This window comes from Cavia porcellus, unplaced genomic scaffold (assembly GCF_034190915.1).
Source record: "Cavia porcellus strain 051 isolate PalLab524CR breed Dunkin Hartley unplaced genomic scaffold, mCavPor4.1 scaffold_21, whole genome shotgun sequence".
In the NCBI taxonomy this organism is placed as follows: Eukaryota; Metazoa; Chordata; class Mammalia; order Rodentia; family Caviidae; genus Cavia; species Cavia porcellus.
The window spans coordinates 36,670,505-36,742,593 of NW_026947504.1; the positions used below are offsets into that span (position 1 = coordinate 36,670,505).

General features: G+C 43.8%; 2 long non-coding RNA genes across 2 annotated transcripts; both read left to right on the forward strand.

Moving 5' to 3' along the window:
* Nucleotides 1-264: 264 nt before the first annotated feature.
* LOC134472042 (uncharacterized) lies at nucleotides 265-5,998 on the forward strand. Its single transcript, XR_010041867.1, has 3 exons — nucleotides 265-415; nucleotides 2,906-3,053; nucleotides 5,533-5,998. It is a non-coding gene; the product is annotated as an uncharacterized LOC134472042 (long non-coding RNA).
* Nucleotides 5,999-11,127: 5,129 nt separating this feature from the next.
* On the forward strand, nucleotides 11,128-17,328 carry LOC134472044 (uncharacterized). The gene is made up of 3 exons (XR_010041868.1): nucleotides 11,128-11,348; nucleotides 13,363-13,534; nucleotides 17,202-17,328. It is a non-coding gene; the product is annotated as an uncharacterized LOC134472044 (long non-coding RNA).
* The last annotated feature ends 54,761 nt before the right edge of the window (nucleotides 17,329-72,089 follow it).

The window sequence follows — 72,089 nt, forward strand, 5'->3', positions numbered from 1 at the left end:
GACCAGTGAGAAGAAGAGATTTTTTCGAAAATTGAGCCTTGGAGAAGGAAAGCTGTCTGTAGCCTCCTGTGGACAGCCAGACCGCACTTAGAAGACAGAGAAAAGTGTCCATCCCTAAGGGGACAAAAGTCTGCTAGATGTCATAAAGTCTCTGGGGTTAGCTCACGGTGATAATTTCCCTTGATGTCATGCATCATAATTGTGGGATTGGGTGATACTATAGCAGGGCCATTGTGACATGGGTCATTTTTAATTAATGTAGTACTCAAGACAGGTCACACAGAGGGAGCAGTCTTTGTGGGAAGCTCTTAGTGACACCAAACATCAGTCTAAACACTAATACATGGAATCAAAAGGCTTGGGACCCTCAGACAGCTCTCATGGGGAAGTGGTGATCAGCCTGACACTGGAGTAGGTAAGTGGCTGCTGATGCTGGACTCTTGCCTTGAACCAGGAACTTGTTTATCAAACATGTATTACCTGCCTCTTTGGGTATCAATCACTGGTCTGTAGATCCTGTGAGGCTGGACAGGGAGCAAGGATACTGACACATCCTTAACTAAGGTTAGGAAGAAGCTGAGCATGGTGCTGCATGGCTGCGATTCCAGCTGCTCAAGAAACAGGCAAGAGAAACACAAGTTTGATGTCAGTAGAGGCAGCATAGTTAGATTCTGCCTCAACATAAAAGAAAGGACCAATAGTGTAGCTCAGTGCTTCCTTGGCTCAATCCCCAATCTCTCTCCCTCTCTGTCTCTCTCTCTCTCTGTCTCTCTCTCTCTCTGTCTCTCTCTCTCTCTCTCTCTCTCTCTCTCTCTCTCACACACACACACACACCAAAGTGAGTTGGGACAGTCAAAAGTACAAACATTGCAGTGTACAGGCTCGGGTCTACTAGTAAACCAGCCCCTTTCAAGTTTCCAAATGAGATGTCCCCTAATCATAGACCAGCACAAGAAATCCACTTGCCAGCTATCAAAAATCCATTTTTGTAGATGGAATCAATTTTTTGAATTGATTTTCTTGTACCAAGCAGTGCAAGAAGATCTATGACCAAGAGTCAGCAAGCATGTTTCAGTGTTTGGAGAATTCCATTGCAGTTCTCATCAATTCCCATAAAGGTTTTACATGGGTCCAGTGAAATGTGCTGTTTTGGGGGAATGTGATGAAACCACAGGCACGTTCACAAACAAAACCATTTTTCCAAATTTGTTTAACGTTTTGATCCCCACAGAATGGTCACACTGCTTGTGTCTTTGTTGCAGAAGGTAGAATTTACCAGCTGTCTTTAGAAGACAATTGAAGTGAGCATTGGGGGTTTGAGGTTGACATTGAAGGGGCACTAGGAAATGTTTCCTCCCCATCATTCTCCAAGGTCTCCACATTCCCCCAACAGTCTGAAGGGCCTCAGGAGGATAACCTGAAGTTCCTTTTGCCTTTGGACATTTGACCATTACACATGACGGACCAACTGACATACAGTATCTGGGTAATTCTAACCACTGACTGTTCTACTGAGTTGGGTCCAGGAGGAAATGATAGAAGGAATCCAGGGACAAACATCCTCCCCGAGAAAGGCGAAGGCAGAAGCAGTGGCAAACCAGTGTCTCCCCTTCCCGTCCAGTTAGTGGAACTGCCTCGCCTTCTATCACCCAAAATGGTCCTAGGATGCTGGGGACTCTGAAATTAGGAGGAATTTTTTTTAAGGAAATCATTAAATAGATGTGCTTTATTCTGCTGTCAGTCTTGTTGGAATGAATGCCCACATGGGAGCTAGGCCAGAATCATCTGTGTCCTAGGTTGTTGGTTGAACATGCCCCCTCCAAAACTCAAGTTGACATTTAATTCCTAGAGCAGCAGTGTTAGGAGGTGGCCATGATGAGAGTTGCGTAGGATGGGAGGTCCCACCCTCATTGTGGTGGATGAGCAGTAAAGGGAGCCTATGGGAGTGGGTTCACATTTCTACAACATGCAGAACAATGTTCCTCTCTATGGGGCGGAGCATTCCAAGCCCATCTTGGAAGCAGAGACCTGATTCTCCCCAGATACCAAACTTACCACTACCATGACCTTGGACTTCCCTGCCTCCAAGACTTTGAGAAACAAATTTGTTTTTGTAAACTACTCAGTCTCAGGTTTCTGTTACAGCACTCCATAACGAGCTAAGATTCTCTAGTTCCAAATTCCTAAGGTTTGTAGCTGGTGTTTAAATAGCAGTAAAATTGCCCAGGGCTCAACAAAGTGGGAGGATCTTCATTTATTAGGATAACTTAAGCATCAAAAGCATTTGTCTACAGAACAAGCAGCCTGGGCAGCAAAACAATACCACGTGTCTATCCATCTCCTGTCAGCTCTCCACCTCTCCCCCATTTTTGCATGTGTTCACCTCAGAAACACAGATAAGGAAAGCTGCTGTCAGCAGAAATGCATCCCGTGGTGTGTGTGCATCCTTGTAGATGCTCATGTGCATGTTGTACATGAATATTTGTCCAGGGTGGACATGAGTGCAGGTACACAGTGTGTACATGTGTGTCTGTGCACATGCACACCAAGAGCAGCGGTAGCACAGAATGCTGTGATGTCCCTGACTGCTGGTCACCACCCCACCTACCAGCAAAACAGAGGAATGGACTGTACACTTGTTAGCTGCTGGGCCGCCTTTTCACTGCTTTTAGTTTTGGTGTCTTGGATGTTATTGTCATTTATTTACTTATTTAATTTTCTTATGCATTTGCTTCCAAAAGGGATTAAAAGTTGCTTAAGGACAGAGACTGTCTCATTCTGTGCGGTTGTGAGCCTGCTCCCAGGTAGCTCCTCTGACTGATCTTGTTCAGTCTCCCTGACACTTCAGTGGCCGTGCCACTACAGATTCACTTCGGCTCCTGGAAAAGTCTTTCCCTATTTGCAGGTCCTCTGGGAGTGTCCAGTTTCCAGTGACCAGGTGTCAGAGAGAGTGGCCTCAGTGATGCCCAGTGGATGGGACCCACCAAGTTCTCACCATTCTGTGCTCCACAGCGAGAGCTTGTTGGCCAGGGTTGGGATAATGGAGTGATCAGGTGAGCACACTAAATCTTGATTATACTCCTGGAGCACAGGTCCACGTGCCTCTTTTTGCTGCCTACTCAGTGCCTCAGGAGCTAACTCTGAGGTCTGCATCCTGGGCTCTCCTGTCCTCCCCCAGTTGGGGTCAGTGATGGAAAACTCGAAGGGCGAGTTCTCAGTACCTGCCCTGCTCCTCACTGCCTCCCTGTCAAATGCAATTCTGGTAAAGCTGATTTCCTTGCTGGCTCCTGACAGTGGGGCTTCTTGACAGCATCTTCTTCCAGAACCTTCTTCCAGACTCAGTGCTCATTGGCTCTGATATCATTACTTGTTCTGTTGCACCATCAGGCTGCAGTAGTAGTGGCTTCTGTTTCTATTATGAGAATGCAAGCATTCTTCACCGATTCCCTGTGGCTTGGCCTTCTGTGGTTAAGTCCCCTCCTTAAACTTCCCTCAGATGAATGCTTCCTGTGTGTCTGCTGACAAAGCCATGTGATGTGAGCTTCTTCTGGGCAGGGCTCTGCTGGCCTCACTCCTGTGTCCCTCATGCTCAGCCTAGGTAGGCGGTGAAGAGATGTTTGTTAAACTGAATAAATGCAGAGCAAATAGTGCCCTTAACAGATGGTTTGGTAACTACAGCAGTGATTAGGTCAGCGATGTCATTTCGCGCCATAAAACAAAATCCCAAGCAGGATGATTGCAGGTTCAACATCAGTGTGGTCAACTGAGTGAGACACTATCTCAAAATAAAAAATCTGCAGTAGAACTATGTACTCCAGTGGTAAAGTACTTGCCTAGTGTGGTTTCAATCCCTAGCACTGCAAAAATAAACAAAAATCCTCAAATCTCCAGAATCCTAACCATTTCCTTCCCACCCTTATTTTCAGAAGTGTAGAGAAGAACCTTCACCAGAAAAGAGGCTGAAATACTTGGCTAAGACAGCTAGAGCATGTCACATGACAGTAAAACCATTCACCTGGCGCTGGAGCTCCCATCCCAGCCACATGCATAGCTGCACAACCTCTGGAAACTTCCTAAGGATCCTAAAAAAAACGTCTCTCTGCAGAGATGCCAGATCCCTCCAGAATACGAGATGAAAGGCAGCTGGAGAGTATATTGTGCCCTTTTATAGCTAAACTGAGAAAGAGTAAGAGTCACAGCCCTGAAAACCCTCCACATCTGTCTTAGAAGAGGCACACTTGGAAGGAAGTGTTCCCTTTAGTACTGTCATAGTATAGACCTAAAATGGTCCCCATTTCCCCAGAAGTCTCATGTGTGCAGAGGTGGGGCTCTGACATGAGATCCTTTGTGGAGGTGCTGCACTGTACTCATTGGTGGATGCATCCATTGAGAGCTTGGGGACAGACGTGCCCTGAGGAGGCAGAGCCTGCTCAGAAGAGCTGGGTCACTGGAGATGGAGTCCAGTAGGGTTATCCTTGGCCACACTCCTGTCTTCTCTTTCTCTGCTCCAGTACCATGGACTGAAGAGCTTTCCTCATGCACTCTGTCCACTGGAGCCAGCTGACCATGCATGGACTCACCTCTCTGAAACCCTGGGCCAACATAACCTTCTCCTCCTTTAAGTCCCAGGTGTTGGCTATTTTGTCCAGTGGAGGAAAAGAAATAATACAGATAACTCTTTGCATGACTGATTAAAAAAGATTTATATGCATCACGGCATTATTAAACATATTCTGTTGCTAGAGGAACCTGGGCAGGAGAAATTAGGGGGTACAACTTGACCATCACCCCAGGAAGAGGTTTCCAGGCTGTCTCTCCATATGAAGGGAGGGAGGCTTTGTGGTAAACTGAGTCTGTGTGGCCACTGATTCCCCCAGTGTCCTTTTGCTCAGCACTCACAAGTACTACATCGCTCCCTCATCCTCCCATGTGCTCTTCAGTCTGTTTCACCAGCTCCTGGTTCCTGTCGCTGGAGGGTGGCACATTATATTTTAAGACAAGGTCATGAATAACAAAGATTGTGAATAATGACCACAGTGGACTAGGTTCTGTCAAGATGATCCATTTCATCTTGCTGCTGTAAAAGCTCTTTCCTGGTTGTACACACCCAGTGTCCCAGGGCACAATCATAGTGCTGTGTGCTCCTTTTTTCACCCATTCATTTACCCCTTAGGGACTCTTTTCTTGTGGCCTCTGTACACTTATCTCTCTAAGCAGAATCTCATCTGTATTGAGCAAGACAGGAACAAATTCTATTATAGATGAACAAGGGAGATGGTTTTATTATCTCTCTAAATAACACACATCATATTAAAGACTTTTCTTTGTTACATTATCTATGTAGCTCTTAACCTATTTATTCGCCAATTGATCGATTTGTCAGACACTATTGTGAATGCTCCATCTGTTGTTTAGCTTTCTGTTACTGTAATAAATAGCCAAGGTAAATCAATTTAAAAAGAAGAAAGGTTTAATTTGGCTCACAGGTTAGACCCTTCAATCCACAGTCAGTTGGCCCTATTGCTTTGGCAGGGAGCACATGGTAGAGGAAGCTGCTCACCTTGGCAACCAAGATGCAAAGAGAAGGAGGGAGGCCAGGGCTCCACCATTGTCTTCGGGGGCTGCTGCTGATTGGAAGACTTCCAACAAGACCCCACCTCTCCGAGATTCCACTGCCTGCAGACAGTGCCACAGGCTGAGCACTTCTCATGCCACAGCACTTAACATGTTCCAGCCCAATCATGATTTGAGTGCTCCTGTCATCTGCATTTCCAAACTGAGACTCCCTTAGGCTCAGAGAAGTTAACTAACTCACACCAGGTCACACAGCTTGAAAGTTTTAGAGATGATATTTACACTCATGTGTTTGGACTCCACAGCCAATAACTTCTCATTATATTCACCTCCAGTTTGGAAATAGTTCTTTCATTAATATGGAATTTTACTGGAAATAGAGAATACCTGGCCACCATTCATTGAACCATGACTTCCTGTACAACATCTGGTGAGTATGATGTCTTTAAAAAGTAAGCAAGCATCTAACATATGGCCAAAGGATCAGGTGACTGCTATAACAGTAGAAAAAAGGCTGTCTGTCCCTGGTTCATGAGAGGAGGGCTCAGTTCCCCATGTGACTCTTTTCTAAAGGATCTAAGGGTGCTGATTCTCCTGGGCCTTTGCACAGTCATTTTGCTCGAACACAACACATTACCATTACAAATCATTTCCCCAAAACTCTATGTATAGCCTCAAATACAGATGCACACAGGAACATTGTAAAGACTAACTTTGTGAAGCCCAGGAGAATCCGTGCACACTTTTTCCAAAGCTTGACTTAGCTCCACCTTGTCAATCTGTATATGCAGGTCAGAGTAAGCTGTCTTTTCCTTTACCCAATCCTCAGTTTTCATAAAACAGTTAAAACGATAGGGCTGAATTCACAATAGCCAAGAAGCAGAAGTAACCAAGTGTTTATCCATGACTAAACAGGCAAAGAGAATGTGGTACATGCAATGGGATGTTTTTCAAGCTTAAAAAGGAAGAAAATTCTGGCTTGTTATAACACGGACGAATCTTAAAGATATAAGCTAAGAGAAAAACTCAAGTTGTAGAAGAAAATGTTACATAACGTCACTTACAGGAATTGCTTAGATGAGGCAAATATAGAGTCACAGAGAGTAATACGGCGAGTCTCTGGGGTTAGGGGAAGTGTATAGAGAGTTCTCACTAAATGGGGACAGTTTCAGTTTAAGAACATGAAAATGCTCTAGGGGATTTCCACACCGCAATGTAAAATATACTTATCATTACTGAGCTGTATACTTAAAAATGTACAGGTACACATATACACTATAATTAAATACATTTTTAAGGTAGCAAATACATATAGGATTATAGTTCACTATACTTTTCCTTCCTTCTCCTATCACTGAGAGTTCACTTTTTGCTCAGGAACCACCTTTCTCTCTCTCTCTCTTTCTCTCTCTCTCTCTTTGTCTTTCTCTCTCCCTCTCTCTCTGTCATTGAGAATTAAATCCATCCTTCACACTGAGTTAGATCCTCAGTCTCACTAAGTGTCTAAGTTGCCTAGACAGGGCTTGAATTTGTGATCCTCCTGCCTCAGCCTCTCGGAGTGCCACCACACTCAGCTAGGGCTTCTTTTTCTTAAACATAGACTTGAAAACATTTTGCTTGCACCAAGAGCAGCCCATGTGGTTAGGAAATGACTCTCTGCGCTGGCCTGCAGCACTCTCCCAGCCTCCCACGATCCAGCCGGGACAGGCCATAAGACCAAAGAGCATGTGATTTCCAACGCCCTCAGCACAGTTCCCAGCAGGGAAGAGTTTGATTAAACAGAAGATGAGGCTGATGGGGCGGGTTGGCAGCTCTCTGGTGAATCTTCTAAGGGGTAAAGGAAAACTGATTTGTCTTTTGAAAAAATTCATCTTTATTTAAAAATCCACCCATGAACCCCACATGTCCCTGTCATATCAATATGAGATGGACAATAGAATTTTGGATTTTTTTCTTTTTTGGTTTGTTGCATTTCCATGTTTTCAACTGAGAAACAGTATTGTACAAGATTTCATGCTTTGATCGTGTAGTGAAATGTATTTATAGTGAAACTACCAATGACATGAACATATAACCAGTTATTTTAAAAAGCTACATTCTTGGGCTCAAGATCACACGCACACACCCACATAACTGTGTTTGTGTAGAAATTCTTTTCCAGGTTTACTTTCTTGGGGATAAGCATGTATCTATACGTGATATGCAGACGTGGCAGTGACGTGGGGAGGAAACCAGTGCAGGAAGAGGAAAAGCTGGGTTCTGTCTGTGGCTGCATCTCACACAGTCAGCTCGTCTCTCTAGATCCCAAATCTGTGTGACAGAGTTGTAGATTATGACATTATCTCTCTCATTCTTCTCACTCTGGCTTTTCATGATGGTCTGATTTCATGGTCATGTTCAATGTGTTCATGTTGCCCAAACAAAACAACATCCTTGATATCAAAGAAAGATTGAAAAAACAAAATTTTTTACTCACTGAGGCCAGAAAGTGGAATAAATGAGCTATTTAGAAGGGACCCCAATAACAAAGGTTGAAATGAGGAGGTATTTCTGCTTATTGCTTGATTTTCCTCCAAATGAAATTTATACCTCCTGAGCATTTTAAATTAGTCCTCATTTTAAATATCTTTAAATAACTTTCAACAGTTTCCAATGCTTTTCTTTAGAGCATGTGTAAATTATACACAGTTTAAACAAATGAAGAAAAGCACAATTTGTTAATGAGATTACATAGGTAATGCTCACTGGGGCTTTCTTGGTCAATGTAATGATAAACTGTCTCCAGTATTTATGAATATCCTGAACCCAAGCCTTTCTTTTTTCTAATAATGCCTTCAGGGATGAAAATCTTCTATAGACAATAAGATTTGTAAACAATTTCCTTGCCATGTAGTGAAGCTGTATTTATCAAACTGAGTTTAAAATGTATTGAAGTGAAATAAATTGAGTTAGAATGAATCCATTTAGGAAATTTAGTTCATCTAAATTACAGACTCATTAAAAGTCAGAATGTGGCTTAATCAATTATTAGCCTAAGATCAGACTAGCAGGTGGTCCCAAATACACTGAATCCCAGTTAGAGACCCTCTTCCCTCTCCTTCTGCTCCTCTCCCTTTGGTCTTCGGTAGTCCATGCTAACTGACAGGAATAGCTGTTCTTTCTCATCACTTAGCTCCCAAGGACTGAGGGTCAGCTCTGGGATTGGCCTGTGTTGGGGCATTTTCTGTGACATACAGTGAGCTGTGTATCTTATAGAATCTGCAGTTACTGAGCCCCTTAGCACATACTGTTTGTCCACTGTGAATAATGCATTGCTTACAGAGCATTCTCCTCTATCATTTTCCCATCAAACATCTACCAGGTATAGTACCCTAAGGTCCTTATAGAGGGAGGAAGAGGAACCTGGAGAGTTTAAGAAACTTGCCCTGAGTTGAGCTGTAAGTTACTGATCTCAATAACAAAGTCCAGAGGGAGATGCTCCCACCCTCCTCCCAGCCTCCTCTCCCCTGGCAGCTCAAGCCCACCACTCTGAATTTCTTTCAGGGCCTTAGACACATTCCACCCACTGTCTCTCACCTGCGACCTTGACCTCGCTTTTGCTGTTCTCTGCCTTTCCTCCCAAGCAGGAGGCCAATGGCTGTGCCCTGCCCCACCTCAGCTCCCCGCCCTCTGCCGGGGCATTCCCTACACTGGTTACCTATTCAGATGCAACTTCTTTGGAGGCAAGGACCATGCCTGCCTCTCTTTTGCACTCTCTGACGATCTGATGGAGCAACCCACAAAGTGGATGTTTAGTAAGTATTCGCTGAATGAGTGATGGTAGGCAAGTTGAGGTCATTCTGATTGTGTTTTACATCTACCTAAACCCGAACTCATTTACCAGAAATGGGGATAAGGAACGTTTCCTCTTCGACACCACCCAACCCAAGGTTAGTGCTCAGAGTGAGTTCAGAAGCAGTGTCTTTAACTGACCACTGTAGTGCGTCACTTATGTGTATTGACCAAGGAAGTAGAGTACAAGACAGGGTAATGTAATAACAATAATAAAATGAAAGGAAAGGAAATGAAGTAGGACTCAATCTGCACAAAAATCAGTGAGACAAAAACCACTGCTCTTGGAAAAGATGAGGCCTATTTCAGACAGAAACCACCACAGGAACAAAGAACAAACTCCAGGCCCTTAACCTTTTACTTACTGAGTGCACGGTTCATTTCTGGAGCAGTCAAGGACTTGATCCCACTCTTTCTAAAAGTAAAACAAAAAACAACAAAAAAGTAGCAACTTTTTCCTTGAGCCTACAAATGCCCATTGTGTTACTGGGTTGGGGACCGTGCCCAGGTTCTTGGTGTCCTGAACACAGAGTTAAGCAGAGCACTCAAAAGGAGCATCAAGGTCAAAGATTTATTGAAAAGTGAAAATAGCCTCCCCGCAGGGAGAGGAGGCCAATGAGAAGCTTGGCACTCAGGGTGTTGAGTGATAGGATCTGGGGCTGGATCGAAGGGGTTGGCCTGAAATTTTGCTCTTACCAATGAGCATCTTAACTCTGCTGTTTCACTGGGTGGTGGAATTTTTGACATTTTCTAGGCAAAGCCCACAGGGGTATGTTTCAGAACAGCATAGCTCATGACATGGTAATTAGAGATGGGGTCAGTCAAGCGTTGCTGAAGATCACTGGGGACATGTCCAGAGACCTCCCGTGTGTGAGCTGGGTTAATTACTTTCTCCTTCTGTATTTAGAACATGACATCTTGGTCCTGGGCTAAGGTTTAAGTCAGAAGGTGAGTTTAGCCCAGAAAGTGGGCTCCAAGGCAGGCCCTCCCTTCTCCTTCCAGCTGTTTCTAGCCACCTTCTATCTCAAATGGGTAGCTAAATGCAGAACAAAGCTTGGCCTTCATTTTGTATTTCTCCTTTATTATCTTATAACTTTGAGTCACATCTTTGCTCTGTGGATAGGCATGGTAATTATTTAGGGGGTGCATGCCTAAAATCTGGCAATATAAGGTTGATTGGCATTCAGTTTTTGTAACCTATCTAATCCTTCTTCCAGACTGAGGACACAAAGAGTTACAGGAACACTCAGCCACCTAAAAGCACACAGAAGTCCTCAGTAATCCCTCTAAACTCATGGTCTCCTTGGGTTCCAGCAGAGGCTCCGTAAAACTGACACTGCTTATTATACTGCTAAATTCTCCACACAGGAAATATGCCCTGTCCACTATTCTTGTGTGAAGACGCATGATGTCTAACACAAGAGATACAACACTGGGTTACAACAACCCATCCCATACCTTTCTACTGTAAATTTGTACTGTAGCACAATAATATTCTGTTGTGTGTCTCAGTAGTTGCATCTGGGGGATATAGGAAACAATCTTTGTGTTTACCTACTTGGTATGTGCATGTATGCAAAAGTGTCAAACTGGGATTTTTACTCTCATTTATGCCCCATCTAACAAGTTTTGTATATGTCTACCTGAACATTCTTCTGCTATGTAAACACGCACTTTACATTAATGGATGTGAATTTATTTTGATGTTTCTGATAGAAATAGTTCAATTCAGTATAGCACATGAAAAACTAGATTTCCAAGTTTTGAAGGAAATAAAAAGTGAATCATCAGATCACTCACGCGTGGAAGATGAAGATGATGATGGCATTAATGTTGGCCATGCAAGCCAAAGTTCCTATAACAGTAAAATGGAGCAAGAATCAACTGATACAGACACAAGGAATGCAGACCTCCTTGATTTAGACAACAAAGAAAACAGTAATGTGAGTATCTATTTGACTAGTCAAAATGGTATAAAACTGTCTTGTAAACAAATGAAATGGACCAATGTTAGAATTAGGTCCAAAAATATAGTGAGGATCTTGGCAGGGGGCAAACCTAGAGGACAAAAGGCCTTGCAATGTTGGAAACTGTAACAGATGAAATGCTATAATACGTTATGAAATTCATTAATGCTGAAATACAAGTAAACGTTCTCTATGCACTGATAGCCATACTCAAAAGTGCACTTAGTATGACACCTCACTGGCTGAACTGAAAGCATTCATAAAACTGCTATATTTAGCAGGGCTTTCTCATGGTCATCACAGAAATGTAAAAGACTCATGGAAAAGTGATGGATGTGGGCTTGAGGTTTGTAGAATAACAATGACTGAGGACATTTAATTTCCTTCAAAATTGCCTGAGTCTTCTGATGGCAGTGCCCAGCAGGCAGAGGCAGGTCTTCTGGCTCTCTCCGCTAGCTATTGGTAATTTCCTAATGTCTTATTTTGAAGTCCCACAAAGCTTTTTCACTTTTTTATTGGCTTTATACTATTTTGTTTTGTTTGACTGTATCGTATGTGAAGATATGGTCAACTATTTCAAAGAAAACAAAAGACATTATGGTAGCCACTGTTGATTTCCTGTTGTTGTGAAGCCCTGTGTTGCTTGCATTGTTCTGTTCTGATTTTCTTTGTTCTGTTCTGTTTTGTTTTATTCTCTTTAAAACAAAAAAAATTTAATTGCCTGTGCCCTGATTAAAAGAAACTACCCACCAATAACAAAAAAATTAAAAACACTGGCTGCTATCCACCCATTGTTGGAGAGATTTATAGGTAAGTGTCAAACAATTTACACATCAGCTGAATCCATGACTATTGATGAACATCTTGCAGCAGTTCATGGTCACTATAGCTTCAAGCAGTGTATAAAAATAAACCCTCCAAAATATGGCATAAAAATGTATGTCCTCATAGATGCAAAGGCTTATTTGGTCTTCAATTTAGAAATTTATCCTAGAACTCAGCCACCAGGTCCTTATTCATATAGTAATAAACCAAATGATGTCATGAACAGACCTGTTACTCTTATCTCCCAAGCTAATAGGAATGTGACATTCAACAACAGGTTTCTGGGTTCCAACTGATGTGACACTTGCTGATGGAGCACATGTTTATCAGCAGAAGAACTGCACATGAGAACAAAGCAGAAATTCCAAGTGAAATATTGCAATTTCAAAAAAGAATTGTATAGTACTATGTTTGGGCTTCAGAAAGATATAGCATTGGCCTAGTATATGGCAAAGAAAAGCAAGCCAATACTGTTGATGTGAATATCTCACCATGATGGAAATATTGATAAGGAAATCTCTACAAAATGGAAACTTGAGATAGTAACTTTCTACAACAAAGGTGGAGTAGATGTGGTTGACTAGTTATTCAGCAACTCTGATGTCATAAAGTGTTCGTCCATAATTATGTTTTACTTGATCTCAAATGTGTGTGGCATAGTCTGATAGTTTTCAAGGAAGATGAGTGCAAAATATCACAGAAATTTTTTTAGAGGTTTGGGGCTGGAGTTTATAAGAGATCACTTATAGCAGAAGAGAACAAAAGGATTCTTCCCAAGGAACTGCACAAAAAATTTCTAAAGTACACTGGTGAGCTGACAGGTGACCAGGCAGGTACAGTGTCACAAAGACTTACAACAAGAAAACAAACAAAAAAAAGTCAACTGTGCCCTATAAGAAAGTACAAGCAAACAAATGTGCCATAGTGTGAGTGATACTTGTGAATGGAGCATGCAGTTTTCATGTGTGAGACATCCTTAAGTGTGACAGGTGATGCAAAGATTATGTCTGTGGTACAGTTTTGTGTGTTTACACTGTAGTTCACATGGGTTTTTATCTTTGATGTTATATTTTAAGTTTTATAAGCAAGTAAACAGCTGATGCGAAAATGTGGGTGTCTATTCTAAATGCACAACACATGATAAGAATTTAATGTTTATTTTTAGAATTCATGCTCCTCCCTTCCTTCATTGACCTGGAATGGTGTGGCTGGTGAAGAGTCTGAGATCTGCTCTCCCTCCATCTACTAGCAAGACTCAGAGCTCAGAAACCTACAGGAACACCAGTAACCCACTAGGATCCTGCAAAGGCACACACAATGGACAGGCAGAACTAGAGGTATGGGAGGGTCTCATGCAACAGTAATAACATAAGCCAGAACGGAGATTTAGCTCAGTGGCACAAGCATCTGACTGGCAAGCATGAGGTTGTAAGTTTTATTCCCAGTATTAAAAATAAATAAATAAACAAATAAAAATAATATAAGCCAGCAGGTGCTAAGTTAGGAGACAGTGTTGTGCTTGAGGACAGAGACACAGGAATAGAAGAAGGTGAGTAGTGCCACCCCCTTCTCTTGTATTTTCTTCTCTCTCTCTCTCTCTCTCTCTCTCTCTCTCTCTCTCTCTCTCTCTCTTGCTCTTTCTCTCTTTTTTTTCTTGCTAACCAACTGTGGAGAACTCCAGCCACAGAAAACTAATCCCCTCCCCTACATCCGGAGGCAAGGATCACACCCAAACTCAGCAAAAATCCACCAGCAATCTTGGCAAAAGTATGTATTTCTGCAATCCGACTTGAACCTACTACAGAACTACAGACACTAGAGGAATTTACTTTCACTTTTCTCTGTCTAATTGGTTTCCCTTTTAGTATTTGGTTGGATTAATGTTTTGTTTTACTTTCTTTTGTTTTTCATTTTATTTGTTGTTTGTTTTTATTGTTTCTTTTTTGTTTGCTTATTTCCCCTTTTTTCTCATTTTTTCATTTTGTTTTTCTTTCTGTATGTTGCTGTTTTTTCAATATGTAAGTATATTTTTGTTTACTGGATTTTTTTTCTCTTTCTTATTTCTTTTTCTGTTTTTTCTTCCTTCTTTTCTGTCTCATTCATGATTTAAATCATTCACCTTTCTTTTTGTTTTATTCTGCTTATTTTCCTCCTCTCTTTAGTCAACTATCTCACGACTCTATGATATTTTCATGTGAGTAAACACCATATGGTCTCTTCCCTTTCTGGTTCCCTTCAAAACTCCTAGGCCTTCCCCTCTAATCCTTCCCTCCTGTGTCCTACAGTTACACAGAATCTGGATGATCATCCTGTGCCATCCAACCTTGCTCCTACTGTATTTAACCTCATGCATCTCTCCATCCCACCCCCACTCTCTTGAACCCCACACACAACAGCATAAACTCATTCTACTAAGTGGGAAATCATTGCATACAAGTTCCTGGTATAAGTTGGATTATATTACACTTCTGTGTCTCTTCCTCCTATGGTTATAGATACCAGGCTAATAGTTATCACAATTTGTCAGTGATAGAAGTGAAAAGAAGTATGAAATATAAATGACCTTTATTTTAAGAATGGGGAAGAGACCCCCTGATCCTCCAGGGTCTGGCATTCTCTCCGGGGTCTGGCAATCTCTCCTTTGGACACATGGAGTAGGGGCATACATGTAGCTTAGGTTGGGGGTGGAGCCTAAGGGGCATTACTGATGCACAGGGAGCCCACTGGTATTCACTTCGCACCACAGGTAAATTCCTAAGGGCAGGGAAGATAGAGCTCTTTGGTTCTGCCTCCAAGGCTTTACTGGCTACAGTGTCTGGCCTAGGGCAAGATTCTTTCATTCCTGTCTTTTGATTATTAGGAAAAAGGGTGGAGATTTTTTTCTTTTGCTGATTCCTGCTGGAAGGGGGCACTGTACTGGGGCTTAGGGGTGTCGATGGGATGATGGTTGATGTCCATGTAAAAGCTGGTGCCAGGTGTTTTATCCAGGACAACTTTATCACTGGTGAATGCACGTATGTTAGACTGAAAAAACAAAGAGACAAGATGTCATGAAGAGGCATGGCATTGTCATATTTAAGGAACCAGGTGAAGTAAAAGGAAAGGTGCCTTTGATTTTGATATGTCATTATATCAGGACCACGTTGAGGTAGAATCATTGCCACAGTAAGGTAGAATTCTGAAAAATAAATGTGGGGTTAGGAGGAGTGAAGTTATGAGAGGTGATTACTCCCCCATCTGAAAGGGTAAAAGTTAAGAGGGTAGATAGGTAAGACTTGTCTCTGGTATGCATGATGTGGGAGTCTTTAGGAAATACTGTTGAGAGTCCTGCTATAAAAAGGATAAGAAATTAGGAACCAAATTGGATAACAAAATATGATAGCCTGAGCGTTGTGGCTGTGAGGCCTTGGTGAGATGGAGATGAGTGGGCAAAAGGATGGTTATATCTAGGGCTGGAAGGGCACCACTTAGCCTGAGTGATGTGAAACCAGGATGGCAGTCTAGCAACTTTGATTGCTGTTGAGGTTGTCAAGAAGACCAGGTATGGACTGCTGTAACTTGGTTGTAGTCCTTGGTATGATTTGCTGTAACAGGACATTAGTAAGTATATCAGCAGTTTTCCTGGTTGTGGGAAAGGCTTTTATGTATCCTGAAAAAGTATAAACAAAGGTAAGAAGATAAAATTTATCTGTCAGTCTTGACCAGGGTTGTGTCTGAGAAACTGGTGAATAAGAAAGGAAGGGGGTGATATATATTTCTGAGGAGAGATATAACAGGTGTAAGCTGTTGAGACCTCAGAGTATCTGGGTCAGCCTGTATAAACACAAGGGAACAAAAAGCATTTTTAAGATTTAGGACTGCAGAGTGAGTGGTGGAGGGAAGATTTGACACCACTGGGTGGACTGGGAAGAAGCAGTCTGGAACCTGCATGATATAGGCCCTGTTTGTAAATGACATAGGTTGGCCATCAATACTCCCTATAGAGACTGAGGACTTAATATAGCAGCCTGAAAACTCAGGAAGAACTCTCTCTATATATATGGCCCCTATGTCCACAAGTATAGAGAATGTCTTACCTGAGACTTTTAGTGGGACTTAGGACCCTGAGATGGACACCTTAAAGGGGGCCGTGGGCCCTTAGCCCCGTGAGTCTTCAGCAGCAAATTTAAGCAGATCTGTCAGCGATGAATCTGGCAGTGTTGGCATTTCCTGTGAGGGCTAGAAGTTAGGATGGCTTACCCACTCTCTGGTGGCTAGGACAGTCCAGTCGCCCTGGGGTAAGGTCTCAAAGGAACGCCAGGATGGGGCACTCTCTTGCCCAATGTCCTTCTGCTGCATTTGAGGCATGGTCCATAGGGGGGGCCAGGCAGCTCCACCTTGTGTTGGTTTACCTGTCTCAGAACTCCAAGTGTCACAAGTGTTACTGTTATCTCTGTTGTTGAAAACACAAAAAGCCATATTAAGGAGGTCTCTGTGGGGTTTGAGGGTCAAGTTTTGCCTTTTTGTTTTGGGATCTGGTCTACAGTAGAAGGTATCTGTAGAATTAAGTAAGTATGCAGGAGTCAAATACAATCAACAGGGTATTTATAATTTTAATAATGGCTTCCCATAAGGAGAATAAGATCCAGGGAATTTTAGGAACTGACATGTCATTTATGTCATATATAAGTATCTCTTTATATTATTAAAATGTCTAATGCCATCTAATTTTTGGAGGATGGCCTGTTTTATTAAATATTTTTTTATTTAGGAAAGAAATCAGCTGTGGTGTCATTTAATGTCTAGTGGTTTTCAGCAAAAGGAATTTATAATTACCTCTTAATTTTAGTTGTTAAACATCTAGGAGATTGGTAACAGTACAGTATAATATAGGCAGTAAGCTTAACATCAACCATGAGCATTGTTAGAAGATTGCTAACAGTACAGTACAATATAGGCAGTAAGCTTAATATAAAACATTAAATGGCTATTAACCATGAGCATTTTAACATTTGTATGCTGAAGAAATTTGTGAAACATCTCTAAGCGTATGTCTGGATCTGAAAGAAAACATCTTTCATGGCTGGAACACAAGAAAAAGGCAGCAGAAACAATCTGAAATTTGTATCTGAAAGCACAAATACACCATCAGATCAGCAACAATGAATTGTCTGTTGCAACTTATTGTGTTTGTCTCTGCGCTGGCAGCCAGAGCCACGCCTGCAGTCAGAGCCACACCTGCGCTCTGGGATGGGGGCTGGGACCACTCCGATGACATACGCAAGGCGCAGTGCATGGTGCAGAGCTGGAACTGCTCCGGAGAGCCCAGGTGGAGCGTTTAGGGTGGGGACAGTGCACGCAGAGTGGGCGGGGTGCCTGGGTGTGTAGCACATGGGGTGGAGCCAGAATTGCTCTAGAGACACGTGCAGGGTGGGGGCGGTGTAAACAGAGTGCATGGGGTGGCAGGCGCGCGGCAATGGTGGGGTGGGAGGGGTGCATGGCGCGTAGAGCTGGGGCGCAGTGTGAAGCCATACCTCCCAACACTGTTTGGACGCACCTCCCACATCTCGGCAGGGAATGCGTGTGGCACGGGGAGGGGAACAGGGAGGAGAGAAAGGAGAAGAAGGACACATTCTCAAAATAAAGGCTTAAAGAGAGTTTTGTAAACTTGTCGTCAGTGTGATAAGCTATAAATACCTGTCTCTGGGGGGACAGGAAGTGGTCACCAAGATAAAATCTGTTGTGGGGCCTGGCCCAAGGAGTCACAGTCAGGTGAGGCAATGCACCGTGGTCTACTAAGTTTAGGTCATCACCTGTACATTTTTTAGACCAAGTGATGATCAGTATTTTAGTTCCAAAGCTCATGATAATTGGCCATCATCAACACACGAGTGGATTTTCCGTGGATTTTAGTAACAGCTCTGCCCATGAGAGCTTAAAAAGCTCTAAAGGACATGAGAGTTTTCCAGTGTGGGGCCCGGCCCACAGAGGAAGGCTCTGCCTTGGGCTGTCTAAGGACATGAGAGCATCACCCAAATCCACAGAAGGTGGAGAAAACCCACGTAGGGCCTGGCTCAGCAGCCCGAGTAATCTCTGGGGGTTGCTCACCTGTGGTAGATGAATTAGACCAGTGTTGTTTGCAAACCAGCAGCGACAAGTTTAGCAGCTCCCGAGTGTTGAGAAGTGAGGAATTAATCCAGGATGCAGTCCAGTTCGTGAATCAGCAGGGGACTCGGAATGGGAATTCCAGAAGTCACTCACCTGCAAATCCGAGTCACAGCACCATCTGATAGAATTGGAAAGAAGTATGAAATATAAATGACCTTCATTTTAAGAATGCAGGGCGAGGACCCCCCCCCCCGACCCACCGGGGTCAGGCATTCTTTCCGGGGTCTGGCAATCTCTCCTTCGGACACGTGGAGTGGGGGCATACATGTAGCTTAGGTTTGGGGTGGAGCCTAAGGGGCATTACTGATGCACAGGGAGCCCATTGGTATTCATTTCACGCCACAGGTAAATTCCTAGGGGTGGGGAAGATAGAGCTCCTTGGTTCCGCCTCCAAGGCTTTACTGGCTACAGTGTCTGGCCTAGGGCAAGATTCTTTCAGTCGGTAGCCAGGCTGTACTTAAGACTATTGTTATTGTCAATTGAACTACTTTAACCAGGATGCTACAACCAGCCCCTCCCCCCACCTTGTGGGACTTTAAGGGATCATAACCATCATCATAGTCCAGTACCAAAGGAATGAGCCCTAAGTCAAATAGATAGCAACTCAATATATTAGGAAGGTAGGTTCTTGGGATAAACAAAGACCAAGAACCACCTCCATCATTTTGAGGAACAGACACCTCCCAGGAAAGCCCCAACACCAGTGATTATGCTATCTAACAAAAGAAATCTACAAGCATCAAGACAGAAAACAAAATAAAATACAAAATGATAGGACAAAGAAGCAAAACACAATTACAAATGCCCAGCCCATCCAGGACAAGTCTGGAGCCCTGACAGAGGAAATCAGAAGCCAGAAAATGGAACTCTCCGAAATGATAGCAGCAGAAGTGAAAAAAATATGGAAGAGGCCATCGAAAAGATCATGTCTATGTTATAAAAATAAATGCCTATCAAAATGAAAGACACTAAAGGGGACACAGATTAAACAAACAGAAGAGCTCAGGAAAATGTTGCAAACCTTGAATGCCAAACAGACAAGAAATGGAATCAATCAGACAGATCCAAACAGAAATGCAGATTAAAAACCGCATTGAAAGTACATACAGCAAGTTAAATGGAAGCGAGGATAGAATATCAGATCAAGAAGACAGGAAGGTAACTAGCAACTAGGAAAAGAAAGATGTCTTAAAATTTAGTAAGAGGCCACAAAAAAATCAATCCAACAGCTTATAGGATGAAGCAAAAAAGAACAACATAAAACTGATTGGAACTTGTGGGAAAGCTGGAGACAGTACAAAAGCCATTAAAAACCTCTTCACCAAAATAATGGCTGAAAACTTCCCAAATATGATAAAGAATTTCACATACAAATAAATGGAGCATTTAGAACTCCAAATAGCCATGACCAAAATATCTACACCAAGATATCTAATAATCAAGATCCCAGAAATTCAGCCCAAGAACAAAATATTCAAAGGGGCTAAAGAAAAAAAAAAACCCAGTTCATCTATAAAGGAAACCATCAGAATCACAGCAAACTTCTCAATATGAATCCTCAAATCAAGGAGAGTTTGGAGTGAGGCATTTCAAGCCCATAAGCAAAACAATCTTCAACCCAGATTGATGGACCCTGCAAAACTATCTTTCAAAACTGATGGAAAAATAAGATATTTCCATGGCAAAGAACAACAAGAAAATTATGACCAGCAAACCAGCTCTATGAAATGCTCTGAAGAACATATTAAAAAGAGATAACAAAGAGCATCAATACATGAATGCCAGTAGAAAGAAGCTACCAGGCAGAGCAAGCAATTAAACAGAGGGAACAAAAAACAGAAAAAAAAAACTGAAAAAGAGAAGCCAATACATATCAGTTATAACCATCAATGTAAATGATCTCAATTTACCAATCAAAAGAAATAGACTGACAGAATGGATCAAGAAGAAAGATTCAACAATATGCTGCATCCAAGAAGCACATTTAACCCAAAAAGAAATTCATAGAATAAAGCCAAACAATTCTCCATGCCACAGTAACCCAAAAAAGAAGCAAGGGTTGCTATTCTATTTGCAAACAATGCAAACTTTTAAGCCAAAACTGATCAACAAGACAAAGAAAGTCACTATATACTCATGAAACTCCACGAAGAAGAGATAACAATCATAAATTTTTATGCACCAAACACAGGCTCATCCAACTACACAAAACAAATATTAACAGACATAAAAAAAAAAGTAAGTACTATAGGGACCTTAATACTCCACTTTCACAAATAGGTAGAACAACTGGACAAAATCAACAAAGAAATATTAGGATTAGACCAAGCCTGTGAAAAAATGAACTTGGTAAATGTATACAGAGTGTTACACTCTAAACATTAGAATATATATTAGTCTCAGCTGTACTTAGGCTATTCTCCAACAGCCATATATAAGCTAGCAAAAAATGTTTATGTAAATGTAGAGGAATTGAAATCATTCCATGCATACTATCTGACCATAGAACAATGAAACTGGAAATCAGTGACAAAGGAAATCACAAAAAACTGCATTAACACGGGGAAATTAAATAACACCCTTCTGAACAACCAATGGGCCCCTGAGGAAATTAAACAATATATACAATTAAATAATAATGCTGATACAACATATTGAAACTTATGGCACGCAATAAAAGCAGTCCTATGAGGGAAATTTCAGTGATGAACTCACATATCAGGAAAATAGAATGAGCTCAAATAAATAACCTAATGGGTTTTCTTTGTTTTGGGTACCAGTGATTGAACTCATGACCTTGAGCTTGCCAGGCAGGCACTTAACCCACTGAGCTAAATCCCCAGCCCAAATAACATAATGTTGAACCTCAAACTTCTACAAAAAGGAGAACAAATCAATCTCAAAGCTTGAATGAGGAAGGAAATTATAAAGAGCAGAAATTAATGTAATATAAGCTAAGAAAACAATACAAAGAATCAATGAATTGAAAAGTTGGCATTTGAAAGAATACATAAAATTAATAAACCATTAGCCAACCTCATCAAAAAGAGAAAATGAAAAACAAATTCAAACAACTAGGAATGAAAAGGAAAAAATCACAATGAATCCCACAGAAATCCAGGAGATCATCATTATCTACTATGAGATCCAATATTGTGATAAGATGGAAACACAGAATGGACAAATTCCTAGACACTCTCCAGTAGTCAAAACTAAATCAAGATGATATAAAGACTCTAAATGACCTGATACCAGCCAATGAAATTGAAAATGTAATAAAAAATTGATCAACACAGAAAAGCTCAGACCCTCATAGATTCAAGAAATTTAGAGAAGAACTAATATCACCAATGCTGAAGCTATTTAAAGAAATCTAAAGGGAAGAACTACTTTCAAAATCATTCCTGGAAGTAAGTATGACCCTGTTTCCAAAACCGAGAAGAATACAACCAAAAAAGAAAACTGTGGGCCAATCTCCCTACTGAACACATATGCAAAGATCCTTAATAGGATACTGGCAAACAGAGTACAGCAAATCAAGAAGATTATACAAAATGACCAAGGAGGATCCATCCCAGGGATGCAAGGATGGTTCATTATACTCAAATCAATAAATGTAATAGATCATATCAACAGAACCAAAGACAAAAATCATATTGTCATCTCAATAGATGCAGAAAAAGCATTTGGCAAAATTTAATACCCATTTATGAAAAAAAAAACTCACAGAAAATTGAAATAGGTGGTCGCTATTTCAATCTTATACAAGCCATCTATGACAAACCAACAGCTAACATCATATTAAATGGTCAAAAACTGAAATCTTTCATTCTAAAATCAAGAATAAGACAGAGAGGTCTGTTGTCACCAACCCTATTCAATACAGTTCTGGAAACATTAGCCAGAGAAATTAGGAAAGAGAAAAAAATAAAAGGAATAAAGATAGGAAAAGAACAAGTTAAATAATCATTATTTACAGACAACAAGAGGCTCTACATAGAAGACCCTAAATCTCCACCAAAAAACTTGAAGATTTAATGTCCAAATTCAGCAGTATGATGGGATACAAAGTCAACACTCAAAAATCAAAAACATTCTTGAACACAAGCAACAAACTCACAGAGAGAGAGAGAAATTAGGGAAAGCACACCCTTTACAACAGCATCTAAAAGACTGGTATACTTAGCAATCAGTCTAACAAAGGACGTGAAAGATCTGTATAGTGAGAATTACAGTACCCTAAAAGAGCAGATTGAAGAAGATATCAGAAAATGGAAAGATATTCCTTGCTCTTGGATAGGAAGAACATAGTGAAAATGGCCTCATTTCTCTCCCAAAAGTACTATATGGATTTAATGAAATCCCAATTAAAATATGATTAGCAAACCCCACAGATCTAGAGAAAATATTCCTAAAATTTCATTTGGAACCAGAAAAGACCTCAAACAGCAAAAGCAATTCTGGGCAACAAAAGATAGTCAGGGGGCATCACAATCCCAGATATGAAATTATACTGTTAAGCTACTGTGACAAAATCAGTGTGGTATTGGCAAAAATAAAAATAAAAACAAAACAGGCCTGAGGATCAGTGGAATAGAATAATAGATGCAGATGCAGCTCCAATCCCACTCAGCCACCTTGCCTTTGCCAAAGCAGCCAAAGATGTTCACGAGGACAAAGACAGTCTCTTTAATAAATGGTGCAGGAAAAACTGGCTTTCCACATGCCAAGGACCAAAACTAGACCTGTGTCTATCACCATGCACTAAACTAAAGTCAAAGTGGTCAAATATCCAAATTAAAATAGAAATAGTAGATTTACTAGAAGAAAAAATAGATATAGATATAGGCAGAGACTTCCTGAGCAAAATCCAGACTGCAGGGGAAATATTACAAAGAATCACCAAATGGGGTCTCACTTTATTAAAACGTTTTTGCACAACAAAAGAAATTACCAACAGAGAGGAAAGACAACCCACAGGGTGGGAAAAAATTATAGCCAGTTGTCCCTCAGATAAAAGATTTATATCTAAGACATATAGAGAATTGAAAAAAAGTCAGATCCCCCAAATTCAAAGACCCAATCCAAAAATGGGCATCTGAGATGAATAGACACTTCTCAAAGGAAGAAATAACAAGTGACAAATAAATACATGAAAAAACGTTCAGCATCACTGGTCATTTGACAGATGTCAATTAAAACAACACTGTGAATCAGGGCTATGGCTCAGTGGCACAGTGCTTGCATGACAAGTGTAAGGTTCATGAGTTCAATTCCCAATAAAAGCCAAACAAACAGTAAATTTACTAGAAGAAAAAATAGGTAGAAATAAATACATGAAAACCTCGCCCCCTAAAAAATAAACAAAATAAAAACTGATATTCTCCCCCGAGAAAGAATGGCTCTCATCAAAAAATCAACCAATTACAAATGCTGGCAGGGCTGTGGGGAAGAAGGAACCCTTCTCCAGTGTTGGAGGATGTGTAGACTGCTGCAAACACTGTGGAAATCAGTGTGGAGATTCCTTTAAAAACTAGAATTAGAGGTCTCATTCAATCCAGCTATTTCCCTTCTAGACCTCTTCCCAGAAGAATTTAAAACGGCATATCAAACCAATATATGTGCACCCATGTTTATAGCAGCACAATTTGTAATAGCTAAATCTTGGATACAACCCAAATGCCCATCAACTGAGGAATGGATAAAAAGTGTGTTTTTATATGATGGAGTATTACTCAGCCATAAAGAAGGATAAACTGGAAGGCTTTTTAGGGAAATGAATGAAACTAGAGACCATACTCATAAATGAAGTAAATCAAACCCACATATGTGAACATGGTATTGTCTCACTAGTGTGAGAAACTGAAGGAATAAATAATGTACAGTGATGGAGAAAGAAAGGAAGGGAGAAAGAAAAATATATATTTATACACAAGATGGTTAAGATAGTTACACAGCTTAGTTCATTGAAAAGAGATCTTTTATTCTGAATAAATACTATGAGGACAACAATATGCAATGTATTAATTGTTGTAACTCTCCTACTAACCTGTTTTGAAACTGCTTTATTTTTACAAATAAAAAATATTTTATTTTATTGCTGTTTTATGTTCCTGTTAAATATGCATTGTATAAGAACCTCCTGACAAGACAGCAAGATCAGCCAGATGCCCAGTGTGTCCTTGGAAAAGACCAGAAAAGCACAGCACATGTGCTGTCCATGACAGCAATGTGTGTTTTGGAATTTTTAAAAATGTTAATTTTTTTATAAACACTCAATAAATACTAAAATTCAATATTTTGTGTTTTTATATTTTTCTTAAGTAATTATTTAATATAATAAGACTGATAAACTTACAATGAATACTTATCAATAAAAATATTCTAAAAAATAAACATGGGAATTTTACATGCAAAATAATGCACCTTTATGACAAAATTTGTATTACGCCCCCCAAGCTAACTGTGTCCAGAAATGTGCCCACTTCTTTCCAATATGAATTTGCACGAATTTCTTCCAAGAAAATCTTCTTGCTTTCTTTGGGGAGAGACGCTGCTTCTGCTTTGGGATTTATCCTCATAGGCTCTTTGCTTGAGGCAAATAATTGACCTCTTCACACCTTTACCTCCTAAGTGGTTCATTGGCTGAACCCATTGTGTTTAGTTACATAATTGCCACTTATTTCTCTTCCAAACCCTCCACACTTGGCTGCAGTGTCTACCACACTTCCTGTTTCCTCTGTCCTCCAGCTCCTAGGGAAACCCCCACATTCCATTAGAGGTCAGCTCTTTCCGTGGATAGTTAACAACCCATTCCTCCTCTCCTTCACACTTCCCAGGGCTTTGCATATGGTGGCTATGCCACAAATGTTTATTCATTGAACATTTTCACTCAGTCAGCCCAGAACTAGAAAAGCAGTTCCCACTGGGATTGGTCACCAGGGATACTTTCAGACTCCAAGCACAGGGAAGGATGCTGGGAGGTTACTTCAACTGTGTCTGCCGATAGGCAAGCTCAGCAACGCTTGACAAAAAAGATGAGCTTGGTTCTGCTTGCTAAGGAAGGAGAGTATTGAGGTGAGTCCGTAACACTCTCTGGCAGGAAATCCCCTTCCAGTCCATCTTCTAACCCGCATGTTGGTCATTATTGTCACAGCAGCACTTTAGTGGCTGGTTTTTATTACTATGGGATTAACTGAGATTGCTGTGTCTCCCTGTAGATGCTTTTTAATGCAACTGTTTAAAAAATTGAAAGCACTGTCAGTAGAGCTAATAAAATGGGCTTGATGAGTGTATCCTATTTAGCAAAATTTCATACCTCCAGCCCCTAGGCGCAGTAAAACTTTAAAAATTCCCCATATTTCACCATTAAAAGAAAAACCAGCTGTGATTTTATACTATGGATTTACTTGGAATCATCTTATCATTGCAAAAAAAGGAAGAATATCTGATGCTTTTATTTTCCATTTTCATTTAGATTTCTTATCAAATGGTTTATCTTTAGCAGGAACTCCCAGTCAATGGATCCTTCACTGAAATGTCTGAGCATTAATAGTGAGATTCATTTAGACTCTCTACATCATTAATTTAAATGATTTCCAGATTTCAGTATGATGAATACGTAATGTGGAGTTAGAGCATGAATCACCCAGTGGAAAAGGCAGAGGATGGCCTCTTCTCCCAGGAAGGCATGATAATATTCCAATCCTACTCCTTTCCTAAGAATGTGCACCCAGCTCCCTCCCCAATCTTCTGAACCCTCCCCCAACACATCTAGGGGACTCTACAGTGACTTATTGTCAAGTAGGAAACACCTGATCACCTTGACCTTGACCATGACCTTGTGTGACCCTGTCAATCATATTTCTCAAGGTAGACACTGGCCACATACTAGGCAGTGTAAGGACACTTGGCTCTGGTGCCAGAAGTTTCAAGGTTTGAATGTCACCCATGAGCTTACTAGCTCTGTGACCCTGGGAAAGTTCCTTACCCCTTGAACTTAGTATCCTCATCTGTACAATGAGGATATAAAGCAACGACCTCACCAGGCAGCCAGACAGTTGAAATGAGAGCCTTTATGGAAAGCACCAGCAACAGAGGTTCCCCTGAATGACACAGACTCTCCTTGCCCACCCCCCCAGATGTAAATCACTTTGGGGATTACGGTACTAGGGGAATCAGATAGGCAACAAATTCTGATGCATGTCTCACTCTACAAGAAAACTACAGAAGCAAAGATCATCCTGCCTTTGTCCTTACCACTCAGTTGTCTGTGGGAGGTCAGGGCAAAGTCCCGCCCTTGGACTTCTTGTGCTCAGCTCCTGCCTTCTGGTCTGTGTGCTGCAGAAGTTAGCTCACCAGGGAAGATGCAATGGCCAGTTGATTGGGCTGTTCTGCAAAAGATCTCCAATTATCCTTAGACTGATAATAATACAGAGCTTTCAGTGGTTACCCCGCTCATCCAAAGTGAAAATAATACATCATCCTCTTCATGTCTCTGCCTAGATCTTCTACCAGCCTGTATTCATAACCCCTCTGTGCTATCCCCCTGCTGGCCTCCTCCTTTTTCCTAGAACTGTCAGGGACCACAAACTGTGGTTTGAGGAGAGGGTCTGTGCAAGGCTGGTGCTTGCCTTCCCTTCTAAGCATGTTGATATGTGGAAATTCCTGCTCTATCCTGGCTGCAGCTAAAGCCTCAATGGTCTGTGACACCTGGAGCTCACAGGGCAGATCTGCTGAGGGGTCTGTGCTTATTTAGAGCATTGCAGTAGCAGTAGTAAAAGTTTTGCTTGGGGGAAAAACAGGTTCCCTATTAACTAAGGTCTCATGCTTTCTTCCTCTCGTTGCTGGCCCTCAGCAGCCACAGCCCGCCCTGCCGTTTCTTCAGTCACTCACTGCCCTCTCTAAATGTGGGTACGTACTTAATAAATAGTGGCAATCTTGGAGACTTTTTGTGTCTGCTCATCCTAAAGCACTGACCCCTTAGACCCCTCTATGCACTCTTTATATTGTCTTTATCTTTTGATTTCATCCTTTGCTGTACCTCTCAGACAGCCGGGGGTCTTGGCCAGGTCCCTGGTATAGAACATTCCAGAATACTCGGGAACTTTGCTTTGCTATTTCCTCTGACAGCGGTGTTTATCTGACCCATCACCCTAAAATCCATACAATGTCTCCTTCCTTAGGTATTTATTTAAATGCCACCTTGGTACTGATCACATTATTTCAACTTGTAACTTGCTATTCTTTTTTCCCATCATATATTTCACCACTTCCCCTCTAAGTTAATATGCTAAGGGTAGGATTCCTCCTGGTCTGCAGTAGCCAAATTTTCAAAGAATACACACATGTCTCAAAGCAACATTCTCTTCCGTCCACATTAATATAGGGAAAAAACATATACTTATGCCCCAAGAGCTCACTGTGACATCTTTAATAAAATGATGTGCATGAGAATCTGTAGTTATTCTCCAGACACAATTGGTACCATGTCAGAAGCCACTAGTACATTTTTAGAAAAGTGACAGCAAAGGATTGAATGCTTTCGGGCTTTTCCACCCCTCCGGCCTCAGCGTTCTTGGCTTGGTGAATAACAGCCCTCTCCAGGAAACTGCTTTATGATTTTTACCGCTGAAAATTATTTGCTATTTCTTTATTTGTCAGGACTCACTTTAAGTGAGGTGGCAAGCAAATTGGATGTATTACTACACAGAGCGACTGCTAACAGCTTTCTTGTTGGTAAGAGATCAAGACAAGCAAAAAAGTGTTCATCGTTGTACATTCTACAGGTCATAACTGTGTCCAGGTTATAGATTAGGAAATTGCCTGGAGGTTTGGGGGGATTTGTCGCACATTACTATTTTCCCAATTTAACATAATGAGAAATGAGCTCTCAGGTTGGATTCTTTGCACAGAATATCTAATGTCTAATTTTCAGGAACAGATTCCTGACTTTCTTTCTTTCTTTCTTTCTTTCTTTCTTTCTTTCTTTCTTTCTTTCTTTCTTTCTTTCTTTCTTATTTTTTCCTTTCTATCGGTGCCAGAGATCAAACTCACGACCGCCTGCTTGCAAGGCAGGTACTTATGCCGCTGAGCTAAATCCCCAGCCCCAAGATTCCTGACTTTAAGGAGAAAATGCCCGTGTTGTCCTGAATTATTTTGCATGTGTGTATTTGCTTCCCCTATAGTGAGCTCCAGTTGAGTCAGAACTTCAGTCTGTCTTGTTGCTTTCAGTATATACCAGGAGCTCAGAAATGCTTCGTGAAGGAGAGAATCTGTCTCTGGCCTCCTTGGACTTCAGAAAGAGCTATCCAAGAAAACCTTGTTACCTCTGGCCAGATAGAGAAGGCTGAAGCAATCTGCAGCTCTGGGTGGCTTGGAGATTTCCAAGGACCACAGATTATCTCTAGTCCAAGTAGAGCTACCACAGCAGCAAGAAAGTTCTAGAACTTGGTCAATGAACAGGCAGTGAGAGTGCTAACACTAACTGAGCGCTGCTATGGTTTGAATGTACTTCCTCAGTTTCGTGTGTTGGTAACTTCATCCCTAATGCAGTGATGCTATGAAATAGGACCTTCAAGGAGAGATAAGGTCATGATGTCTCTGTCTTCATGAATGAATTAATGTTACTGAGAGTAGATTTGTTATGGAGCAAGCGGGTTCCTGGCAAAGCAATGATTTCAGCCCCTTCCACTGCGTGTTCTCTTGTTCTTCTGCCTTCTGCCATGAGATAATGCAGCTATAACAGTAAAAAAATAAATCGGTTGTTTATAAATTATTTGGCCTCAAGAATTTGTTATAGCAGCACAACCCATATTAAGACTAGCACCAACAGTGATAGGCGCTTATGTATGCACCTTGTAGTACACTGCTTATAAAATGACTCCCAGTGATCCTTCTCCTGACTTACCAAAGCTGGAAGTAATGGACTCCTCTATGCCCTGTGTGGGTTCTTGAGCCACAGAAACTAAGATAATCTGTGTTGTTAAATCACTAAGCTTTGGGATAATTTGTCACACAGCAACAGATCACACCATTTCACCAAGTCTTCACAATTCATAAAGACAGTAAAGCTCAAAGCCACACTACAGCGAGACCAAGATTCAACCTTCAAATTCTCTGGATCCAGTGTTCTCATTCTTTCTTATAACCTCGTTTGTCCTCCACATATCCAACTTGGAAATAGCAGGAAGCTCCACCCAGGAGTCCGTTTTCTGGAGCATTCTGAGTCTCCTTTCACTGATGTCTGGTTGTCTGTGTTACTGTAACACACAACATAACACTACACATCTGTCTTCAGAGAGAACCTTTCTGCCAGTAGATAGATTCTACTACTTTCCCTCAAATAAGCTGCTCAACTTCAAGGGAAAAACTGATTCCCAAGCCTGGTAGAGAGCTTGCCAGGCATGCATGAGACCTCTGTCTCTCTATGTCTCTGTCTCTCTTTGTCTCTGGGTCTGTCTGTCTCTCTCTGTCTCTGTCTGTCTGTCTCTCTCTCATTTTTGCCTTTCTTCTAGGTTATAAATTCAACCAGAGCTGGAAAAGAGTAAATAAGTATGAGAGGAGGTTGTGCTGCTGAGTTCACTTCTCTCACACAACCTGTAATCGCTTACTTTGGCAGAGGACCACTAGCAGGGACACAAGTAGATTAAAGAATCAGACTATCACTAATTATCAGTGCCTTCGTAGCCTCAGTGAAGCAGAAATTTATGCCAGACACATGGTCATGGTGCCTGAGGCCTGATTAGAGATATGTTAAAACGGAAGCAAGACATCTCGATGCTCTGGGTGCTCTTCCTCTACAAGAGTTCCCTCCCTGCCCTCACTTTGCAGGGTACATATTTTCCAGGACATCACTGATAAGCCCTTTTGCCCTCCCAGGGATTCATCACATGCACCATCTCCCCACAGGAAGGTGAGCCTGGCCAGTTTTGCTCTGCTCTTCAGGAATAACTTGGTGACTGGTGGGTGATTGATGGGTTCCATCTGTGTTAAACAATGGCCATCTCCACAGGCTGCTTCCCTATCCAAGAACAAAACACTGAACTGGATTGCTTCTGTTGTTTCTTAAGGAAAATCAACACCAACAAATGATATTAAGTAATTCAAAATTGGTTAATTAGTCACATCAACCACTATATAAACTAAAAAGGTCGCATCCACAATAATAGAAGTCTGAACCAGCATCACTTAGAAAATATGCGCCCTCCTCATTTGCTATATGGGCTGCCCTTCTCACTCTGTTCTTATTTTTGCATGTTCTTTCTTGTTGTAGAAGTGATGGAGAAAGCCTCCCTGTGACCCACTGTCAGGACACAAACTCTCTCTAGAAAGCTTCCTGGCAAAACACAACCACGTTGGATGAGACCGTTACCTAGCAGATTTTAGCTGTGCCCAAATAAATATGGCTGATTAACATCTGTCCAAGAAGGATGAGGTTATCTAAGGTACAGTTTGGAGGTGTATGCAAGTAAACATTCAAAATAGTCTAACATACTGTTCTACTCAAGGACACATGTTTAATAGCACTATATAATTGCAATTTATCAATGGGACAGTGTATAACTAGTAGGTGATTGGCTAGCTATGTTTACACGTCTTTTTCTGTATTTATAGCCAACCATGGTGTCTTCATTTTCTCTATTATAATATACATTCTGATAATTAAGCAAAAGACAAAGATAACTCTCCAGATTTTCCTCCCTCGAACCCATACTCTCTCTGTGGCCTGTCAGCTGTGGCAGAAGGGCATACTTGTGAGAGCCTCAGCTCAGAAAAAGTGCCCTCTGGCAAGGATGCAGGATGCCGTGATTGGAGACTTCAGGAATGATGCCAAGAAGAGGGCAACTTGGACTGACCAGGTGCTTTCTGAAGGAGACCAACAGAAGGCCACATCTGGGAACAGACAGCAGAGCATCAAGGGGCTGACACTGAGCAGATGGGACACGTGCAGGACTCACTGAAGATGGAACTTGGGTAGCCAAGAGAAATGGAACTAGAAGAACAGATTCTGTGACAAGGACAAGTCACACTCTCAGCCAGGTGATCAGCAGAGCCTGGCATGAGTGTGAGCAAAGCAGTCCAGGCAGGAAGGAGCACACAGGGTCAGTAGGAGCAGAGCTGGCATCTCAGAGAGACATGTGGGGTCTGGGTTGGGCAGATCCTCATCACCGTACAATGTACCTGACAGCAAATCAACGTAAATAAGGGAAGGTTTGTTTTGGGTAATGGCAGCAGAGGGTTCAGTTCATGGGCATTTTGCTCTGTTGCTTCTGGGGGGGTGTCAAGGCAGCTCACCTCATGCCAGAGAGGAGGCAGAAAGAAACAAGAGAAGAGAACTCAGGAAAACATACATTGTTCCAGGGCATGTCCCCCAAGGACCCGCCACCTTCAACTAGATCTTAAAGGAGGGAGTGAGATTATGTAAATTCACCCTGGCTTTCCCGACTTTCACAGACACTTCTGAAATGATGAAGATATCTATATGTAGGCTTCATTCACTCTTTATTGAACATCCTCTCTGCGGTGATGGTTGTCGGGCTCCGGAGCCACAATGGTCTTTGTTCTCATGCAATTTTGCAGCTAAAAAGGAACCAATAATTACAGGTGAGACCAAGGAGGGCAAGGGGCAGTGGCGCGGTACCGCAGGAGATTGTGTGTGGGCGCCTAGAAATAGGCTTTCCAGTGAAGTGGGATTTAGTTTACAGACTGAGATCAGAAAATTGAGTTGAGAGCAGTCTGATTAAAAAGGGAGAAAGCAATATTCCAGGCAGAAGGAACCCTACACACAAGGGTCAGGGAGTGAAGACAGTAAGCAAGTGTGAGGAATACAGGAAATTTTAATGTGCTTGCAGTAGCTCACACTGGAAAAGCTGAAGCAGATAAAGGAGCACTGCCTTAATAACTTGTCGTAGGGTTTTAGGTGGGATAATTATGCGATCAGATTGAGGATTGCCTTGGTTTACAATCGTTCTTGGTATAGTCTGGAGAAATGAGGAGGAGCAGTAATACTAGAGGCGAGAGACCATCACCGGAGCCCAGGTCGGGGCGCAGCAGCCTGGTGGAAAAAGGCAAAGGATTGCAGAGGATGGCTGGTCCTGAGGGAGATATGGCAGGTGAGGAGTGTGACTCCGGAACCTCTGGGGTGAGCAAGTTGGGAGATCTTGGAGCCCATTACTGTGGTAGGATGCATGAGGGGAGGACTGGGCTGGGGAAAGAGTAAGATCAGTGTGGATGGGTTAAGTCCCAACCGAAGAGTGGTCACCTGAGCCTACAATAGGATCTGGGGGCTATCCATGGGGAGTTGCAGATTGGGGTCACCAAGGATGACAGGGTTACAAGTGCAGCTGAGGTGAAGGGAGAGCATTGAGAGAGAGAGACAGACAGAGAGAGAGAGAGAGAGAGAGAGAGAGAGAGAGAGAGAGAACATAGAGAAACAAGTCAAAGAAGGCTGGACAGGAAGAGCTGTCTCACTTGCTGTAGGGAGACAGAGGAGGCAGAAGTGCCTGAGTTTGTCCTGGATGACAATGAGGATGATAATATTGTTAATAGGAAGAAGAATGTGAGAAGCTGGAGGACCACGAAAGGCAGTAAGTCTCAGGGGATGCCGGGGATGACGGCACTCATCACCCCTAAGCTGTCTACCATGCACCTCCCTTTCTAAAGGTGGATGGCTGATCATTTGGGAGATCCAGTTTTTCCATATGTAGGGGATACCCGTTAGGCTGGATGCACAGAAATAAATAGGACATAGTTGCTTCCCCAAAGAGATCCAATCCAGTGGGGGAACCAGACATGGAGTGGATAATGTGACTTGGTTGATACGGAACATACATGCCTCCGAATGTCTCATTACGAAGGAAGGGAGCTCCCTCCCCTCCACTTCTTTGGAGCAGTTCAACTCTGACACATGTGTTTGTGTTCTAGGACTGCTGTGACAAAGTGCCACAAAATAAGTGACTTAGAACAGCAGACATTTATTCCTCCTGAGATCGATGCCCTCTCTCTGACAGCTCCTGGGAAGAATTCTTCCCTGCTTCTTCCTGGTTCCCAGTGGCTCCCAGCGTAGTTGGCTTTTCTTCAGCCAGGCTCAGCTTCTGTCTAATCTCCTCCCCTTTTATCTTGTAGAGACACCAGCCGTTGGATTTAAGGTCTACATTTGATCCACTATGACTTCAGCTGCAAAGATTTCATCCCTAAATAAAATCGCATCCACCCATATGAGGGCTTAGGATGTGAATGTATCTTTTCGAGGCACACAGTTCAACCTACTCCCATGTCTGTCTCTTTCCAGCACCACGCTTGGTACCTGAGACCCAGTAGAAGCCCAAGAGATGTTTGTGCAATTGAAGCAGGAGTCTATTGAATCAGAAAAGAAGGGGCGAGGGTCAATGCTACAAGAGCCTACGATTCATATCTGTTAAAGGATTTATGTTTTAGATCGTATATGTGACTTAAGGTCAGTTCTGGGAAAGTACTTCCCAGCCTATGACCACCAGCATTCCTCTGACCCTTCCCTCTCCATTGATAAGTGAATCTCACAGTGCTGTGTGCCATTGAAACCTCTCTGCTTCTAAATAAGAAGAGAAAATGACTTCACCAGCAGAAATCCTAAAGTACAGTTAGGCTTTTGATCATAGCTGTCCTGAAGTCTCCATCTGGATACCTTCCCTGGAACACTGAGAATTCTCCAAGAATTGGTTCAGTCTCTATGGAGAACAATTCAGCTTATGCCAATCAAATGTAAAAACATCTGCCCTTTGACCTAGGGGTTCAAAGTTCTGGGAATTCAGCCTACAGATAATATTCTTATTAGGAATATAAGGGCAAAAAGCACAGTGGTAGACTATGAGAGCAAAAAGGTATAGTTTAACTTTCTTTTTAAATCACATTTTTCATCTCTAGAAGATTAGTTCAATAAATAAACATACATGCAAAAAATATTATCACATCATTTAGGATTAAGTCAATTACATGCATCAGCAATTTATCTGCTCTGGATTTAATGAGAATCTTCTCCCAGGAAATAGGAAGTGCAGAGGTAAGTGACCCAGCACAGAGATGATAGCTATACGCAGTTACTTTCTGCTCTTCTATGCAACCATCTTGAGCATAGGCTTCCTCCTTGTGCTCACAAGATGGCTTCTGCACATCCAGGCATCGCAGCTGCATTCTAGGAAGGAAGAGGAAAGATAGAAAATCTGTGTCTTTGTTCAGGAAAACTACTTGGAAGCTCTACACCGACTTATACCTCTCTAGCTACAACTAGGTATGCACAAGTGAGGTTGTAAACTGCAGACCCTTGACAAACTCTATGTTAAGTTGGTTTAGTGGAAGGAACAGGCACTAATGGTCATTAAGAATAAGGCGGTCAGGCATGGTGGCTCACACTTTTGTAATCACAGCATTCAGAAAGCCAAGGAAGGAGGATCTCGAGTTCGAAGCCCGTCTAAACTACATGCAATAGCAAGACCTTTTCTCAAAATACAAAAAGCAGGAGGTTATGGGCAGAAAGAGGAAGACTGCCTTTTCCTCCTGGCTCTTTTGTGATTCTGATGTCAGAATGCACACGCATGCTACCTATTAATAGTGAATAATTTAAAAGAACCCCTCAGTAGCAACAAATTTCTTCCTTGTCTTTAGTACTGTGAACGATATATCACCTCCAAGCTTGGCACCTTGGTATTTGAGAAATGGCAGGAGGAGGAAGACCACATTCTCCTTCCTATTACCCAGAAGCAGGCCATAAATCCCAGAAAGATCACCGTCTGACCTTTTCCTAGTTTTCCCTGAAGGAGGTCATCAGACAGTCATTTGAGAGGTGCCTTCTCTATGCCTGGAGCAAAGGACCACACTTAGCAGATGACTCCAAGAAGAATCTGGTTTTGCTAAGCCCTCCCTGTTTTATAACCACTGTATCATATTTCCTATTCAATCATCATTCTTTGCAACTACCCAGTTTTTTATTAAGCCTAGCAGAAAAATACAGAGACCTGTGTATCTTTGGGACTTCCTTTCCTTATGAAGCTGTGTCACACATAACTTACATCAAACAGATGAACATACCTTTCTCTTGTTCACGTGTCTTTTGCTACAAGGGAGTCAGTCAGGACATAGTGACTGATGAGGAAATGATTTCCTACCCTACAGGACCATAAAGTCAAAGCATTCAAGTGGATTTTTAAAAAATATCTGTCAGAAGAGTGGACCTGCCAGATGGGAAAATATTAAAAGAATGTAGCATTTTGCCCAGTCAGGCAGTGAAGTTAGCTGCAAAAGAATCATCAGGGCTTGATAGAGGGGCCAATCCATGAAGAGTCTGTGCAGCCAGATAAGAGTATTACCTTAAAATGTCTTAAGAAAATCCCCCAGCTATGCAAAATTTTTTAAAACATGTAAAATCAACCAGTCATTGGAGGATTTGCCCAGATCTAGGGAGGAAGTAGAAGATCCATATCAGTATCAGAAAGAAAAATTAACTGAGTGTTTCCCTGCAACTCAGAGCTCCAGCTCCAGTTTATGGTGTCATATGAAGGCCTCGGGCACAAAGCAAACCCAGCTCCGGCCAGAAGACAGAAGCCTTCTAACTCATCCTCCTGAGAAGGAAATTTCAACTCACAAGGACAGTGATGCTCATGAAGAAGGCCAGAATTAAAAACGGAGATGAAGGGGCCCATAGACGCGACACATCTGATGTAAGCATAGAAGGGATCTGTGTGTTACCCCCTCGCTGAGCGCTCTTCTGCCCAATTCAGATAGAAATCACAGATCGACAAAGTGCTGCTCCCTTAAGGTTAGTGGCTCTCAGCTTTGATGACCAGTGACCCCGAGCCCTTAGTGCCATTGCTTCTTAGCTTTTAGTGTTATGCTTCTTGTTAGTATCACTCCTGGTGTCACACACCCTCACCCCATGACTCTACTCACCCTATGACTCCACCACCACCACAGTGAGGCTCATAGGCCCTTTGTGGCTTTTTGGAGCCTGACTGACAACTTTCGCTCCCTCTCTGGGGTGTTAGACTGCTGAGTCTTCTGGGGAATACCACCACCACAGCTGACCTCAGACCTCAGTGATTTACTTCATCTTGGCCAATGGTTTCAGGCTTAAGGCCTCAGGACTCCGTCATCTTCTCTGTTCAAAGCCTCTAACCCCTGGTTGCAGCCTCAGTTTCTCCTCTGCCAATTTCTTGGGCCCAGAGCCTTGAAGCACCTTGGCTTCTACCCCAGCTTTTGCTGATCGACTTGAGGCTTCAGATCCCACAGTTCTTCTGTTTCCAGTATGCCATCACCCATCTCCAGAACTCTTCCATGTTAATTAACATAATACCGGGTCCAGCAGGCCCTTACTTTCCTGCTGTAAATTTGTGCTTTAGCATTATATTAGCCAATGTGCATTTCAGTACTTGGGATATAGGAAGCACTTTATGTGTTTAGTCACTCGGTGTGATGAATGGGAGGGTGCATATGTGCAAAAGTGGAAAAATGGATTAGTTCTCACCCTAATGCTCCATGGAACAGTATTTATGTATGTTTTTCTGAGCATCACAGAGGGTCCAATAGATCCACACCACTCTAGGATTTGTGAAGAATGGTTTTGTTGTTGTTGTTGTTGTTTTGTTTTTGTTTTTGTTTTTGTTTTTGTTTTTGTCTTTGTCTTTGTTTTTCTGATAGAGTAGCCCAGCTCAGTACAATGGCACATGGAAAACCAGATCTTCAAGTTTTATAGGAGGTCAAAAGTGAGTCATCAGATTACTCATGCATAGATGATGATGATGATCCATTTTAATACAAGCTTTCATAACAGATGATTGGAGTGGACGTATGATAGTGAAGATGAGAATGACTTCGATGTTGATCACATGAGGAAAGGTTCCTGTGTTGAAATGGAGCAACTGACTGAAACAGACACGGAATACAGATCTCCTTGATCAAGATGATGAAGAAAACAGCAATGTGGGTACATAGCTGATGAGTCAAAATGGTACAAAATTGTCATGCAATGAAACAGAACCACCCAATGTTAGAACTAGATCTAAAAATATAGAGAAGGTCATGGCAGGGGTAAAACCTGTTGGACAGAAGGCCAGCACTGCCAACCAATATAGTAACAGGCAAAATGCTACAAGATGCTATGAAATATGCACAGGCTGAAATGCAAGTAAAACATTCTATAAGCACTCATATCCAAACTCAAAAATGTTTCTGTTGTGACACCTTACTACCTGAACTGAGAGCATTTATAGGTCTGCTCTACTTAGCAAGGATTTCTCACGGTCATCACAGGAATGTAAAATGCCTATGGAAAAGTGATGGGTCAAAATATGGCATGAAAATTTATACCCTTGTAGGTTCAAGGACTTACTTTGCTTTTAAATTGGAAATGTTTCCTGAAGCTCAGCCACCAAGTCCTTATTCATAAGTAATAAACCAAATGATGTGAACATTTTGCTCTCATCTCTCAAACTAATCAGGAAATGATAGCCAACAACTGGTTCCCACTTTCCAGTCAACGTAACATTTGCTAACAGTGTACCAGTTGGCCAGCACAGAAACTGTACACGGAAACAATGCAGAAATTCCCAATGAAACATTGCAATTTCAAAAGAGAATTAATCATGTAGTACAACCTTTGGATTTCAGAAAGATATAACATTGGCCTGGCAAAGAGATGCAAACTGATATTGCTGATATCACCGTTTCACTGTGATGGAAACCTCTGCAAAATGGAAGCCTGAGATAGTACCTTTCTACAACAAAGCCAAAGGTTGGAGTAGGTATGATTGACTAGTTATGCAGTAAAACGTTGGTCCATGGTTATGTTTTACGCAATCTTAAAAGTGTGTGGCATAGTTTGATAGTTTTCAAAGAAGAGAAGTCAAAATATCACAGAGAAATTTTCTTAGAGGATTGGGACCAGAGTTCATAAGAGATCATTTGCAGCAGAAGAAAAACAAAATGTGTCTGCCCAGGTAACTGCATAAAAAAATTGTGGAGCACCACTGCTGAGCTGACAGGGGACCAGGAAGGCACAGCAGCACAAGGAACTACCACAACCACAGGAAAATAAAAATTGACATCAACTGTGCGCTAGAAGAAAGTAGAGACAAACAAAACATATGTGTTACCAGTGGAAGGATACTTGCTGATAGAACATGCAGTTTTCTTGTGTGAAGACTGCCCTGGGTGTGACGGGCAAATCAAAGATTATTTGTGATAGAGTTTTATTTGTGCTTACACTATAGTTCATGTACTGGGTGTAACAGGTGAAGCAAAGATTGTTTCTGCAGTAGAGTTTTATTTGTGTTTACACTGTAGTTGATGTCTATTCTAAGAACACATTATATATTTGATATTTGATTTTATTGAACCTTATTTTCCTGCTAAGGGCACATTGTACAATATGGGAGAAAGCTCCTGACAAAATAGGAAGAGAAGATAGGTGACGAGGCCACCACGTAGGAAAGGAAAGCTAAGCAAAGGTGCTGTCAGGGCAAGTGAGACGTATGTACTGGAGCATTCTGTTGTCTTGTGTACAAACTGCCGTAGGTATGATAATTGAAGTAAAGTTTTTTTGTAGCATTCTGTTTATATTTTCATTGTAGTTCATAGGAATTTATTTCTTTTTTAAACTTTGTACACACAAAAAAGTTGATGTTGAAAATGTTGATGCTTTTTTAAAAACAATCAAACATTAAAAATGATACTTTTTTGATATTTTTCCTGTTAAGTAATCATTGTTTCATATAATAAGACCCATAAAATGAATAATTCATCAATAGAAATATTCTAAAGAATAACTGTGGATTTAACAGGCCCTGCTTGTGGGCTTCGATGACAAAATCTGTCCAAAAACAAACAAACAAAACCCCCCAAAATCTTAGCCCCATCACTAAGCCCTGGTGTTACCAAGCTCTGGGAGTGTAGACTGCCCAGCCCATTCTACCCAGTATCACAAGGAGAGAGCAGGATCACCCAAGCAAAGAGGCTTACAGTAAGACCTAGGTCATGGTGAACACAGAGGCAGCTTGCAGGAAGGGTCCTCCTGGACTGACCAGAGGAGTGTGACACAGGAGTGTGACAGAGTACAGGAGGAGGAGACTGCACAGAGCAATTTCCTGCCTTCTGCAGACCTGCTCTAGGCCTTTGAAATAGAGTCAGAGGGAGCAGGTTGCGTGGAGCCATGCTGAGTGCCCATGAGACAAAGCCATCTGGGAAAGGCCAAGTCTACCACAACCAGGGTCATAATCTTCTGGAGCAGCCATTGAGTATCCAGGACACCTCAGCTGCCTTGAGGAAATCTTGGCATAGTTCCTGTGCTTCCACAAAACTGCTGAAACTGTGGCCGCTGTGACTTTCGCGGCATCTGCAGGAGGAAGGTGGTATTGATCAAGGCCTGTAGGGGTTAAGGCATTTGGGAGCAATATTAGCAAGGCGCCCTGCCACCTCGCTGGTCTTTGTGGGTGGGTATGATTTCTCTGCTGCTCCTCAGAAGCCTCAGTGTTAGGGGATTACTGGGGTGTTGTGCTCTCCCCAGGGGTCCCTCCCAGGCTCTTATTTGAACAAGGAATTGGACAGGAAATAAGCCAATAAGGTTTTATATTTATTAAGGGTATAAAGGGTAGTACAAAGATAGGAAACAAAATACGCTCTGCAGAATGGGTGTAGGCCAGTTAAACTCAGAAAAGAAATAGAAAAAGTCATCTGCAGAGTACACAGAAGGCCTATAAAAAGGCTCACAGCAGTCTCCAGTGTAATGGCTGTTATCTTTTACCTTTGTATCCCCAATTCTGACGTCAGATCTAGGCCATCCTATTAGAAACTCACTCGATCTCATGCCAGAAGGACTGAAGATAAAATTCTCCGATTGGCATACGGCTTTTAAACTGTTGTAAGTTTGTCTTGGATCTCTGTGACTGACAAGTAGTGCCCTCTTGCCCAGCCCTCGGGAACAGTGCCTGGAGCTGAAAGTCATCATTCAGGTCATGCTCCCCGGTGGCCCTGGGAGGCAAAGGGCAGGGTGGGACCCCTTTTGTCTGCCTCGTCTGCATACTTGATATTTATGTTAGTCATGTCTAAAAGAAGTTGATGCAATGGGGCAGCTAACAGCTATTACTCCAATTTGATGCATAATTGAGTTTACACTTCAGACTTTAAACTGAAAAGTGCAAGAGAATAAAACTAGCAAACAATATTGGAGTGTCTAAGCGATGAGTCATCGTAATTGTAAGTTTAACTTATTCATAAAAATTACTTCAGGTTTGGGGAAGCTTTACTAGTGTTCTTGAAAAACTAAAAAGAAAATAAAACAGAATTATGTATATAGATGTTTAAGGGATTAAGGGAAGAAAAGTATTTCTTTCTATCTGTATTAGTTTCATTAATACAGGAGAGTGAAGCTCGGCTTCTTCCGCCCTTCTAAATTCTTCAGCTGGGCTAGGGATTAAAGGAGAAAACTGTGTTTAATGACATATGTAGACCTGAGAGTCCCACAAAACATGACTCAAAAGGACAAAACACTGAAGCTGATATAACCCAAAGGAACAAGGGTCTGGGATCCTGAGGGGTTGGGGTGAAGGGGGGAACCTATGGTGGATAAGGGAGGTTTTGTTATGCAGATGTCTCTCAAATGACAAAAGTTGCTTTGTGTGTCCTGCTCCTCAAACAGATGATTTTACTAATGTAGATTTCCTTTATAGATATAAATTTATTTTACAAAGGGCTGCAGGTCAGAGCTACTCCTAGGTCTGTAGATTCCCAGAAAGACAAGCTCAAAATATGCCCAAGAAGTGTATTTGAGGCTGGCTTTTTTTGAGGCCCACAGTCATATTTTGGAGTGCATAGTTAGATCCCCAGTAAGTGCCTGTGACGTGAGATATTAATGCAAGACAGCGAACAGTTCTCTACCTCGCCCCACGAGGTTCACGGCCAAGGTGCCCATAAAAAAAGACAGAGTAATGTTGACACGAACAATCTCTCCTCTAAGAAAACAAGAAAATAGTTTATTCTGAGCCAAATAGGGTGACTGCAGTGCAAGAAGACAGATTCAAGTATTGGAACACATTCTGCAACAGAACAGCTTATGTGAACTTTTATAGGCAGAGAAAAATGAAGGCCATAAATCAGTGCCTTTGACAAATACGTTAGGGGAAGCACTGGCCAGGTAGGCTGCAGCAGAGCAAGGAAATATGTGGAGGTTTCAGGTGTTGTCCTAGAGCTTTCTTAGCTTTAGGGTTGTGGAGGTCAAACATCTGCTAGCTTAGTGACGCACTCCGTGAGATTTGCCTAATAGTTAAAAGACCATTAGGTCAGATTTGGAAGTTGAAACTAAGTGGTTATTAAAGGGACCAAGATAACCTGGCATAATTTTTGCTCTTGACCTGCAGCATTCCATCTCTCTACAATCATGATGTCTTTCCCAATCAAGGTCAGACCATCTGTAGCATCTTTAATACAGATGCAGCTTCCGCAGAGAACTTCAGTGTCACAGCAACAAGAGAAAAGCATGCACATTTATTTAATTTACGTTGTGTATGTCACAGCAGCTGAGATGGGGGGGGGCATTGCCAGGACTTTGAAATAACAGCCTACAAGGAAAAAACAAAACAGGCAGCTGTAACTTTGTGCAATAAGAGGAGAAAGTAAATCAAACTGTCAATTAAGAGAGCAAGTTACTGTAGTCCTTGAGACAGGAGAGGGGATATGCAGAGGAGCTGGAAGAGGCTAGTGCAGGTGAAGACCGCAATGATGGATCTCACCAAGAGCTGACTCAAAGCTTCATTAGACCTTCATTGTCATGCATTTTCCTAATAAAATCTCCTGGAGGGGAGACATAACATATTCTAAGCATATTTTCAGCTGTGTGCAAACTCAGCTGAAAAAAAAATTAACTACCTGTGCACTTACTAAACTTAACCTATCCAGAGAAACCTGCCTCTTTTGGTGAGGAGGAACATGAAAAATAGCGTTCCTTTGGGACTCCATAAAAGCAGAAGGCATCCTTCCTTACGTGCTTCTCTGACTGTGGGATAGGCAACTCTTTTCTCTTTCCTGGGCTGCCTACAAGATAATCAACTTTGTTTCTTTTCTATAACGAACTTTCCAAATAAAGCTTTTGTCTGTGAATTCATGGTGTGTCTCGGTTTTGATTTCCATTATCGCTGAAGCAAGAACCCTTATTAGCTTCATAAGGAAATGAAGACTGCAGACCCGAAAAACTGCCAAACAGGAATGATGCAGTGTTGCCTGGATGAAGAATGGAGAGTTGCAGAGAAGTGTTAGGACTAGGGGCATGTGATTAAACTGGGAGGAGCACCATCGAGGCCGGTTTGCTCAGGTTCTTTCCTGTAACCTACAGAGGTGAGGACAGGGCTGTCCTCGGACACAAACAAGGCATCTCTCACCCCAGAGTGTCATGCCCTCTCCAGGGGAGCTTGGACTCCTTTCTCCCCACACATGCAGATGCTCAAATTCCTTGAGCTTAGAATAGTCACTATGTCATGACACTGTGTCCTGACTCCCATCAAGATAATGTAATTAACTAAATTACAAAAGCCACTTGATTGTAATTGTTAGAATGTACTGATTTGGGGGCTGGAGCAACACCTTTCTTGAACAGATGCTTTTACGAATGTCAAGCTCCTGTACAGAGATGTAAATTTGTTTTACAAAGATGGCATTCAAAGCTGCTCCTGGGTCTGCAGTTTCCCACAATAACCAGCCCAAAATATGTCCCCAAAGTGTATTTAGGGTAGCTTTCTCTGTCTCCCATGGTCACATTTGAGCCCTTTTTAAGTGTATAAGTCAGGGTGTTAAGTGACAGGTGTGTCACTGTCACTTCTCTTCGTTATGGTTATTACTGTGTCTCTCTGTCCCCTAGAACAAAGCACACCTAGGCAGGGATTGTGTTATACTCGCTACAGGTCAACTCTCCAGCACCTGAACTGTGGTCAGTACTGGGATGTCCAGTAAGTTCTCATCTGGACCTGACCACCTTCTAGTAAGGTCACTTGGTGACTCCAAACTGTGAGGCAGTTTCTAGAGACAAAGAAGACAGGACCTTTGGCTGCCCCTGCCCCCTTCCCCTATGTAAGAAATCAGGGTAAGTTGCCTCTGGTCACTGGGATCAGAGCTCTGAAGTCCAGGATGTTGACTGCCCAAGTTGGACAGTCAGGCTATATGCTCAGCTTCAGCATCCTGAGGATTAGGGGTACAGACCCCTGGTGTCTTCTCTAGAACACAGCTGACCACTCCCCCTGGCCCACTGCAAGAATCTCCAGGAACCTGTACTCTTACGAGACTGCAGTGTCTAATTTTCTTCACATCCACTCATGACTATTAAACACAGAAGTCTATGCCAGCAATCTGTCAACTTCTCCTCTTTACTATACAGCATTGCTGAACCCTGAGACTTGGTAACACTGTGACCCATTGCTGCTCCTAAGTTTCCTCAGCTGTAAGAGGAAGTAGCACCCACCTTGTCCACTGGGCCAGCAAGGCTGTCAGCTGCAGAGAGAGCCTATGCGGGCCAGTCCCCTGAGGAACTGACTGAGGTGGCACTTGGGCTATGCTGTGGGCTGTTTCCCTCTGTGTGCACTCTGTCACCAAGCCATGGCAAATTGTAAGTGGAGATTTGACAACTTATAGCAACTTGACAACAATTTTATGTTGTTGAATTAATGATCAAAGTTGGCACTTGTATTTGTTTGCTTTGGGGTTTTTGTTTGACTTCATGTTTCATTTTTCTAGTGATTCTTGCTTATATTTTGCAAAACTATCAGTCAGTGACAGACTGAAAACTTTTCAGTGGTTTCAGAGACACTGTCGAAGATACAGAGGAATTTCATGGACTCCCCAAGAGCCAAGGAGTCAGCCTGAAGCCTACCCAACCAGGACTAAGACAGAACACACCTTAGGCTCATGCTATGACCTCAGGCTCTGGGGACAACCATGACCATTGCTGTCACCATTGCTACCTCCCAGCCCGCCACTGTTCTTGCCAGACCTGTTCTGTGTTGTGGTCACAAGCCACCAGGCTGACGGCTGGCACAGAGTGGGTCTTATTTGGCAGAGTCTATGCCTCAGCTCTGTGTGCTGACTGCATGGGTGACTGGGAAAGCAGGCTCTGGCTGCTCCCTGGAGAGCTGGAGATGGGCCAGGGGGAAAAGTCCAAGCATGGCAAAGCTGCTATCAAGAAGCATAGAAGCCAAAATGCAAGATCAATACCCATCCTGCATTCCCAGTGCAGTCTTTTAAAATGACTTTTCAAAGGCACAGTCTTCTCCATAGAAAACTAAGATAGGGCTCCACCTTTGAGGCTCTAAGAATCAGTAAGAGACAGACCCATAGGTAGAAATCTAAAGTACAGTATAATGGCTACAATAGAAATGTGTACACAGAATAATTAGAAACACAAAAGGGACAATAAATGCTTAAGGTAGGGAAGTGTCAAGGAAGGTCAAGACTTGGGTCTTGAACAATGTGGTATACTTCGCAGTTTGAGCCTACTCATTAAAATACTCAGGAATGGCCAAAAATCAGATGAGCCTTCAACTGCAGGGAGTGAGGCAGGGAGCAAGTGGACAGGAGGATTGGAGGGAAAGAGTGGACAAGCTATGTCAGCAGTTATTGGTTTGCATTTCTGTAGGCAACGGGGAGTTAGACAAGGATTTTGGGGAGCAAATCTAGGGAACAGTGAGGAGGAAACACTGGGGGAAGCAAGAATGGCAGGCTGGGGGCCCCTTGGCTACCATGTCAGTACATACTCCTTAGGGACCTAAGGAGTGGCCAGGATGGAGAAGAGCAGACAGTCACACCAATACCCAGAAGGAGGGAGAGGCTGATCGGGAAAGGTCACTGGTGGACACAGATACCCTGTGCTTGGAAGGGCTGTAACGAGAAGGAATGGGGGTTGGTGGGGCAGGGGAGAAGGAGAGTTTTGTTTTAGGGGCCATGGCGCATGCAGCCCAGATCCGTCCTGTAGCTGGAGGTGTGCAGAGTCCAAGAGACAGGGTCAAGGTGGAGGCGGCAGGTCCCACCAGAGCCATGCTCTGCACTGCACCACTATGCTGGACCACATACCGGGCCAGGTGCTGAACTATTTAAGATCATGAAGTACACAAGAAGCAGCATCCTCAGGGTTCATGATGGTTGTTATGTTAGGTAAAAACTTTTATTGTGAAATTACTTAAATCATTCTTTGTTCAGTTAAAGAAACCAGATTTGGAATAGAATGCAAAATGCATGTGAAGTTTAAAAGTGCAATGTGGTAGCTAGAAGAATTCCAGCTGCTGGTAAGTTAAGGTTGTCGGAGACCCCCAGAAACTCAGGTGCGTTGATTCTACACTGTCCTGGAGAAACTCCAGGGTGAGGGACCAGGAGCACAGGTGAGTCTCCACCCGAGGAAGCTGCTAAGGCCTGGCCGAAGCGTGTGGGGACAAGTACCTTCCTGTCTCACTTCATGGTCACGATCATTCTCAGGTGTGTGCTCCACACTCCCCACGATCAGACTGGCGGCCAACCACGTAACTGAGTCAATAAATTCCCTCCCTTATTCTGATTAAATGGGACTTTGCCTCCCTACTGATCCTCCCTCGGCTGTTTGGGGCTGGAGGTTAGAGGGTGGAGAAAAGGTTCCCTCTGACGTTATTGGCAGAAAGGTAAATTATAACTGCTTTTTAAACGACTATTTGAAAAACAATCTGCCTGCACTTACTAAGGTTTTGTTTTTAAATCTGCATTCTTTATGAACCAACACTCTTACTCCTAGAGAATCTAACACATAGGAATAAAAGAAGCAATTTAAAAATTACGGCTACAAGGTGGCTTTAATACAGCAGTTTTTTTGTGAGGGAGGCAAATCCGGAAACAATCAGTGTGTTAGTAGACAGGAGCTGAATTCTCCACGGAACTTCCCCCAGCAGATTTCTGGGACGTTCTCCTGAGATGCTGCACACATCTCTCCCTTAATTCCACTCTGACCAACCAACGCATTTCTATCTTGAAATTAAGCATAGTGCAAATATTTAGGGCAGAGACATTAGCAAACACTACCAGTCAGGGCTTTCCCTAAAAAGCTCTGTACTATACATTTTACCAGCACAAAATTGTCTCCACCTCATCAGATAATAGCCAGTCATTAAAACCCATGCACCAATCTAGTTGAATTATAAGTATGTATTTTCATGAGATTTTATTGGGTGGAATAAGAATAGCATGTACATTATTCAATCTTTTAAACAAGTAATGAGAACCTCTCTCTTAAAGAATGTAAGCATTTGTAAATGTTTCGTATGATTATAGAAATGTGGAAGGAAGAATGAAATAAATATAGGAAGGTGGTAATTTGGTTAGGGTATTGGAATGGAAAACTGGTTAAAAATGATTTCATATATCACTTTTATACACTTGAACGTGTATGTATTTATACAGAAATCAAGGCAAGAAAGACTATTCATACTTACAGAGTTATGGGAATGTTTAATGCAATATTATCACATAAAAAAGAAAGTAGAGAACCCTGTGTTTGATATGATTCTATTTCAGCAAAATGAAACAGTCCCAAATCCCAGAACATGCTTACATGGACCAGGAAATTCTTGCATGAGCCATGTGAGAGGTTGTAAGTGTATAGACCCCAGCAGAAAGGGGGAACCAAAAGTTAATAATGATGAGGTTATATATTTTTAAATACTTCAGCTTTTACAACCAAATTACTTTCATCGTTAGAAAGGTACTGAATTTTTTAAGTTTCTGGGGGAAAAGTGCTCTTTTACACACATTACCACCTTTATCCCACCTGCATGTGTAAGAAGAACAAACACTGTGTAGGAAGAATCAAACACCTGCCCTCACTGTTAAAGAGACTGAGTTCAGGACAGGATTGCCTTACCCCAGAACCCAAGACTAAGAATGATGAGATCTGTCTTTGGCCACATTCTCCTGGCCCACAATCCAGAGTTCTCTGCAGGTGCCCCAGACCATGTGGGAGGAGGAGAACAGTAGCAATTCCAGAAAGTGGCTGCTGTGGTTTAAAGAACTGATATCATGATGCTCAGATTTTGAACCTCCAGCTTCTGTGAGCTAAGTGAACTTCTATAATGCTAACCTGCCTCAGGAACTTCATTACAGTAATGTGAAACTGACTAACGCAGCTCTCAAGACTGTCTCTCTGGCAAGGACAACTACACAGTTGGGAAGGAACTCTACCTATAAACACCATGAACACATAATTGTCAGTATTTATTGTATGCAACTAGAAAGCCTGTTTGTCTAACCTTGCTTGAAGTAGCTAGTGTTTGTCAGTAATCTTATGAGATCACCTAGTGCCTTCAGCGCTAGGTTCACGGGGTTACTCCAGGTCACATGGCCAAGAGAATGTTCATAAGCATCATCTGTGAGCTGGAGGAAGTAGCACTGAATGTGTCCTTCGTCTGTGTCATCCACATGCCTTTCCTGAGTCCTGTCTGCCAGCTCCACAAGAAGAAAATGCAATTAGAGAGCTGGCAAGTGCTTACTGGCAGGAAGTCCTGGGGGCATGGATGTGTGTCCTACTCCTCCACCATATCAGCATCTTTCTCCAACACTCCCTACACTTTTTTCCAGCTGCTTGAAGACCAGGTGTGGCCACATGAATCACATGGTGTCCCCAGGTGGAATCAGGCCAGTTGGCACTCTCAGCCGTCCTTGGTGGCAGGCCATACGTGCTGTCTTACTGTGAAAGCTTTTCATTGGAAGATTGTCTGGGGCTCACAAATGTTCTTTCTATACCTGTTGTTGGGTTGGACCAGGTTGACAAAGACCACCGGGGTTCAGTAGATGGGTTTAGACCAATGGGTTCTCACTTGGAGAGCTGAGCCCTGGCTCCAGAGTCTGAGCACCTGCAGACAGGCGCAGCTCTGACAATCTGGAGCTTCTCTATGGCTTGGAGTTCCTACCACTGGTAGAAGACCTGTAAAACCTCCTTCGCTTACCTCAGGGATCACTGGAAAAATCAAAGTAGGAAATGTGTGAAAGACTCCTTCGAAGGCTGCCAAGCACTTTAGGTGTACAAAGCGCTGCTATGGATTTGCTGTGCTATAAGAAATGAAAAACCTCTGCCTCAGGGCTCTGTATTCTCAGGTGCATATGAGAAACAACGTACTTATGTGTATGCATCTTCAATCTGACATTATTTATGGCACTTTGGTAAATCTTTTCGTAATGTTGAATGAAATTCCTTCAAGAGATTCTGTTGATATATGTACAAGGGGAAAAAAGGAATCAATTTTTAAAAGATACTTTCTTCTTCTTGACCATAGTTATTTCTGCTTGACATTATGCAAATGTCTTTATTTCCACAATGTTTACTCCTTGTTTCTTAAATGGGAGCTTTGGGACCAGGCTTAGTACAATGTCTTGCTTGAGACTTTCAAAATGCAAATAAGTCCTTCAATTCAAAGTTCAGAATATTCTTCTAAATTTAAATGAGATCCACTTCAAATTGGAAAGCAACCTGGCTAAGATTAAAGTTAGGTTATAAATGTGACAGAGGATATAATAAGACCACCATTCATTGAATGTTTCCCATGTATTATGCACTTAAGGCTAAGTCTTTTATAAGGATCACCTCATTCAATCCTCAAAAGTCAGTAATAGATATATTATTGGCCCTAGTTTGCAAATGAGGAAAACTGGGTTACTGGATTCACCAAGATGTCATTTTTCTCTAAGTGCATTCAAGAAACTGTCATTGTTAAAGTGAATATCAGATATATTTAGATCACCACCAACCCCCAGAAGATGAACGCAGAACCCCAGAAAAACCACCTTTATTATGTTCCAGACACCACACTAGACCCTTGCAGTGGCCTCCTATTTCCCAGGGGAGGAATGAGGGTCGGGAAGGTAGCACCCTCATATCATCATGATTATTAATGCCTAGATTTGTACTTTCTTCATTAAACCCGAATAGACAACCCACAGGTGAGGACACTCAGTGAATGCAGACTGTAAGCAAACACATGGAAGCAAATGGCCAGCACAGCTCTAATAAAAAATAAAAGCCACAGAATCCATGAGGTGCCAACCACACTTAGCACATCAGCCAATGGTGGTGACTTCAGAGTGAACTAATTTATTCTCGTATCACCGGTGATGTGTTTAGGATTCAACTCTGTGAAGACGCAGTCTAGAAATGCTTGCTAACTCAGAAATTACCCACATCCCTGAGGAGAGCGCAGCAGAGGGGAAACAGCTGTTGTGTTAGAGTGGCTTGAAGTTTCTAAGCTCTTAAATTGTCTTCGGCATTTTAGAATATTGTTTTTACAATAAAGCGAGGAAGAAAAGAAATTTTATTATCCCTTTGTGCCAGTTCTAGAAGAAGATTGCGTTTCTGACTTGAATAAATCAAGGATATGACCAAAAAATTATGAAAAAGCCAAGATGCGGTCATTTTCAACTTCTGCTTTCACCCAGGAGATGAAAAAGGCTCTAAGGTGTAGAATTTTGTCATCCCCATCCAACCCTCCCTTCTTGCTGAAGAACGAAGAGCCAGAGATGCACAATTCCTCATGGGGTCAAACAGGTCCCGGCGGAGCGACAGCCTGCACCTGTTGCTCGTTCTATAAAAACTCCATAAAATTAAAATACATGTGTTATTTTCATGAAAGCACCAAAAGTCCAGCATCAAAGAAAATGGGGAGGACTCAGAAGCTGACTTCAGACGTGAGCGTGGCCCTGAGGTTCATTCTAGGGTTTCTGTACCAGACCCGAGGAAGGGGTCTGGCAGCGCTTGTCCCATGGGGTCTCTGGGCCACTGCATCAGCGTCAGCTGGGACCTGTTACACACGCCAGCGTCCTGGGCTCCAGCCGAGATGAGGTGAATCATAAATTCTGATCGTGGAACCCAGAAATGTTTAACAAGCTCTGCAGGTGTTTCCGATGCATGCTAAACTGAGAACCTGGATCCAAGGCCCAGCATCCTGAAGTTCTAAAGTGCAGGGGAATCCTCTGGGGACCTGTTAGCTTGCAGGCTCTGATGTGGTCCCCTGGGGGATGGAGTCTGCGCCTTTCCATTCCTCACGAGCTCTAAGGATATGGGGGGCAGGGGGGCTGTTTCTTTGAGAACAACAGTTGGAGCAGCAAGGTTACATTGAGCCTGTGTACCTCTGGGAAGGCTGTCGGGGCCTCCAGATCTGCTTATGTTACAAACCTTGGCCCTTGGTGACCTTGGTGCAGCATGGAGTCTGAGCAGCTCTGCTCCACGGGGCCACTAGATGCCAAGGGACAACTGGAGTCTTGGAGCCAGCCCACTCTGGCTGGTACCTCGTGACCCTAACCCAGTGCAACTTACAAATGTTATCCTCCATATTTGGAAGAGATTGGGGGTCCAGGTGGGAGGAGTGGGGAGCTACAGCCTCACCAGACAGGACCAACAAAGGAGGCTGGGTGAGGGGGCGCAAAGAAGCCAAACAGGCAAATGTCTCTAAAGGTAAAGATGTTAAGAAATAGGGGCTCCTGTCATTGTTACTTTACTTGTTGCTGGGACAATACCAACATCACAACTTAAAGGATGAGAGGTTTATTCTGTCTCACAGTTTGAAGTTTCAGTCCTTGCATGGTTGGCTGGTTCCAAAGCAGAAAGACGTGGTAGAGAAGCACAGAGGAGGACAAGCTACCGCCAGACCACACCCCCGACCTACCTCTTCTCCACCTCTTAACAGCTATAAGCCCCAATAATCCAATCATCTTCCAAAACCCCCATATATGAGCCCATGAGGCTTTAGAGAAACACATAGACATAAACAATAACCCCCTCCCCACAAAAGAGAAGACAAACTGACAACCGCTATGTAAAGTTGGGCCAAGCAGGACAACTTCCCTGCATGTGGACGGATGGCCAATAAGCAACCTCCCTTCACCTTCTTGAAGCCTTCCCTTCCAGTCCCCATGCTCCTCTGGAACCCAGCGAAGAAATGGGAAATACCTGCAGACTGAACGAAAATTTGCATTAGAAACAAATATCCTGCCAGTGAACTTCTGGTGGCCACTGTAACAGACCTCTCACAAAGGCATTTTCCAACTCAGGTTTGAGGCCAGCTTGGAAAACCTGGTGAGAAGTGCAAGATGGGAGGTGGTTCAGTGGTAGAGCGCTTATCTAGCAGGCACAACACCCTGGTTCAATGCCCAGTACTTAAAAAAAAAATCTAAACTCAGTGTCCATTGGGCTGCACCGACCAGTTTTTACAGGCTGCCTGCTTTGTTGGCTCGTGGCCCCTTCTTCCATCATGAAAACTAACAGTTTAGCATCTTCAAATTGTCCCTCCTTTCAACCTTTACCTCCATCCTCACATTGTCCCTTAGTTCTAGTCTCTCTTCCTCCTTTTAGGGACTCTTCTGCGATTATATGATACCTACTCAGATATAATGCAGATAATCCCCCATCTCAAGTTTCTTAACTTAATTATAAAGTCTTTAAATTTAATTGCATCTGCAAAATCCCTCTTGCCTTGTAAGTGACTATCTTCACAGGTTGTGGCAATTAGAATGGAGACATCTTTGGGAAAATGGAGTGCTATGTGCCTGCCTGCCACACCTACTCTGTACAGCTCCTTTCCTGAGTCTCGTGAAGGATTCGCCTTGCCAGGGTCCTGGCTGGGTTCTTGGGGGGTTGCCTCTGAATCCAAGGACACGACCTACCAGTCCCTGCCTCACTCAGAACTGAGACGGCTGTGGAATTTCGTGCGTGAGACTTCCCGCTGTCAGCAGGGCTCAGCTTATATTATTTAGACTGTCAATGACTTGCCTTGTGCACTGATGCGAACATTTGGATTAAATGAATGTTTAAGAAGGGAGCCACCCGGAGCCAAGATGGAGGCCTCTGGGCTGTGTAGGCGCGCCAGGGCTCACAGACAGTCTAATGACTGAACAGCATTTTTATTAATTAGGGCCAGTCGCCCCTGGCCAACCCCAATTACGTCTGAGACACACTTATCTCAGGAAGCGCCCACTGCAGATCACCTCTTCTTGCTTGCTGTAATGAGTTTGGATCCTGTGAAGGGCTCCGGGAGAGTGACTAGACATGGGTATCCTCCCAGAAGTCAGTCCACAGGGCTTCCAGCTTGTGTAGGGCTGTGACCCTACACTACAGGGACTGCAGAGCCAGAGCCCTTGGCCCTGGCCAGTCTTTACTGCATGGATGGGGTTTCTCGTGGCACAGAGCAGTGAAAAATGCCTCCTTCCCTCCACAAACCCTGAGCATCTGGACAGAACTAGAGTCTGAAAATGACCACAAAAGACTCAGTGTCCACGCTCCAGGAGCCTCCCATCCAGTGGGAGGTGAACTGTTAAAACTAGATGAGGGTCATCTCAGAGGTGGAAGACCAGCCCTGCCCAGCCTGAGAGACACACAGGAACAGTGCTTGAATAAGAGGAGAAATCAACTGGGCTGAGGACTGGGGGCTGAGACACAGTCAGCCCTGGGTTTAGTGTTTGTGTTACTTTTTTGCAGTGCTGGGGACTGAACCCAGGGCTTCTTCACTGAGCTACATCCCCTGCCCTTTTTAATTTTTATTTTGAGAAAGAGTATTGCTTAGTTGCTAAGTTGCCCAGCCTAGGCTTGAATGTAGTCCTTCTGCCTCAGCCTCCCAGAGTGCTGGGATTAGTCTGGACTTGAGTCCAGCTCACGTCACACGGAAATCATGACCTTGACATTTAACCTAGCATTTACTACAGCAGTGGCCCATGGGTTCCACATATAGGAAATCGCTGATGTTGTGACCATGTTATGTAGTAGGGACTTTCATCATAGGGGAAGGAAACTGAGGCAGAGAGAGCTAAAAACACAGTTGATGTGACCAGAATGGCAAACTAGGACACTGCTCCTTGGGGTCTGAGTCCAGGATTCCCACTCCCAGAAGACTCACTGCTCCTCCCTCACCAGGTCCCGAGGCAGGTGGAGATGGGATAGGGGAAGTAATGGCCTGGGGTGGGACATACAGTCCTGGATTTTTCCCTGCAGCACCAGGTACCCTGTGTGGCAGCCTACGGAGGCAGTGGGCAGGCAGTGGCTAAGCAGTGGGCAGGCAGCAGACCACCAGGTCTTCCATAAGCCTGGATGTAGAAAGACCCCGTTAGCTGCCAACTGTGTTGGGGAAACTGAGTCCCCAGATGAGACAGTACCCCTCTCTCCAAGATCCTTCAACCCACAAGCTTCAAACTTTCCAGAAGCCGCGCTTGTGTGGATTACCAGGTGTCCCCACCCCAGGTGAAGAGGGAAGGGTGTCCCCTGTGCTCCAGGCTCACCACTCTCAAGGGACCATTCCAGGTGGCCAGGGTCAGGGAGGTCTGGGAACTGTGCCACGATATTCATCCTGGAAAAAAATCCACAAATGCTTATCAGACAAACACCACCAGGCTCCTCCCCTCCATCGCTCTTCCTCTGTCAGCTGTAATCACCCTCCCAGCCCCAGCGAGCATGGGCTCTCCAGGGTCCCACAGGACTTGGCAACAATTCCATCTCCTTTCTCCCAGGATCCACCTGAAGTCTGACACCCTGGCCCGCACTCACCTAACCCTCACAACCATGTAATGGTGAGCCAGGCAAATACCCTCCAGGCAGACTTCCTGCCCACATATTTGGTTGGCTCAGCCTGGCAAACACAGGCTGTTTGCAGGGCTCCTTGGCTTTGACTAGCCAGCTTTTACAAATAACTGAGGCAGACAGAGCCTCTGACTGCAGCCAGAGTGGAGAGAGAGCCAGGAGCCCTTCGGGCCATTTAAAAGCACTTCCCACTATCAGCTTGGCCTGAAATGACCTGAGAAATGAAGATTCTTGGTGATGGTTGAGGAAAACTTTGGTGCCTCGAGCAAATTATTTCAAGTGCCCCACTTGAAAATACAAGCATGACCAACTTGTATTTTATTTTCTTAGTGGTTCTCATTGTGCATCTCGGGTGGAGAAAATTGAGTCCTTAATTGTTATCAGCAATATGGTTAAGCCTGCGAGGTGCAAACTAAGGCTCCACTACAGTCAGCGAGGATAACACGAGCCCTCTCTCTGCTAGGTCTGACCACAAGCCTGTTGTGAGTTACCAAGCCGAGGCTTAGCAGGAACCGTGTGTCTGCTCTGTCATTATCCTCAGTGTCTGTTTTACTTTTATCCTTCTCCTCTTTCCCTCTTCAGGAAACTGGTCTAAAAGGTTTGATGTATGACCTACCAACCTTGAAGACGGCTTTTCAACATCAGAATGAATTCCAGGCCACAAGTCACACATAACAGCCAGCAGTGCTCTGTTAATGACCCGCACAAGCACCGTATGAATGACAGTGAGTTACAGTGATTGCTGTATTCTGGGCTAAGAATTCAATTTACCCATAAAATAAATTCTTTATAGACCAATCATTTTTATTGATGCTGTGTAAGTCTGGGTTCTTAGTTGCAAGCTGTAGAAAGAGATTTTGGCTGAGAATCTCATAGACTTATCCAACGAAAGATATCAGGCTGCTAAGCCATTCCATTTTACAAGGACCTGGGCTGAAAAAGATACCATCAGCTTCAACAGCTCCCTAGGCCATCGGCCCCCAGAGAGTGGGGTGGAGGGTGAAAGGAGAGGGAGAAGGGGCTGTGCAGGGGCGGTCTGACTGGCCAGGTCTGTAAGTGGTTCCATGCTTTTGGTCAGAATTCAATCACCTGGCCTGGTTGCAAGGGAGGCCGGGAAATGGGGTTCCTGATTAGCTAACTATCAATCTCTTTTACAGAAAGCAAGCATGCTCACAGACAGGCTTTCTTCCACTCACATCCATTCAGGAAGGAATTCTACTGGCTTACATGTGACTACTCAGCAGTCACAAAAAGATGACAAATGTCCAATTCAGGCAATGTGAGACACAGTCAAGAGATCTCCCTTGAGGTTGCAAATGGGATTGACCGGAGCTCGGGTCTTGTCTGAGACTTGACTAGAGCTAGAGAAGCCACTTCTGAGGTGGAGACAGGAGCCTTCAGCTCCTTGGGCAGTTTCCCTCTTCCTTTCTCTGCTAAATCATGGCTGAACCTATGATTAATAGTCTGATTTATTCTCTCCATGGTTGGGAATGCCTTCGGGCATTAAACATTTCTGTGTAGCCGTGGCAAACGGAGCCAGGATCTGCAAGGCAGCTCCCCTGAGTCATCAGCTCTAGAGTCCCCCTTTCAGGCTGGTCCACTCACAAGCTATGGCCAAGAAGACACAGAACAGTCCTGAAGGCTTTGATGCCTACTCCCTGACTGCATGGCTCCGTATACAGCAGTTTAATTTCCGCGTTCCCGTGACACATCGGGGCTTTGGTGTCAGTACTGGAGAAAGCTTCTTCCCCAGTAGTTCACAAGAGGACTGCTGAGGGCCACAGCACCTGCCAGTGGACACCTCCCACAGCTGCTCTCTCTGGGCTCTGGAAATATCCCCTGAATCTTCCCTGTAGGCCTCAGGTTAGCTTCAGGATTTGCTCCCCACACCTTGCAGGCATCTCTGGATCACCAGCCCCCTGCCCCACACACCTTCCGTTAACAGTTCCTTCATGGAATTTTCCTTATGCTGGCATCACTTTTTTTTCCCCTGCCAGTAGACGAGGGTGTGTGGAGCCAGAGCTGCCTTGGACATGATAAAGTCATCCTGGCCCCTGACATTCTGCAGTCATAAGATAGCTAATACCTCATACGACCTGTTCCCGCGTTCTCTGGCCCTCTCAGGAGAATCTTGGGGAGTACAGTCTCCCTCCAGGGGACTGTCTTGTAGAACTCACATGCTGTGCTTCTTCATCTGCAGGGTCAGTGGCCTTCACTGTGTCTAAACAACCTTGGGGCAGCGAAATGCAAGCTTCCTATGTAGTTCTGACCCCTGCATTTATCACAGGAGCCGTTCAATTTCTTGAACACCTATATATCAGGCATCCTAGGAGGCTGAGACCAGGAATACAGTGGTAGAGGAAACTGCTGACACACTGTCTTAACTGAATTTGCGTTCTCCTTTGATTCTTGGGACCTCTCGGGATGCAGCTTCACTGTTTTGGGCACCTATTAGATACGGTCTCATTTCATTTCTATTCATTTCATTTTTTGTGCACGAACCTAGGACCTCACCTATACTAGGCAAGTACTCTACCCTTGAGCTAGATTTTACCCTTTTTAGTATCGTTTTAAAACTCAAAGTGATGTGATCAAAGAAATGCTTCCTATTAAAACCTCTTAGTTACTTTTAACTCATTGCTGAGACAAAATACCTGATACTGAAAGTTGGGAAAGGAAAGGTTTTTTTCTTACAGTTTTTGGAGGTTTCAGTCTATACTCAGTTGGCTCCAAGGCAGGGTGGCATGGCGGGGCCACAGTTCATTGGAGCAGCAAACAGCAAGAGGGAAACCGGCAAGAGAGAGAGACACACACACACCTTCTTCCTGCCATTACATCACATCCTGGCTCCACCCCTATGTGGGTGGAGCACTGACACCATCAATCCAAGTGCTAGACAATGAACCAATCACAAAGGCACAATGCAAATGCAAACAAATGCAATGCAAATGAGGCATGGGGGCCACTGACATAAACCATAATAAAACCCCACATAAAACACAAACACACACACACACACACACACACACACACACACACACACACGCTGGAGCTGACAGTATGCATGTAAGAGGGTGTGAAGCTACAGGATGCAGGCAGATGAGACAGTCTGGGCAGCTTTCACGCTTGCAGGCTCCAATTCAGCTTGTGATACTTAAAATCCCCAGGCGTGACTGGTGCACCCATAGACACTGGCCTTCATTTGTTTCCAGATGCATCAAGCACCATTCTTCCAGAGGGGGAGTGCATTACTGTGCTTTCTCATTCAATCATCAGCACATGTCCTCACCCCACGGGGTCACAAAGTGCCAGCTCCTGGAATGAAGGTGTAGACAGGACTCCCACTGTCATGACGCTGTCAGCTGACAGACGGGGCTCATAGCTCTCTTCTGCTTCTTTCGTTAGGAGAGCATAAAGTTGTAAGCGTAGGAAGCCCATGATGTGAAATGGACCAAGCCCCAAGGCATCCCGGGAACACAGGGCCTCTGTTTCCCGCAGAACCCGGGTTTAATTGGTTTCCATGACACTCCCCAAGGGGAATACCTCTGCCTGCACTCATTCAAACTGAAATCATCTATGGCTGCAGGACCACTCGGATGACTCCAGAAATTGACATGGGTCAGAAACATGAGGGAGCCTGTCCCCTGTGGACTCCAGTTGTCCCTGAAAGTTGCTTCCTGGCAGAACGCAAGGGTTGGACTTCGAGATGAGGAAGTGTCTATGGCTTTGGTGGACAAAGCTATCCTGTTAGCTCCTCTGCAGAGCATCAACTGCCGGTGCTACTCCTGATGCCACAGGGAAGCTTGCTGGGGACCAGTTGTTCCGTCACTCCACGCTTCAGAATCTAGCAGGGCAGAGCCCATGTAGGGACAGGGAAGTCACCTGCTCTTCCTCCCATTTTACAGTCAGACCTGAGTAGCTCCTGGGACAGGGGTGGAGTGCATTATTTTGGTTGGCCGGGGAAGCAGTGCAGGAGGAGGGAATCCCTGAACCCCTCTCTCGTGTCCACATTGCTGTTCTTGCACCTTCTATCTTGTGCCCAGCAAGCACTGTTCCCACATACTATATGCTTAAAAATGATCAGAAATGGGCTCTGGGCAGGGGGTGGCTGGTGGTTGGTGTGCACAGAGTTGTGGTTTGGGAAGACAGCGTTCTGCAAGCGGATGGTAGTGGTGATTGTAGGGCAGTGTGCATTGCTTAACGTCACTGAACTGTAACTTAAAATCAGTAAAATACTAAATTTCAGTATTTTAAGCCCAATTAGGAGACAACAAGAAAGGGACTATTGGAAAAGTGACATGAACCTTAAAACCTCTGTTCTGCTATAGGAAAAAAGACAGATGCAAAATCATACAGGTGTCCGCTGTAGGATTCTTTTCATGAGAAATTCTCAAAATGTCAAAAGTATGGGGGGGGGATGAGACCATGGACTGCCAGAAGCCAGGGGAAAAGGAAAGCTGTGGACAGCAGAGGGGGATAAGGGACTTTTTTTAAAAAGGGGGGCTTTCTTAAAGGCAGATAAAATGCTCCTATTGTGATTGCTCTAGTTAAAGAGCCTCTTAGCAAAACTCATCATAGCTAGGTGTGGTAGCATGCATCTGTAGCCTCAGCTGCTCAAGAGGCTGAGGCAGGAGGTTCCCTGAGCCCAGGAGTTTAAAGCCAGCCTGGGAAGCATAGTAAAACCCCATCTCGAAACAACCTTATTATATGTATTCTAAAACTGATTGTTTACTTATGTAAATTATGCTCCAGAAAGCTGCTAATATTACCTAAGAAATTTTGGAAAAGAGGATACCTTTGGAGAGAGGGTCACTTCTTCTCCCAATTTCCCTGTGTCCCTGTCTCATCCAGGGATACACCTTATGCACCTGTAGTTTTCTAAACTACAGGAATTTGACACTACGGGGGGGGGGAATGAGAATAGAAATCTTGTGCCAATACTAGCTGATAAAAGTGTCAGAGTGGGCTTGATGAAACACAGAAGCAGGTCCCCTCTGAGACTTTCTTGCACAACACAAGACTGCTGCAGAGGGGTGAGAACAGGTAAGTGCAGCCAGCATTGTCTCTCATCCTACCTGGCCTGGCCACTGGACTTCCTGTTGCCTCGCTGAACCTGCTAAGATGAACTGGGCTTCCTCTCAGAGAGTGCATTGATCAGCTCTACCATTGCTGTCACCAAAATATCGGACATAAACAACTTAAGCTCATGGTTTTAGCTCATGGTTTCAGAGAGTTCAGCACATGGTCAGCTGACTCCATTGATTTAGGCCTGTGATGGAGCACAGCTGCTATCTCATAGCTTCCAGAAAGCGGACCAAGAGGAAAAGCCAGAAAGGAAGGGGCCCGGACGAGAGGTAGCCTTCAAAGGCGCATTTTGCAGAGATACTTCCGCCAACCAGACCCCACCTCCCAGCAACACAGTCAGCTGTGAGCTCGTCGGTGGACTGGCTCATTCACGAGGTTAGTGACCTCATGATTCAACCGCCTCTCTTTGAACATTGTTGCATTGAGAATCAAGTCCCAGGGGGCTAGGGATTTAGCTCAGCAGCATAAGCACCTGCCTTGCAAGCAGGCAGTCATGAGTTTGATCCCCGGTACCGATAAAAAAGACAAAAAAAAAAAAAAAAATAGAGAATCAAGCCCTGCATACATGAATCTTTAGTGGGGGGTGCTTCATGGTTAAACCATAACAAAGGATCCCACTCATGCTAAGTGCTGCCTGCTTTGTATTTTCCAGGCATCTCTTGCAGCCCACGTAAAAGCACAGCCCTTCCTGTTCCACATACTATTTGCTGAAGTGTCCAGAAAAGCAATTTGGGGCTCAACTGAATATTTCATTTCCCTTTATGAAGTTTCCTTGTTCTCTATCCTTGGCTGTATTAGATGCACTGCTTGGTGGGGTGGGAGGGGTGCTGGTGGCCTGTAGGAAGTGATAGGGGTGAACTTCTAATAGTCAGGGTTTAAGAACTGAGGAACAAAGCATTTTCAAAAAAGTACACAGGGAAGATCATGGTTTACCAGTAACCTGATTGCCTGCTAATTGTGACTACTGAGCTAGAAGGAATTTGCACAAGTCAAGTCCTCAGCAGCCATATTATCTTGCTTACATTTAGCAAAACTCATCATAGCTGGGTGTGGTAGCACACACCTGTAATCTCAGCCTCTTAAGAGCTGAGTAGGAAATCCCTTGAGCCTAGGAGTTCAAAGCCAGGCTGGGAAACACAGTAAAACCCTAGAACGGTCGGAACTTCACAGACTGTTTGCTGGTCTCAGCTCTGGCCATTGGTTTGAAGATTAACTGTCCTTAAGCCAGCTGTGGGTCTTGCCACAAGTCATGTAGGCCTAGGGAAGAGTCTCAATTTATTTTTGTGCCAATTTACACTTATTAATTATTACTGGCTCTGTAGCATATAAAGCTGATCCTCAGCACTGTTTGTCAGGAAATGGGAATGAAGCCAAAATATAACTTTTGCAATATCACAGCTGCCCTTCCAGCCAGAGGACCTGTTTCCAGCTGGAGACCAGACCTCCATTGCTGAGAAAATGTCCCTGTGCCTTCCAGGGCCCCCTGAGTTCCCATGAGGAATGCATAGCTGCTCTTATCTAAAAAGAAAAGGAAACACAGCATCCAAGAAAATACAGGTAGAGCACTGGACAGAGAGGCATGAGAAAAAGACTGAGTTATCAATCTGCTGGTACTGAGCCAGGTCCCTTTGGGAGGATCCCACAATATCCATGCAGCCTCTTCCTTGTCTAAACATAATGCTTGGGTCACATAACCACTAGTGTCCTGACAACTTGAAAACCAACTCCACCACCCGCCAAAGATATAACTTCAAGCTGGTTACGTATTTAACCTCCCAAAGTTCCAATTTTTCTTATATGTACAACACAAGTGATGATAATCCTGCCTTCTCAAGGGTTTAGAAATAAAACATATACAGCATGTAGCCCTCTGGCAGTGAGGTATTGGGCACATAAGTAGCAAGAGAGATTCTCATTTCCAGGTTTATGATCCTTAGCTTTGGGATAAAATGGTGAAACAGCCTGATGCTATCCCTTTGCAAAGTCGAGGGTGGCAAAGGCCTCACCCAGTGGCACTGGAGAAAAAAATCAGGAATTGATTTGGCCCAGAGCACACACCATGAGACCGTGGCCCTGCACACCCATCTGTACTAACATCTGGGCCAAGTGAGTGTGAAAAGACGTGGAGGTCAGACTGTAGTTAGAAACAATGGAAGGCCCACTGACCAGCCTCTGCTGACCAATGCCTGCCAGAAAGGCAGTAGAATTGTAGTGCATCCAGGCCTCCTCACTTGCATGCTGATGGGCCTTGGGCAGCAGCCCCACACTCACAATGCCAAGGCCAGCTACCACCAGCAAAGCTTCCCCACCCCACAAACTCCCGAACTGGAAAGTCTCAGCTCCACTGGCCACACGGCACCAGCTGCTCCAGCAGACTCCAGCATCTCAGCACTAAACCACCCCCACCCTTCTGTTCCAGAGCACGGGTCCCTCTGACGTGGTGCTGCATACTTTTACCTTCTTACCCCATCTTCTTAGAAATCCCTTTGCAGCTGAACATGGTGGCGAACAGCTGTAATCTCAGCTCCTCTGGAGGCTGAGGCAGGAGGATTATGAGTTTTTATTCTCAGCCAGAGCCTCAGAATAAAAAAATAAAAGGGCTAAAGATGTAGCTTAGTGATAGAATATTTATGGAAAAGAAGAAAAAAAGTTGACCTTGCATCCAAACAACACTTGTACACTATCATATAATAAGCTGTATTAAGCCCCATGAGATAAAGGGAGTTGTTAGAAACTCACAGATCAGAGCTTCGGGGTGCCGTGAACCTAAACTTGCACACACCACACTACAACCATACCGGGGCACACCCCCCGGCCGAGGCCTGCATACCAGCTATCTACCCACCTGCAAATAAGCATCAGTGTTCCTGTTTACTTTTTGCATTGAGACTCAGCTCTGGTTTCAGCTGGCCAGAGGGGTTCAGTTCATTCATCTCCTTTAGGAGGTCACTGCAATTTACTGTCTCATGTTTTGTTTGTTTGTTTATACCAGGGATCGAACTCATGACCTTGCACTTGCCAGGCAGGCACTGTGCCACTGAGCTATATCCTGGCCTATGCTCATTTCTCAAATTCGGATGGAGCCTGGCGTGTGTGGGCAGGTCCTCCTGGGCCTGGGAGTAGGGTGGTGAGGAAAGCCCACCTGGAACCCCGCCTATTACAGCAAAACAGCCACATAGTCAACTAGCAATGGTTACCAATGCGCATAAAATTTATAATACTGTTAATGTACATAAATAACGAAACATCCTAATAAAATATTTTTTATTATAACATGCTTTTAAAGGTGAAAATAAAACAGCAGGCCACAGTTTGGACACACAGTTGGAACTGTTTCCAGGAATTTCCCTAGAGCTCTAGTTTGAGCAAATTCAGGGAGTCATAGGTGCGGACAGGAAGAATCAGGATGAAAGACTATTTTCCTTGGGCAGACGCAGTGGGACGGAAGTTTCTTTACATAGATTCAATTAGAGCCTTCACTCCTTCACAGAATGGGCACCAATCGACCCGGCACATCACGAGTGGAGCTCGGATCCGGCATGGCCCAGCCGAGTAATGCAAGCGGACTCTCGGGACAGTGCTCACCCTCCAAGTTATGAAATTATAAAATCAAAAGCTTCAGGGGTCATCTTACACCAAGGCTATATAAAAGAGCTTTACTACCAACCACCTGGATTTGTTCACTAGGCCTGCATAACAAAGTGGCAAAAACAAAATGGTTTATTTAAATGGGGGGGGGAATATTTTTATTAGTTGTGGTACATAATGATCACATTCACTGTGGGGAGTTCGATCGTGTATATAATATACCACACCTTCATCTTTTTTGTTTCAGTGGTTTAATCAGCTGCGATTTGTCTCGAGGTTCTGGAAGCCGAAGTCCATGATCAAGGCACCGGCCAGGTTGGTTTCCTCCGGGGACCGTGAGGAGCGATGGACGGGGCTCTGTCTCCAGCCTGGGAAGTGCGTCACCTGTGCATGTGCCTGTCCCGGCCTCATCCTCCTCCACACGCGGTGCTCTCACCTCAGTGCCCAGCCCCTACTCTGTGCCCAGGCTAAGGCCAACAGCCACAATCGAGGAGGACCCCTGATGCCTGCATCTTAACTGGCTCATCTAGGAAAACCCTTATCCAAAGAAGGCGGCACCACGGGACTCCGTATTTGCGGAGTGGATACCACACAACCCACTGTATCACCCAGTTCTGCCAGGACTAGAGTGAGGCCACTCACACAGGAAGATGGAGCAGTAAAAATACCCATCAGAGGCTTAGTGAGCGCTTGGCACACACAAGGCTTTGCTTCAGTCTCTAATAACAACGACGAAAAAGTATAACAGGTCAGGAAATTAGGGTGCATTGGTAGCCATTAGAGCAACACCCACTGGCGGTAGCTCCAGCCTTAGGGATGCGTGGAGCCTGCTGTGTGCACCCACGTGGGGTGTTAATCTTCTCAGAGGCACACACAGGGAACAGCAAGGCTCACGGCTCTAGGTCACAAACATTCTACCACGCTCCTGTCCTGCTAATTATATTTAAAAGCATATATGCTTTCTAATCGCCATTTACAGCACTCAGGTCCCAAAATGTTCATTTTCTGCCACTGTCTGGGAAACTTTGATAGGAAAGTTTGAAGAGCTCTGTCTGCAGGAAACAACTCCCCAGAAGCTTCCAGACACAGACATGATCATAGCCACACTACTGCTCTCCCCAGACCAGGGACAAGGAGCCGTTTCAGCTAATATTTGCTGAATATTTGCATTTGTTTGTTGGACACAGTGCTGGGGGCTGGGCATGCAATGTGAAAAATCATTCTTCATCTCTATTTGCAGAGAGGCCGTGGTCCCAACTGATGGATGTTTTAATAAATTTTCTTCTTCACATGGTAGCTTACCATGCGAGCAGTCAATGGTCATTTAGAAAAATGTAAATAACGTTTGCAATTTCTAAAGATCGATAACGGTGTATCGTGCTCCGTTTACACCAGGCAAGCTCACCGACTTCTCTCTGTGCTGTCTGAAGCTGTATCCCTGGTGACATAAGCAATGCCTGGCACACATAAGCACTCCATAAGAACTTGGTGAACTGAATGAATACACTGAGGATGCGGAGGTTATATGCAAAATAAATTTTAGAATGACCAAGGTTACATTTGGATAATGAGGTTGTGAATATGGTTTCCCTCTTTCCTCCTAAACATTTCCTTTATACAGTTATTACTACCCCTTGTCAAAAATAAGTTAATAAATTGAAACATAGAGCTCTAGATGCCCGTAGTACACATAGGCTGGGGGAATAAAAATTTTAAAGAAATTAAAAGTAAACTAACTAGGACTACAGGATATCCCTGGGGCTAAGAGGCTGCCAATCCTGAGTGTTCCTTCTTTTCTGAAGATGCCAGAGCTGGAGGCTGTGTGTTACCAGGTGGCTACTGCACCAGTCCAAGTGAGAAGCCACAAGGGTCTTGCAAAGAAAGCGCCAGGGTGGAAAACACCTTCCCCTCTTTGCCCAATATCTCCACGCCAGTATCTCCAAGGCTGGCCAGGCTTCCTTTCCTACTCTTCGTAGGAAGGAGTGGGCATGTTATCCTGTGTTTGCTTGACCTCTCAACAGGTCTAGAAAATTCTGTCCTGGTGAAGGGTCCGGAACAGTCAGTCAGTCAATGCAGATGGGAAGATTAAATATCTACCTGTCCTCGCAAAGGGACACATTCCCACAAGTAAAACCCGAAATGAAGCAGGTGTTCTGGTACACATTGGCAACCCCAGCACTCGGGAGGCTGAGGCAGGAGGGATCATGAGCGTGAGGCCAGTCTTGGCTACATAGTGAGTGTAAGACCATCCTGGACTACATAAGGAACCCCTGCCTCAAAAAACAAAAGGCTTTAAAATGAATTATTCATCTCCAAAAGCCCCTCCCCCATCAGACCAGTGGCTCATCAGAAGCTGGTGGCCTTGCTTGGCAGCCCCCTTTTACTAACACACACACACACACACACACACACACACACACACACACACACACACTTCCCAAGCCATGAATTCCACCTAAAGATGTGGATGTGTATCTCCCTGGCAACCATCACGGGGACCTAAGGCCCCCAGAAACTTGCCTTTCTTTCTTTCTTTCTTTCTTTCTTTCTTTCTTTCTTTCTTTCTTTCTTTCTTTCTTCCTTTCTCCTTCCTCTCCTCTCTCTGTCTCTTTTTCATTTCTTCCTTTTGTTTTGTTCTGCTGCCCATTAAACCCAGTGCTTTGTGCATGCCAGGCAGGCTCTCTCCCACCAACTACACCTTCACCCTTTTATTTTCTATTTTGAGACGAGGTCTTACTAGTCACTAACTCATCCAAGCTGGCCTTAGACGTGTTTTTGTGTTTTGTTTTGTTTTGTTATCGGTACCAGGGATCAAACTCATGACCACCTGCTTGCAAGGCAGGCGCTTATGCCGCTGAGCTAAATCCCCAGCCCCCTGGCTTAGACCTGTGATGCTCCTGCCTCAGCCTCCTGAGCCCCTGGGATTACAAGTGCATCCATCACCCAGCTCACTCACCTGTAACCCCCACCAGCTGGTGTCTCAGCTTCCAGCCCTGGCTAAACAATTCTGCTCTGTACACCACTGATGAGAGATCTTTTGTAACACCCAGCACAGATCCCAGATATTGAGCCCTTCTGTACCTCAGGGCCTTTCCACCTGCTGTCCTTCCCACCCAGAATGCTCTTTTCCCCACTCTTGGCTTAGTGACCAGCCACTCAATTTTTCAATTCTCAGCACCGTCATCACTGTGGAGGGCTCCTTTAAAACCTCTTCCTATAGGTAAGAAATCCCTGCTATGTTCTCTGTACTCAACAGTTTTCTCTCCTGCAGTTATCTAAATGTATAAATGCAAAGAAACATGGGCTTGCACCTACAGTTCCAGCTATTTGGGAGGCTGAGGCAGGAGGATCTCTTGAGTCCAAGAGTTCAAGGCCAGCCTTGAACCATAGAAAGAGCCCGTCTGTTTAAAAAAAAAAAAAACCTAAGTGCATTAATGTCCTTTGCATCTGTGTGATTACAGGTTACTGGCTTGGCATCTGCCTTCCTGTTAGCCTCTACTGTATCCACCTCTAGCATCCACCAGGGACCCAGCTCAGGGCAGGCTGTTGGCACATATTTGTTAAATGAATGGTTCCGCGCACAAACCCAGATGCGGGTTAAATCATGAGGAATGCTTCCTGGTCATGCCCTCTGTCTGCTGAGTGCACATTTATTCAAGAGTCACGTGTGAAAGTGGGACTGAGGGGCACAGTTCTCTCATGAACCTGGAGGATGCTCCCCAAGCACACGCTGACCTGACAGTGCGCTTCAGGAGGTAGAAGTGTAGTGGGCGATCAGGTATCGCCCAGGGCACCAGATAAGAGTTTATCTTGGAAACATCATTAAATATTTTACAAATTAGGCAATTTCAGGTAGCAAGGGATAAAGACATACTCAGCTTGTCTCTATTAATGCAGGTCTATCAATCAGGACTCTGAATGTCACATATGATAAAAGAATCAATTCAAGCCACCTTAAACAACAGAGAGGATTTATTGGCTTTGCAACAGGAAAGTCTAGAGACAGAACTTTCCTTCTTGAATAAGGAATGCTTCTGTGGCCTCATGATGTCTCCAGAGTCTCACTTCTGCTCTACCGCTGACCTGGCATCCAGACTTTGCTTTGCCCTGAGGTCATCCTACACTCTCACTCAGGTTTGTTTCATGGAAACAAAAGGGCTGCGGTCATCCAGACATCACATCTTCATACCCCTGACACCAGAGAAGAATGCCTGTCTTTTGGAAGCTCTTACTTGATGAGCAAAATTTTCTAGATCCCATCCTTAGTGCCTGCTTCCCCCACAACTCAGTATACCTGGTACTTCCTTTATTTTATTTTGCAGAAAACTGTGAAGGAAAAAAGCAAAATTGTCCCGTGATTCAATATCATCCAGTTATGGAAGTGTCCCGTAAAAGTAATCAACATGCAAAGTCAAAAAGTCAAACAGTCAAGAACAAAACGTAAGAACTTCTCTTCCCTTCTCTCTAGGAGTTACCAGGTTCTTGAATTATTTTATTTTCCACTAGCAAAACAATTCACGCATTTATTACACTACATGCTATATTTAAAGATCTTAGGGGAGATGAATCACACTATTTCACTAACACTTGACAAAGAGACTGCTATCTCCATGGATGGACTCCTGGAATCTCCTCAAAAGGCACAAGAATGCGCCATAGTTTATGGAATCCGGTTTCCATTGATGGGCATTTTGGTGGCTGGTCATCTCGCCATCTTTCTAGAACAGCCTGCTGGACAAGCCCTGTTAGCGCTTTCTTCCTTGCCCTTGACGTTCTCCTGGGAGGATTCCAAACTCAATTCTTGGCACTGGAACTGCTGCGTCAGAGTTAATGGCACTGAAAAATGTTGACACACATGGCGACGATCCCTGTGGTTGAAGGTCACTCATCGAGGCCCTGTGACATTTGAAATCTCACAAACGCTCTTCTGAGTTATGCTCACATCTTCTGTTGGTGCTGGGGGTGGGGAATGTGAGAACCTGTTTGTGACATCAGAGCTCAGTGTGACATCGGTGTGAGCCAGCATCCGACCTGCCACACGGGTATTGAGAGCCACCACGCTCCGTCGTCAGCCGCCGCAGGCCCTCACCAGCAAAGGCTCCGTGAACCTAGCTGATGCCAATCAGACCCACGACAACTGGCCTGACCTGGTTGTTCTGATTTTCGCCTCCTTTCTCCAAGGAAGGCTAAACAGCTCTTAGGTGCTCGTCGATCACTGAAATTTTGTTTTATTGCTCTGTTACTTTGATCCTGGGTGTCTGTAATTTTTTTAATTAATAGAATTCCTCCACAAGTGCAGGAAATTGGCACATGCTCATTGTGTTCCAAATATTTTTGTGATTCTTTACAATCTCTTCTGATCATTTCTTGAGTTGCTTGCCTGGTTAGCTGTAGAGATGATGTGTGCTTTGTTCTGCTTTGATGTGGTGGCATTTTACAATCTTTGCCTTGATGGTTTCTGGAGACGTCTAGCTTTTAAAACTCCCCAGAGATTGTGCAGCCCTGGGGTGTGACAGTCTTCCAGGATATAAATAAGGGACAGAACGTAGCCTTTGCCTGCCCTGGGTTACAGCTGCAACGGAGACAGAGGAGTCGAGAACGGCAGATAACAGAGGGCACCGCACGAGTTCCAGGCAGCACACGGGCGGCCTGGCCTCAGACTGTCTTCCCCCGCGTCCACTTGGGGACTTCCCATGGGCAGATCTGGGCTGAGAGGGTGGGAGATCCCATATAGTAGCAGAAGGCAGAGAAAACCCAGCCACACGGCAAGGGAGGTGTCTCTGAGAACAGTGTGGGCTACTTCCACACAACACAGGAGCCCAACTTTGGCCCCAGGCCTGCCGTGGACACCACCCTCCAGAGCCCACAGCCCTGGCTGATGGCAACTCCAGGAGCTTCCTAAAGCTGGGTTCAGACTAGGACCTCCTGTTATCCATGCCCCTAAAATTAACTCTTCAAAACTCTGTATTTCCAAGAAAACTTGGGACCTTATTACAAAGGAAAAGCAACCATTTACTCTCCCAAGTTTGCTCTAATTGAAAAAGAGAAATCATTTTTATAGCATCAGTGAATGCCCAAAACATTTTCCCTGAACTACAGCTATTTGCATCTGAACCCACTCTTGTTCAGTTCAATGATCTTTTAAAAGTGGAGTAATATTCGGTATATTCAAAAATAGAATATAATTATTAACCCAATAATATTAGATTATGAAGCATAATAAAAAACCTACCACTCAACTTTAGACCAAGAGTATTTTTTTTGGTAATTTTTATTTTAAAGAGAATAAAATCAAGCAAAATAAAATAGAATAAAGCCAATCAAAACAAGACAGTGTAAGTGATACAGGACTTCAAAACAAGATAATAGGAAATCAGCAATGGTTACCATAATGCCTCTTGTCTTCAAAATAGCTGCCCATAACTTCAGACATAGTAAAAATCAAACAAAACAGAATAGAATAAAAACAAAACAATAAATACAATAAAGGACTTCAAAACAAGGTAATAGCTAATCCAAAATGGCTACCATGATATATCTTACTATCTTTGAAATAGCTGCGCAAGCCATTGGATATAATAAAATCAAATGAGACAAAACATAATAAAACTCAAACAAACAAAACAGTGAAAAGCATACAGAACTTTAAAGCAATATAGTAGGGGATTAACAATAGCTACCACCTTTAAAAGCAGATCCTCCATAAATGCTACACTGAGTATTGTTATGCTCTGGACAGATAATCAGACCACTGGCTTTAGACCTGCAAAGTCAGTGAAACACCAAACACTACAAGCATTAAGTTGTATTTTACCTCAGTAGCTATCATTGCAGCCTATGTTTCTCCAGATCAGCTGGTCACTTCTGTTGGGGGAGAGCTTGACTCCTCTTTTCTCCCAGCCCATGCACCAGAAGGGGCTGGCATCTGGTTCTCCCCCCAGCAGCCCATGCATGGCACCAACTCATGGGAAAAGGCTGGTGTCTGGTTCTCTCCAGTGTCCTGCGCATGGCACCGACTTGCAGGGAGGGCTAGACCAAGAGTCTTAACAATATAACTTATATTTGTAAATTCCACAGCTACAGGTTGAACCTGAAGGGGGATTTAAGATTTTAAACAAAAGCCTGCCAAGAATGCCCACCAAAATCAAGCAGACATGCCTGGGCAAGCTTGATAACAGAACATTCCTTCCTTTCTGTAACCTGTGCTTGTTTAACTGATGGCCTTGCAATGTAACTTGAGATGTTTAAACTCCCCTAGCAACCCATGATGTCACCCTACTCTCCCATCATAATGTGCCAAATCTGCTTTTGTATTTCCTGCTTGCTCCCCTCATAAAAACCCCCAACCCTCCTGGATGTGGGAGATCCCAGTCAGGTCCACCAGTGTAATAACCTACCTCCTAAGCTTCCTTGGTGCTATTTCTTCCTGTGTTTGGTGTTTTCCATAACAGACCAAATGTGTGGATCAAAAACATTAGGGAAAAAATTTTGTCTATACTGAATGTGTGCAGACTTTTCTTGTCATTATTCCATAAACAGTATAACAATTAATGTTACATGGCACTTATAGTGTGTCTGGTATTATAAATCACCTAGAAATTATTTAAAGTCTATGGAGGATTGTGCAGATTATAGGCATATTCTATACCATTTTACATAAGGGATAAAGCATTCACAGGGCTGGGTGACTGTGAGGTCTCAGGTCCAGTAGCCCTGAGGGATGACAATGTCCAATCCTTGTTGGTTTGGGTGCAATTTCTCCACGTCCATCTGATCAGCTTTCTCCCCCAGTTGGACTCTATCTTCTTGCAGTCTGGGAAGATCTCCAAATTACAGCTCTACAGCCTCTGAGCTGGATCCTCCCATGTAGCACTCAGCACACAGGACAAGCAGGATGAGAACCAGCAGGTCATGGTGAGTAACAGCACTGGGGGTTTTGAAACCAGTATTCAGACCCACTGACCATGGCTTGAATAATGACAACTCATGCAGTTTTGGTGCAATTAGTCTTTTCTTCTTACTCATATTTTGATTATGAAACAAATATGCAAATGCATGCTCACTGTATAGCTAAGGAAGTTATCCATCGCATTTCAGGAAGCACTCAAGAGAATTTTTAAGTGGGATCACAGTCCCACAGAGCATTTTAGAATGGACTCAGAAACAAAGGGCAGAGCTCCCTGAGTGCACAGCAACCCCCGTCCTTGTGTCACAGTCTTTGGGAAACTTTCGTGAATGTGTGCCGGAGGGCCTGAAGACCAGATAACCATGGACTCAGATCCAAGTGGCCTCGCTGGGTCTGCGTCCATGCTGAAGCTGTCAGGACACAGACTAAGCTCTCCAGTATAACAGGGAAGTTAGGGCTCCTCCAGCTGTCTGCTTTCACATGCCTCCACCCACCGCTGCTCTGTGATTGCTGAAGCCAGGCTCCCTGTGGTCCCATCTCAGACCAGCGCTACAATGAAGAATCTCAGAATAACTGCAGCTCTTCACATGCATTTCTTAGCCCCATGACAGAGACACTCAGCCCACAGTAGTGCTTCTTCAAATCTCCTTTTCTGTCCAGGTTCTTTGCATACACACAGCTGTGTCCAGAAAGCATCTGAAGAGCCCCTCACCAGGCACAGTCCAGCAAGCCGAGAAGCCTTCTGACCACAGCAGCCCCTTCCTCAGAGCAGCACAAGGGAACAGCAGTCAGCTGAGATGCCAAGTCCTAATGACGGGTGGGGAGGGGCCCTGAGGACACTCATGCTTGGCTCATGTCTGTCCCATCTTCTCTGTGGCCTTCCTGGCATGGGTCAGCCTGGGAGCCTCCGCCAGAGGGACAGGGCGTCTGCAGGGGGAAGGAAGCCTGGCTCACAACCACAGACAGGACAGACCTGCACCTCCTGGGAACGCAGGGCATGTCAGTGGTTGTGGGGCAACTTAGTTTTTGATTCTGCTGATGAAACCTTTGTCACCAAAGGCATAAACAATCACCAGGCCTAAGTGAAGGTTTGTAAAAGCAAACACCGTCAGCATATATAGCACACACCAGTTATAACAGCTTTCAGGAGGCTAAGGCAGGAGGATTGTCTCAAGTTCAAGGCCAGCCCAGACTACATAGTGAGTGCAAGTTCAGCCTGAACAACAGAGTGAGATCCTGCCTCAAAAACACAATCAACCAACCAATCTAAAAAATACACCCTCCTTCCCTGGCTCAGAGCCTCAGGTGTTTCCCTAGCTACCCAACTTTGCCACCCTGATTCCGTGCCCCTCTCCTTCCCCAGCACACCCTATTGAACAGATCTTTGTGGGGCCCCTGGGAGCCCAGAGTAAACTTTGGTTACCTCTTTTGATTGATTGATTGATTGACTAAGGGATTGATTCTTTACATTTTCTGGTGCTGGAATGGAACCAGGGCCAGGCACAGGCTGAACACGGCTCCCCACCCTGAACCACACCTCCTGCCCCTTGGGTACCACTTCTTAAATGCATGGTCAACCCTCAACTCCTGC